This window comes from Arvicola amphibius, chromosome 6, assembly GCF_903992535.2.
Source record: "Arvicola amphibius chromosome 6, mArvAmp1.2, whole genome shotgun sequence".
Lineage (NCBI taxonomy): Eukaryota > Metazoa > Chordata > Mammalia > Rodentia > Cricetidae > Arvicola > Arvicola amphibius.
Window position 1 is genome coordinate 38,537,761 of NC_052052.2, and position 72,089 is coordinate 38,609,849.

Consider the following 72,089-nt stretch of genomic DNA (forward strand, 5'->3'; position numbering starts at 1 on the left):
AACACTATTAACTATGCTAGCTCTGTCTATTGCGGTTGTGCTGGCTAGTGCTTTTCAGTTTGGCACAAACTGAGGTCACCTGGGAAGAGGAAAACTCAACTGAGGATTGCTTTCATCATATTGGCCTATGGGGCATTCTCTTCATTAATGATTAATGTGGATGGGCCTAGCCCACTGTGGGTGGTGCCACCCCTGGGCAGGTGCTCCTGGGCTATACAAGAAAGCAATCTGAGGGGCTGGAGAGAGGGCTCAGAGTTTAAGAACACTTACTGCTCTTACAGATGACCCAGGTTTGACTCCCAGCACCCACATGGCGGCTTACAGCCACCTGGAACTCCAGTTCTGGGGATCTGACACCCTCTTCTGACCTCTTCAGGTACCAGGCCTGCACATGGCACAAATAAATAATGCAGGCAGAAAATTCATATGCATAAAATTAAATCTCAGAAATATTTTAAAGAGAAAAGAAAGCTGAGCAAGCCAGGAAGCAGCTTTCTCCCATGGTTCCAGCCTCTGCCTCTGGAGTTCCTGCCTGACTTTCCTCATGGATAGACTGTGATCAAAGACATGTGAGCCAAAGAAACCCTTCCCCCCTCTAGGTTTCTTCTGGCCAGTGTTTTATCATGTCGATAGAAAGCAAACTGTTACACAGGTCTTCTGAAAAATTGCTTTCTGAAATTTAGTATTTTTCTTTGCTAGAATTGTTTTGTGAGTGGGATCCGTAGATCTGTAGATAAGTTATTTTCATTAGTAGTCATGAGCCTTTTGATGTCCCAAGCATAGAGAGGGGGAAAAAAAGGGGGGAGGAGGAGAAGACAAAAGAAGTCTGTTGGAGTTTTTGTAACAAAATACTATAGACCATACGACAAAAGATCAGGGTGCCAGCATAGTCGGGCTTACAGGTGCTGTCTTCTGGTGATGTCATCACCTAGTTGCAGGGAGCCGATTTGCAGGTCGCCATTACAAGATGGCGCCAAGCCCCTGCAGCATTAGGCAAGGCTCTAGACAGAACCTCCCGCTCCTATTCCCCCTATATAAGCAGCTGCCGCTTAGTCCTCGGGGGGCCCCTCGCTTTCTGCTCTCCCTTCAACCAAGAGGCTCCAATAAAGCGTGATTTGAGAAGAATCCTCGACTGGTGGCTGTTCTTCCCTACTGGCCAGGGGGGTTCGCCGCACCTAGTGGAAAGAGAAAGGGAGTTAAGATCTTTTGTGCGTTTCCTTATACATGCAGGAAGCCCACTAACAAAAGTCTCGCCCTTCAGGTTTTCCCTAACCCTCCTCCTCTCTCTGACAACTCATCTCCACAGATCTTCGTACTGGAGCTGAGAGTTTCAACTATAAATCTGAGGCATCTCGCTTCTGTTCATAGCAAAGGTCTTGCCCATGTCTAGGTTTAACTTATATTAGTTAGGAGAATCCAGTTGGACATTATTTTTAATCCTGACATTAAAGGTTGAGCAAGAAATCATTAAAATACATATTCATTTATTTGTAAAGTAGGAACAGTACAATTCCTGTCTCTGTTAGCAACTTGAATATTATTTCATTACTTAATAGGCCCAATGGAGAAATTTGATTGCAAAGAGCAAAAACTATTGGTAGGAAATGGAGTCTTCTGAGCGTCTGACATGCCCTAGTGGGCAGGACCACAGTCGAGTCACGAAAGCACGACAGCCATCTTCCAATAATGGCGTGTAAGTCCCCCTTTTAATTCCCAAATTCCGATGCCAACATGTTCACCATGGCACCATCTTGTGGCTGTTTCGTCACATAGCTGGGCATACAAACATGTATAGAGAGGCACTATAAGTGAAAGTTACTTATTTTTTAAAAGCAAAGCTTTAAAATGACATTTAACAATGTTGGCAAGTAACCCTTCTTTATTCTCCTTCAAAGAGCTTCAGCTAAAGAAATAAATGATTCAACCAGCTTCGGCAGGGGTGTGTTTCTTTTTTAAAGTATTTTCTGTGTTAACTGTTTATGTAAAATCTCAAACTAGCCAGTTGGTGCTGGAAACATCAAATGGATATCATAACCTAATGCAGTTTAGTGTGCAGAGTAGACAAAAGATTACACATGAAATTACGTGTGTGCCATTGTTATTTTCATATGACTTACCTGTAGAATCTGTTAAGCATGGGGAATTGATACATGTTAAAAAATTTAAGAGATAAAGAAAAAGCTTTGAGAAACAATCTTTAAAAACGTTTAATCGCTCTCTGGCAATGAACATAATACTGGTCAGTTTTGTGTTGTGCCTGAGGCTGGGTCACACTTCAGAATTATCAGAATTATTCAGATTTATCCAATTCGAAGACTCATTTCTGTGGCTTCTCATGGCAGCTTCGCTGAGCGGGTCCTGAGGGGCATTGCCACTGAACTAAGATTTTACATAACTTTAACCTTTGTTCTTGAATTTTCCCTAAGTTCTCTTTGAAATATTTTCTTTAAAAAAAAACCCTGAGTTTGAATAATAGAAATATTTTATTGTCTATGACATTTTAAAATGCCTTGAAACTCTTTTTTTCTCTTCAAAAAGTCTTCAATGCCAGGTGGTGGTGGCGCACGCCTTTAACCCCAGCACTCCCTTGGGTAGGCAGAGGCAGGCAAATCTCTGAGTTCAAGGCCAGCCTGGTCTACAGATTGAATTCCATGATGGCTAGGGCTACACAGAGAAAAGAACAAACAGCACACACCACACACACACAGAAGCAAAGAGGTTTTCAAACAGGGGCTGGAGAGATGACTCAGTGTTTAAGAGCACTGCCTGCTCTTCCAGAGGTCCTGAGTTCAATTCCCAGCACCCACATGGTGGCTCATGACCATCTACAATGGGATCTGATGCCCTCTTCCGGCACACAGGTGTACATGCAGAGAGCACTCATACATAAAATTAAATAAAATTCTTTTTAAAAAGTTTTCAAACAGCAGATAGATCACAAGAAGAATATTGAAATATTTCAAATACATTTAAAAAATAATCTTACTGGGATCTAGAGAGATGTTCCAGCATGGAGATGGTTCAGCAGCCCTGAGCATGGGCTGCTTTCCAAAGGACTAGGGTTAAGTCTTAGCACTCACATGGCGGAACTGTCTATAACTCCTCTTCTCAAGGGTTCAAGGAACACACATACATGCAAGTAAAAAGAAATACACATTTAAAAAAATCTTCCTTAAATGAGAAAAATTAAGTAGAACTACATTGTGATGAGAGGTTTTCTCCTAAACTAGCAAAGGAAAAGGTTATTTTACCCAGGTGGTACACATGTGGACAGATGTTCCTCTCCTTACAGTGCTGATGTCAGCACATAATAAACACTCCTACAATGGCAGTTCGGTGAAACCTATCAAATTTACAAGCACACATATTTTTAACATAAATTTCCTTCTCCCATACATGTAATTCACATATGTTAGAAATGGCGTATGTAAAAGATTATTCAGCAATTGTGTTGGCAAAGTTTGGAAATGACTTGATCTTCATGAATTGGAAGCTGTTAAGCTATGATCATAAATGTGACAGAAAGCTGCAGTCACACTAGGAATCTGCTGACACTGAGTGTGTGTGTGGAGGGAACAGAAATAGCAGGCCGACTTCCACTGTTCACACACGGGATTCCGTTGAAAGTTAACCAACTCAGTTTATAGCCCCTCAAATAGAAATAGCGAGTTCTCCCTCTGCTTCCCAAGCCCACTATGTCTCCGGCTCTGGTTTCCCAAAGGTTGCAGACCTGAGCCGGGACATCTAAGGTCATTGCATTTCCCTACAGATTCCAGCTGTGTGCTGTGGATGATCTCTACAGAGCAGTGGCCCTGGTCCCTGCTTTCCCTCTGACCCAGCTCTTTTAATACTGTTTCTCCAAGCTCTGGGTGTTCCAGGATATTAGGTCAGGGGTTAATTTTGAAAATGTTGATTCAAGTCTAGGGCAGGCCCACACGCGGAGCAGTTACTTGCGTAAGGTCACACGGTTACTACAGACCAGGGTCTCCACTGGCAGCTCAATCTGTGGTTCTTCCCTCCGCACACCCTCGCGTGAATGCCATTTCTTTTTAGGCAAAAAAAAAAAAAAAAAAAAAAACATATGCTCTTCATAAAAACACACTAACGGACAGAGAACTTGAGGATTCCATGCTTTCGCGGCTTCTCTTCTTTCCACTCCAGTCGGATCTCTCAACTCTTGACCTATTTATCTAATAATTACCTCCTTGGCGCCACCACTCAGATACTTAATGTTACAAAGTTTATGCTTTAAAAATTTGGCCTTGGGGGCTGGAGAGATGGTTCAGCGGTTAAGAGCACAGACTGCTCTTCCAGAGAACCCAGGTTCCATTCCCAGCACCCACAAGGCAGCTCACACCTGTCTGTAACTCCAGTTCCAGAGGACCCAACACCCTCACATAGACGTTCATGCAGGCAAAACACTAAGGTTTATTTTTTTTTAAAAAAAAAAATTGGCCTGATATTCAGCTTCAAACCCACCCTTCGAGTCAACTCCAGCAATTCAGATCAAAGTTGTCCTCTTCGGGCTCCTTTAAGATAGTAATGACATAGTAACCCGTGTGAACTGAGAACGCCGTAGTTCCATGGTCGCTGAGGCCCGTGTCTCAGCACAGCAGTGGCTGTTCTCAGTGGACGGGCAGACAGACAACTGGTAGTTGCTTTGTCCACATGCTGGTGCCTCAGTAGTTCCAACCTGGCGCCAAAAGGCACCTGGAGAGTCGCTGGCGAGAGTTTGGAAACTGTTTCTGACATCAGCGAAGAAGCAGCAGCGCCAGCGCGAATCGGCTCGGCTGCAAGAGGGAAGGCCAGGGAGCAAAGCCTCTTCCTTTGGCTGTGTCCTTGTATTCCCGGACACCACCAGAAGGCGCTGCCCACATTCAGGGTGGCTCCTTGCGCATCCATCAAGGCAAACAGGACACTTCTTCAGGTGAGGTTCCCGGCTTAGGTGATGATACTTTGTGGCAAATTGGCATTAAAACCAACCATATTAAAATCTGACTCCCAAAAGTTATTCTCTAACTCTGAGTGGACACATCAGCATCACCGTATATAATTATCATCAATAAACATATAATTTATTTTTATTTTATGTTCATGAGTGTTTTGCCTGTATGTATGTCTGTGCGAGGGTGCCGGGGCCTCTGGAACTGGAGTTACAGACAGGTGTGTGCTGCCTTGTGGGTGCTGAGAATTGAAGCTGGGTCCTGTGGAAGAGCAGTCAGTGCTCTTAACTGCTGAGCCATCTCTCCAGCCTGACAGTCTAATTCTAATATTGCTCTTTTGCTTGTTGAAATGCTTTATTAAAGTGACACTTCTCCACTTCTGTTACTTGGTCACCCAGTGGTGCAGAAGACGTTTAGAAAAGGCACTATAATTCCTGACCTTCCAAAGCAACACAAATGTCTCCTGTCATTGCACGGGGGCCATGTTCTATCATTGTCAGTTCAGGACATTCAGTGGGGTGAGATTGGGGATATAAACCTCACTGGAACCAGTTCATCACATGTGGGAAAGTGAAAACCATGTCATATCCAGGTCTGTGTCCTTTTAACTCTAGAACTCTTTGCTAGCTTCCTTGCTAAACAGACGGGCAGGACAGCCCAGGCTATGGACTGTGGGTTGACCACTTAGAAGCCCTGCTTTCTTTAGGCAGCAAATGTAGTTGAAGACCACAGTGTGAGTATCCGGCTGTGATGGTTGCCAATTCTTATTTTGGAGGGCAGAGCTAAGATACACACATACACATGTGATATGTCAAAAGTTCATGCTAGTACCCTGAGTTCAAACTAAACTCATATGTCCAACATGTGTGGCGATTGCAGGCTGTTAAAATCATTGGACGTTGTCAAAACATACTTAATCCAGCCCACCAAACCCAGTAGCTTAGCGACATAGCACACTATAGAGTACTGGCTGACAGAAAGATGCAGCTCATGGCTGCTGCCCAATACATGAGACTATCGCATCTCCTATCACCAGCTTGGCAAAGATCAAAATACAGTTCCTGATGAATGAAATCAGTTTTGGGGCACTGTAGTAAAAAAAAAAAAAATCATTGTGTCAAACCATTACAAGCCAGGGATCATCTTTACGAGCTTTTTATAAGGTCCCTTCGGTTTTCTTTTTTTTTTTTTTTTTTTTTTTTTTTGGTTTTTCGAGACAGGGTTTCCCTGTAGTTTCTAGAGCCTGTCCTGGAGCTAGCTCTTGTAGACCAGGCTGGCCTCGAACTCAGAGATCCGCCTGCCTCTGCCTCCCGAGTGCTGGGATTAAAGGCGTGCGCCACCACCGCCCGGCCCTCCCTTCGGTCTTCTGTATTGTTTCTCCACTTCCTTTCTTTTCCTGTTGAGAATTCTGGTTTCTAAAAATACAGCAGATGTTCCCAGGAGTAATAGGAAACTTTAATGTAATTTGTCAGTAACTGATAAATTCCTGATAAAATACAATAATATCAAATATTTACATATGGATTGACTAAATTAGCAAGGTTGACTTAATAGGGGTACTTAAAGCATTGACTGCATTTTAGACTAAAAACTTGACCTTATTAGTTGGGGTCTCAGTAGAAAACAGCTGGTACATTTGACAGACAATAACTCAATGGGGCTTATTATAAAGGAATACTTACTTATAAGCTGAAGAATAAGGAAACCACAAGAGATGGTTCTGGGTTTAATAGCAGCAAAACTGTCATCATCCTGTGCCCAAAGACCCAGTGGAAGAAGAGAGGTCATTTGAAAAGACAGGAATAGATGGAATTGGTGACACTGGGCGGAACAATGACCTGTTGATGTAGAGATGCATCCAGGTGGGGACACGGGGCAGTCTAAGGCAGATCTTAGCATAAACTCAGTCTCCCTGCAATCTCCTGCTGGATTTTCACCCAGATTACTTGATGCAATAACCTCCTAATGGTGTCTATGCTTCTTCTCATGATGTTTTCCAATGTCCCGAAGACAGTAGCTAAGGCGATCTTATTAAAACACAGGGCAGATAAGGTCATCCTCTCAAAGGGAAGGAACTAACAAACATTTGTTGGATTCGAGAATGAAATGATAAGATTTAAGAAGCAATAAAGTTAATGTGTCTTCCATATTCATTCAAAATGTTCATGTATTTTCACCGGTTTGTTATGTTTTCCTAACAGAATGGTTATTAATGCCAGACTCAGGCTGTTCTACTACATATTGTCTGTGGCTAAGTAAATTTGGAGGCAAAGGTCAAAAATAAAGGAAAAGGGACATGGGCCTAGGCCCACGGAATCAGACCTGGATTTGTACCCGAAAGATCCCACTTGATAGTGCATGCAGTTTAACCACGATGTGTTTCTACTATTGGAAAGACTGCTGCTACCCAGTGGAAAGAACAACTGGCTTAGGATGCCCATCTGGTTGTGACTCTGGGCAAGCTACTATTGCTGTCTTGATTTCCTGTAAACTGTGCAGTAAAGCACCTGAAACGGAATTCATCAGACTGTCCATTTCCGTCCCTAACACAGGGCAGTCATGAATTCCCTAGGATAACCCTGTTATTTGCTAAGGTATCTACTTGAGAAAAAACGTTTTCTCGTGACTATTGCTGTCTTAAAGATGCTGGGGTAGTTCTGTTTCAACAGTACTAATAATCCATATCAATAGACTACAAAACCAGAAACATATTCCTATTAGCAAGATTTCACCCACGGCTACAGATTCCTGAGGAAATGGGAGGCAACAGCGAGGACTGCCAACTCACGGGGTTCCTCTGGCATCCCTTTCTGCTTCCTGTTACAGGTGGAATCTCATTTCGACGAGGTGAACTTTAAACATCTGTTTCTACATACTGAGGTCATTTTTTCTAGCAGATGAAACCACAGTACTTTGTCAACTTGACTAAAACAAAATCTTAAAAGTGGAAATTTCAGGGCTGGAGAGATGGCTTAGTGGTTAAGGGCATTGCCTGCTCTTCCAAAGGTCCTGAGTTCAATTCCCAGCAACCACATGGTGGCTCACAACCATCTGTTATGAGGTCTGGTCAGAAAGAATATTGTATACATAATAAATAAATACATAAATATTTTTTTAAAAGTGGAAATTTCTTTTTCTTTTTTTACAAATACTGTAGAAATTAGATGTTCCCCCCTAATAAAGAGAAACTCTCTTTTACAAGTGTTATACCTTAGCCAAGGCTGCTTCCAAGAAAATAAACCAAGAGTTGGGTTGATAGGTAGATGACAAAGTAAGCTGGACTGTAGTAGAAAATAAAAAATAAACAATGTAAAAGCCTCTCTGTTGTTTTTTTTAAAAAATGCTATAAAGTCCCAGGCGGCAGCTGTAGGCAGGCAGCAGACTCTGGGAGCAGCCAGTCCCAAGGCAGAGACGACTGTGGGTCCCTACAAGATCCCTGGGGGCCATGTGAGCGGGCCGGCGAGCTCACAGAGCAGCCGGAGCCCAAGGCAGAGACTCGCTGGTTCCCAGGAGAGCCACCCAAGCTGGCGGGTGTGAGCCTGGCGGGTCCGGAGCCTCTAGCGGGAGGGGAAAGGGAGAGGAGGGGGGAGAGAGACAGAGACAGAGACACCACGTAAGCCAAGAGAGAACAGGAAGAAAGATTCAAGATGGCGGCAAGGGGTCAGGGGTCACCGGGAGTGGGCGTGGCTTTCCCCTTAAAGGGCCAAAAGAATAACACTCTCAACTAAGTCTGTTAGGACCAAGACAGGAGCCAGAGTCCCACGTGAAAACTCACCCATTCCCTTGAGGCCTGCATTACATGCTGCCCCCTCCCCAAAGCTTTCCCAGCTCCCTCTAACCATAATCACGCTGTACCTGTGTTTCTGCTTGTGCTGAACCTGAGCCGCAGCATTTAACAGCATCCGTCCTGTACTGATAATTGTCTGCCTTCTTCCGTCTTGTCCTCCACCCAAGACTGAGCTCAGACATTAGGACAAAGAATGATTCCATTTTTATGTCCGGTACCTGGCCTAGAACCTAAGACATGGTTGATGTTTAGTAAATGGAATCTAATATATACGTGAACTGACATGCTCAGATTGAGCATTTTGCCTCATTCAAGTGCTCCTTGAAAGGGGGCAAAAAGCATCATTTAATTTTCTCAAGATTTGGCACATGGATGCTCACTGTTACACGTTGGTTGAAAAAAACAGTTACTTACCGAGATTAATGTCAAAGTTGTTGAGACCAAAGCCAACTGTTTAACCCTTTATTTCCCCCAGGACTTTAATGCACACACAAAGATATTGCATGCACCTAAAATACTCTGTGAATAGTAGTGACTAAAATATGCCTGTGCTCCAGGAACCCAGTCTAGAGCTCCTCACTCCGGCCATTAATTAAATTACCTAGTAGAGACAAGGGTGAAGTTCCCAGGGCAGGGCCTTGGAAGGACTGGACAGTCCCCTGGGTCTGATGAGCAGCCACGGAAGGTTATCTGGAACCTGAGTGCAGACAGTGAACTGTGAAACAAGCCTAAGAGAAGGAGTCTTGGGTCCCTTCGTTATACATCAGCCAAGGGACAGTGGCCAACCATTCCCCAGAAACAAGAGTTTCCGATCTGAAACCCATGTTTCCGGCCCACAAGAACTAGCTTTAGCCTAGCCCTGGCATTTCCTCGCAGGACTGCGTCTTCACCCTTCAGTCAGCTTCCGGTGCAAGGCTCTGGCTGATTTTCAGTCGGTCTTGAATGCACTGCCAAGTTACAAACGTGCTCAACTCTGAGGCCCTTCTGGTTGTCCTGGTTATCTTTCCAGCACCCCGCCCTGCCCTCTCCCGGCCTTCTTTCTCCTTTTCTGCCGCCCTAGCTTCAAACTCTCTGCGGAGCGGGGGGGGGGGGGGGGGGGGGACGACGACGACGACTCTGTTTCCCTTTCTCTGGGGGAGACTGGCCACTCCAGGGGTCTCCTGACAGTTCGAAGGTAACCACAGGGCCCCCTTTGGCACTCCCGCTTTCTCAACCCTTTCCATGGAGTCCACTGCTTTGGAGGGTTTTAGGGCAGTGACTGTCCTCTTCCCCGAGTTCTGCAACGCTTCTCTCTCTCTCTCTCTCTCTCTCTCTCTCCTTCCCTCCCTCCCTCCTTCCATCCCTTCCTCTCTCTCCTCTCCTCTTTCCTTCCTTTGTGTGTGTGCATATGTGTGTGCATGCATGTGTGTGCGTGCATATGTGTGCATGCATGTGTGTGCATGCATATGTGTGTGGTGCATGCATGTGTATGGCATCCTGAAGTCGAGATTGGGTTTCTTCCTCAATTGCTCTGTAGTTTATCGATGCAGGATCTTTTCCTGAACCCAAAGCTTGCCAGTTCAGGATAATCTGGTTAGCTGGCTTGTCCCGGGAATCCTCTGTCTCTGAATGTTGAGTTCTAGGATTATAGGCGGCCTGATTCTTTATGTAAATTCTGGGGATCTGTTCTCCAATCCTTACATTTGTTCAGCCAGCACCTTATCGGAGCAATAGCCCTAGACCCCTGTGGGTTTTTTTTTTTTTTTAATGTTTCCAACAGACCGTAGTAAGACATTATTCTTTTTAAAAAAGAAAAATTTACAAAGCACTCTGATAAACCAGGGATATAAAAGACTGGCTTGAAACCTCCGGTTTGGGGTAGTCACACAGAGGCCAGGCGTAAGTAAGACATTAAACACCTAAAGTGCAGCCTTAGTTACTTTCCTCACCGCGGTGACAGAATAACCGACAGAAGCAGATAAAGGCTACAGAAACTTGTTTTGGATCAGAGGATACAGTCCACCCTGCTGAGGGGGGCACAGCACTGAGAGCTCATCTGTAACATGGGCACACAGGATGACAGCTCTCACATCTTAGTAGAGGAAGAGCAAAATGGTGGCGCAGGGACTAGAAGCAGGTGGGGCTGTCAAGGCCCACCCCAGGAGCTCATTTCTGCCAGGCCACACACAGGCCAAAGGTGTCTGTGCCCTTCTGGAAACAGAAGCACCAGGTAGGGGCTGAAGTTCAAACACATGAGATTGGAGTGGGGTCCATTCAAACCATACCAATATATGTTGGTATTATGACAGAGGTGGCCCAGGGTCTGGTAGAAGTAAATAGAAGGTGACTACTGCTGACCTTGAGAGTCGAGAACGAACACTTCCAGGGAAAACAGCACCTAAGCGTAGGGGGTGTCTGATAAAGTAGAATCGGTTTGGAAGAAGGCAGAGCAGACTGTGCATAGTGGAGAAAAAAGTGTGTGTGTGTGTGTGTGTGTGTGTGTGTGTGTGTGTGAATGTGTGTGCGCGCACACGTGTGTATGTGCAAGCAATTTGGGGAGATAACTTTTCATTCTTTATTTTATGCTATATAGATGTCTTAAGAGGAAAATGCAAAGAAAAGAAAAATGTAGGTCAGGTGGTGGAGCACATCCCTTCAATCCCAGCATTGGGGAGGCAGAGGCAGACAGTGAGGCCAGCCTGGTCCACAGAACAAGTTTCAGGACAGCCAGAACTGTTATACAGAGAAACAGTGTCAGGAAGGAAGGAAGGAAGGAAGGAAGGAGGGAGGGAGGGAGGGAGGGAGGGAGGGAAGGAAGGAAGGAAGGAAGGAAGGAAGGAAGGAAGGAAGGAAGGAAGGAAGGGAAAAACATAATCATTTGTGCCACTTAAGAAAAGTGAATTATTTAAGTTATTTTACTTAAGTCTAACGTATGTCGGTGTGTGTGGTAAATGATTTGCACACCACATTATTGCATTTAATTCCAAGAATCATTATACATATGAAATCAAGATAAGCAAAAACATTCTCAAAATTAATAAGTTCTGAATCTAATTTGAACCCCAAAGTTTTATTTGTTTGTTTGTTTCAGATTCTATGACTGATGCACTTTTAGGGTTTAATTAAACTCAAGGTAATGCTATTGCATTTATGGACCAAGAAGTTTTATGCTGATGGGGGATGGAGCGATCTGGAGTCGAAGTCAGAGAGTAATAGCAAATTAAGGGGGAAAGGATAAGGTTAAGGCTTTGAAAATATTGAAGAAAATGTATCGTTAGATTTAAGTGGTAAAACCTGAAGAAAGAACCAGGGGAAAGCATACATTAGTCAAAGAGTGCAGACGGTAAATTTTCAGTGACGCCAGTATGCTGTGAGGTGCAGTGGGGATAAAGAACAGCACAGGAAGTAGAGGGGGCTACGGTTTCAGGACGTCAACACACACAGCGCTCCTCAGCTCTTCATGCACGCCGTCCCACCAATCCCTCAGACTTGCACGGCTTAGCAAGGGACTCACATGGCTTCCATTTGAGGAGACAGTGTTTTGCAACTTTTCCCTAATTAAGTTAACAGAAGCCGGCTTTCGTAAAAGAGATAAATTTTACATGTAATTAATCTCCTTATACATTGTTTAGATTTTTTTCCAAATATTTTTACTATTTCTTCAGATTAAGAAAAATAATCATAACTGGGCACAGTGGTATACACCTTTAATCCCAGCAACCAGGAGGCAGAGGCAAGTGGATCTCTATGAGTTTGAGGCTAGCCTCATCTACATAGCAAGTTCCAGGATAGTCAGGGCTGCATAGTGAGACTGTATCTTAAAAAAAAATCTTTTCCTAAAAGAGGTGTAGAGAGATGGATCATCCATTAAAAACACATGCTGCTCTTTCATAGGACCTCAGTTCCCAAAGCTCACATGGTAGCTCACAACCATCTGTACCTCCAGTTCCAGGATCTGACTCTTCTGGCCTCTGTTGGCATGTGGTGCAAATACATATATGCAGACAATGTGTGTGTGTGTGTGTGTGTGTGTGTGTGTAATATTAAATAAATTTTAACCATTTTTAACCTATATAAATAAATAATTTTCAAATGGAGGAGGACTGGAGAGATGGTCAATGGTTGATAGCACTAACCGGGTCCTCTGCAAGAGCAGCCAGTGCTCTTAACTACTGAGCCTCTCTCCAGCCTGACAGTCTGATTTCATGTCTATTTCTAGTTCATAGTTAAGACCCAGGTGCAATACAGAATGCCTACTGTGGCTCAGTACAGTTTGTAACTCCAGGGAGTCTGACACCCTCTTCTGGCCTCAGGCAGCAGTACACATGTGGTACCCAGATTCACATGCAGGTAAAACACCCACACACATAAAATAAAAAACAAATTTAAAAAATTCAAATAAAAATATAACAATAATTAATTATTTAATATTGAAAGTAAGGTAATTTAAAACATCAGCTTTGTTATGTTCTGGTTCTGTTTTATAATACTTTTCATAACAAATAAAAGGGACCAATGATCAGAGTTAAGCTGAATTACTTATATGTTGGTTAGCTACTATTTTCATATTCAAAGCAGACCACTCTTCGAAGATTAAATTCTTTAAAGGTTGGGAGACGATTTTATTAGAACTGGTGGGAATTGCAAGACAAAATATGAGATAAAGAATTGTTAACAAAACCTTTCCTTAGAAATAGTTTAAAAACTGGAAAGCAAACAAAAGAAAATACCAATGAAAACATCTGTTTCCAGAGCCAGATGGAATGATGAACTCCTGTGATCCCATCTCTCCGGAGGCTGAGGCAGGAGGATGAAAGGCAAGGCTGCTCTGGGAAGGAAGACCTGTCTCAAGCAAACAAGCAAATGTATATTTATGGAAAACCTCAATTCTCCTATAATCATAAAAGGGTAATATAAAAAGTGACGGAATATAAAGTTATCAGATTACATGTTACAGAGTGTCGTGTGTGCCTGTAACCACAGCAGTTTCCAGGTGGAGGCAAGATGATCCAGAGTTCAAGGCCCAGCCTGGCCAGTCTGGACTAGAGTGAGTTCTTGGAAAGCCAGGGCTATGTAGAGAGACCATGTCTTTAAAAAGTAATAATAATGAATTTGTAAAAGAAGGTGGTTGATGCCGGGCGGTGGTGGCGCACACCTTTAATCCCAGCACTCGGGAGGCAGAGGCAGGCGGATCTCTGTGAGTTCGAGGCCAGCCAGGTCTATAAGAGCTAGTTCCAGGACATGCTCTGAAGCTACAGAGAAACCCTGTCTCAGAAAAAAAAAGAAGGTGATTGACAACAATATCTGCTGCTGAACATACTTCAATAAATGTCGACAGCATGACCTTGTGGATGCTTTTAGAAAAGTCCTTATAAATTAAAAAGGGATCCGCAAATCTCTCAGCATTAAATTTAGCCGGCTCTGTTCTTTATCACGTTTATTTCTTTTCTCTGAGTGCAGGTGTGTGAGCATACCACAGACACGTGTGGAGGTCAGAGGGCAGCTGTATAAGTATATCATAGACACATGTGGAGGTCAGAGGGCAGGTGTGTGAGCATACCACAGACACACGTGTAGGTCAGAGGACAGGTGTATGAGTATACCATAGACACACGTGTAGGTCAGAGGACAGGTGTATGAGTATACCATAGACACGTGTGGAGGTCAGAGGGCAGGTGTGTGAGCATGCCACAGACACGCGTGGCAATCAGAGGGCAGCTTGTGGGAGTAGGCTCTTCCTTTCACCACGTGGCTTCCAAAGACTGGACTCAGTTCATCAGGCTTGGCACCAACTGTCTTCACCCACGGAGCCAAATTTTCCAGAATGTCAGAAACAATTATTTCAAACCTACAATGAAAAATAAATAGCTTCGTTTTCAGCCAACATTTTTTTAACTCAAATTCAGGGGTGTTTGAGAGCATTAAAAACTTATGATCTACCCAGCCACTTCCCTCAAAACCATTTTACATGTTAAACGGGGAAATAAAGGGGGTAGCTCGCAGTGATTTATATAAACGTGTCATGGGGGGCTGTGGTCTTTACTGTTTGAGGTGATGGGAGTCACACCACGGTCACCCAAGGTCCCACTCTCACGAGTGTATTCGTCATTTTTGTCGCTGTTGCTGCTGCTGCTGCTTTGACAAAGCCCCTGGGAGATTTATTTAAAAGAAGGAAGACTTAGTTTGGCCGTCTGCTTCAGAGATGTCGGTCTGTGGTCACTCTGCCACTCCTTAGCACTGTGGCTTATGGGCCTGAGCACCCTGACGCAGGACACTGGGAAGCCACAGAAGGTGGCAGAGAGGCAGAGGAAGCATCAGGGGAACACACCCTGGTGACCCGCTTCCTCCACCGTAGTCCATTTAGCCATGAATTTATCAACAGATCATCAACAGATTAAATCATTGATGAAGACAGAAGCATAATGATCCAGTCACCCCTCACTAGCACCAAGGGCTGGGGATCCTCTCCAACACACACAGCTTTGCAAGGGACATTTCTCATCCAGCACCGAGCCAGCACTCTGCGCCAAGCCCTGTAAGTAGCTTAATGGAAGAAACTCCTGACAAATGATCTCATAAAAAAGGGTTTTTTTGGCCGGGCGGTGGTGGCGCACGCCTTTAATCCCAGCACTCGGGAGGCAGAGGCAGGCGGATCTCTGAGTTCGAGGCCAGCCTGGTCTACAAGAGCTAGCTCCAGGACAGGCTCTAGAAACTACAGGGAAACCCTGTCTCGAAAAAAAAAAAAAAAAAAAAAAAAAAGGTGGTTTTTTTTGTTGTTTTTTGGGTTTTTTGTTGTTGTTTTTTTGTTTTTTAACCAAAGTTGACTTCCAGAATGCAAATATTACTGAATGTCCTTCAGTCCTCCTGACCTCTATGGACAAAACATCAACAAAAACTCGAGTCAAATTACACTTGCTTGTTACTAGGAAAAGAACTTAGGGATAAAGTAAGCTCATGGGAATGGTTACTCAACTTAGAGACAATTTTAGAGACTGAAAGAAAGCAGCACCAACAGAATTTATTCAGGAAACACCACAAGCCTTACGCTTTTAAACCTGACACTCTCAACCTGCAGAGAATCAGAGAATGAGACTGAACCTCAGCCATGTGATGGGCTCCAGGACATTTTGTAAGCGCTTCAACTAGCTACCTAACATAGTTGCTAAAGCCAACACGCTAGACAAGAATCAGAAGCTGCCTATGAAATGGTGAGACTGACAACTGGTGGAGTTTCGAAAAGAGATGCCTGGATTTTAATTGAAAAGGAAACAAAACACACAGGTATAAATCTGATCTACAGCCAGCATCATATTCAAGTTATTACATCAGATTCAAATAATGTAAGCTGGCATTGCATTTACGTGAAAATACCACCCCCTCTTTCCCTCTCTCCCCACCTCACCCACCTGACTCCCACCCACTGGGCAGTTTCGTTCTGTCACATCCTGGGGCCTTGATCCTCTGGAGTGATACAAACCTAGAGTAATGGCCCCAGTGACTCGTGGACCCTGAAATGAAAACACAATCCTCCCTCAATTCCTTCCTCTTGAGTATCAGTGACAGTGACCGGAGCTAGCTCACACACCTAGGTTTCTAGAGACATTACTTTCCTATTCCTAGCCCAGAGCACCGTGAGAACAATAAGAACACTGGAGGCTTTTGTGCCTCTCCTGCGGGGAAAAATGATGGAAGTGTTTCCCCTGCCCAAACTCCTTTCAGTTAGACTCATGATTCATGACAGGGCTGTAAATGGTAGAGATGCCTTGAAGTAAGAGTTTGAGCAAGCAGCTTGCAAGGAATCTCGTTGTGGGATTCATCCACGTCGTCCTTTCAGTATCATATTGTGGAGTAGCCGTAACTGCTTCCCCTTCACCACGTTAAATTACAGTTTCCACGACAAGCACACTACGGTTTCCTAAAGACATCAAGCCACGGTCTTTACCGACTCTCATGCCCTAAGGAAGAAATAATTTTTTTCTCGCATATTTTTTATTTTATTTTTATTTTTTTATTAAAACAAAAACAAAACAAAACCAACAAACCCTAGTGAGATGTCTCTGCAGAGAAAAGCATTTGCTTCTGAGCCAGATGACTTGAATCTGATGCCCAGGACCTTCCTGGTGGAGAGAACAGACCCCTACAGGTGGTCCTCTGACCTCCACACCTGCGCTAAAGCATGCACAGACCTCCCCCCCACACACACACACAAATGTAATTTTAAGAAAAAAATTAAATCAGCTCTTACAGCAAAAGTTAAACTTCTGTCAATAACACTCATCTGCCTTGTGACCGTGCTCACAGGCTTCTCTGCATGATACATTTTAAATCCTTTTCAATGCTAAAATGGTGCTTGCCTCCCTTGATTTCGAATAAATCGCAAACCGGTCGCTGGCTGACTCTGCTTTAGCACGCACAGATCCATGCTTGAGGGGATTTTGTTTTTCCTTGAACACAGCATATACGGATTTCAATCTGGACACCGTGGAGGACACAGAGCCGCACCTCGGAACACCTTTACCATCTAGTGGGCAAGACCATCATGGTTGGGAAAACTCATTTCCTCACGGGAAGGGAGTGTAAGAGTAAACATTCCGACTGCTGTGAGGTTTCGTGGATTCTCTCTGAAGCCGAGTCCACCGAGCAAGCTGTGCCGTGAGTTTTAGACTGTGTGTTTGTTTAGGAGGTTTTGGGAGGAGGCCAGCTGAAATTAAGGGAGAAGTGACCAGACTGCTTCTCACGCTGCCAATGCCTTTCGCGTTCCAGTTCTGGTTTCATGTGACTCTGTGAGGAGCTGGTACTCAGAGATAGGCTGATGGCGCCTTAGATAAGCTGTAGAGATGAGAAGGGGAGAGGCTGAATTAATTCCAACTGTTTAAACTGGGATGGCTTTGTAGAGAAGGTAGCATTTGACCACAACCTTAAAAAAAGGCGCTCTTTCATAAAGGAGGACCGGGTGGAAAGCATTTTAGAAGGATGCCATTCGGTAAACAGTAACCAAACTGAAAAGTTGAGCCAGCTGGGCCAGAGCATTTCCAGTTTAAACTCAGCCTTGACTACATAACCAGAGCCTGCTGAAGAGAGATAGAGACAGAGACAGACAGGCAGAGAGACAGGGATGGGGAGGGGCAGGGGGGAGGAAGGGAGGGAACATAGGGAAAGGGGGAAGGGGGAGTCATCCATTATTGCTGTGTTGGGGTTAATCAGTAACTTTATATTTAGTAGTGTTTGTCTTATAAAATTGGATGCAGCCATGTTCAGGGCATACATATTTAGAACTGTAATGTCCTCTTGATGGGTTGTTCCCTACACTGGATGACCTTTTTCTCTTCTGAGTACTTTTGGACTGAAGTCTATGTTGCCATAGAGTAGAAAGCGATGCTTGCTTATTTCCTAGTTTCGTTTACTAGGAATGCCCTTTTCCATCTCTGCAGACATAGGGATGGCTCAACATCTGCAAATCAGATGAATGGACTGAGGGATAGAAGTCTCACCATCGTCTTAATGGATGCAAGAAAAGCCTTTCACAAAATACAGCATCCCTTCGTCACGATAAAAGTCCTGAAGAGACCCAGAATATTGGGAAAATACCTCAACCTAAGAAAGGCCATACACAACAAACCTGTAGATAGCATCATGCTGAATCAGGACCATGTAGCTTGTGTAATGGCCAGTAATCAGTAATACTGTGCTATTAAAACTATGTACCAGGATTTTCTTCATTGTTGGCCTCATGTACCTCAGGCACTGCAGAGACTTCTTTTTTTTTTTTTAATTTGTTAGATTTTTAAAAATACCAATCCAAGTTCCCACTCCTTCCCCTCCTCCCATTCCCTCTACACACACTCCCACCCCACCCCCTCCAATCCTCAGGGTAGGTAAGGCACATTGCTCTGTGAAAGGTCCAAGGCCCTCCCTACTATGTCTAGGCTGAGCAAGGTATCTATCCAAAGAGAATAGGTTCCCAAAAAACAATACATGCAGTAGGGATAAATCCTGGTGCTACTGCCAATAGCCCCTCAGTCTGCCCCAGCCCTGCAACTGTCAACCACTTTCAGAGGGACTAGTTTGGTCCTATGCTTGTTCCTTCCCAGTTGGGCGAGAGTTGGTGAACTTCCATTAGCTCAGGTAGACTGTTTCAGTGGGTGAATCCATCATGGTCTTGACCTCTTTGCTCATATTCTCATTCCTCCCACTCTTTAACTGGACTTTGGCAGCTCAGTCCAGTGCTCCGATGCGGGTCTTACAAGAGACTTCTTTATGGGATAAATTAACAATTATCCCACTCCCCTTCCATATACAAAAATATTTCCTTTGGCACACAGCTATAACCTTCCCTTTTCCCAAAGATCTATTTATTTTTTATCTTATGTGTGTGGGAGTTTTACCTGCATGTGTGTCTGGGAGCCATGTGCATGTATGATACCCACTGAGGCTAAAAGAGGGTGTCGGGACCCCTGGGACTGGAGTTACAGACAGTTGCGAGCCACCATACGGGTGAAAGGAACGGAGCCAGGGTCCTCTGAAAGGGGAACCAGTGCTTTCAACCACTGAGTCATGTCTCCAGCCCCAACCTTGCTGTCTCAAAACAGTAGTGAGCTACCCTCCAGTTCTGCTTTTCACCCTCTGGATCTAAAAAGATGAGGTGAGCTGGAGCGCCATCGGAAACCATATGCTTTCAAGTTGTACATTATATTCTTTATGTTTTCTTTCTTTTTTTATTTCTTGTCATTCTCCTTCTTACGCAGCATGTCTATTAAATAGTTTACTGGTTATGTATATGTTCGTGTAACATAGAGTTCCTCATCACTTTGAATATGCTTATTGGTCATCGCTCTCTAGTTCTGAGGGGGAAATGAAGCAGTAGAACACAGTACTAATGCTGCTTTCATTTTGCTAAATTCTCACCACTAAAGATTCTAGTCTCCCTTGGAAATATGTACTTTTAGTTAAAAAGTATATATTTGTCTTATTTTAGGTGTATGAGTATATACTTACAAACTTATAGGTATATACATAGGTAGATGAGTATATACATACATACTTATAGGTATGTATGTGTACCATGTGCTTAGAGAGGCATGCAGAGGGGTGTGTTGGATCCCTAGAACTGGAGTTATAGACAGTTGTGCGCAGCTGTGCAGGTGCTGGGAACTAAACCTGGGTCCTCTGAAAGAGCAGCAAGCACTCTCAGGCACTGAGCCATCTCTGCAGCCACTGCCTTGGAAATATTTTAATTGGTTTTTACTATTTATTAGCATTTCAACACTATAAAGTATTAGATTCATCATCATACTTATTAAGGTGATTATAGTAAAGCAGTCAATCATAAATATGTACCTTATTGCCTTTGAACTCTGAGTATTTGAGAAATTTTAATTTAAACAATAGACCTTACTAAAGTATACTTTACTCAAGGTCCTGCTAGAAGTAAATCAGAACATACTGATAACTCTAGCACTTGAAAAGTTGAGGTGAGCACATGCACCGGTTGGAGGAAGACCCCAGCAGTCAGTCAGCAGAGGCCCCCAGAGACACAGGCTCCTCCTGCACCAATTGGAGGAAGAATCAACATCTGTACCTATAACTACCCCAAACCCAGATGCTGACAAAGTGTAAGAATACATTCAACAACATAAAGAGCAGTATGATACCACTAGAACATAGTGGTTCTACAACAGAGAAACCCGAGTATCCCAACACAGATGAAGCAGAAGAAAACAACCTTAAAATAACTTTATGAAGATGATAGAGGCCCTAAAATAGGAAATGAAAAATTTCCTTAAGAAAATCAAGGAAAAGACAAACAAAAAATTGGAAGAAATCAACAAATCCCTTAAGGAAAGCCAAGAAAAAAACAAGTGAAGGAAACAGTCCAAGACTTGAAAATTGAAAAAGAGGCAATAAAGAAAACAAAAACTGAGAGAATTCTGGAAATGGAAAATCTGGGTAAACAAACAGGGACTATAGATACAAGCATCACCAACAGGATACAAGAGATGGAGGACAGAATCTTGTGCGTTGAAGATACAATAGAGGAAATAGATTCATCGGTCAAAGAAAATGTTAAATCCAACAAAGTCTTAACACAAAATATCCAGGAAATCTGGAACACCGTGAAAAGACCAAATTTAAGAATAACGGGGATAGAAGGAGAAGAATCCCAGCTCAAAGGCACAGAAAATATATTCAACAAAATCATAGAAGAAAACCTTCCTAACCAAAAGAAGGACGTGCTTAGGAAGGTACAAGAAGCTTACAGAACTCCAAATAGATTGGACAGAAAAAGAAAGTCCTCTCACCATATAATAATCAAAAACTAAACATTCAGAATAAAGAAATGTAGCATGACTAATAAAAACCCAGAGACAAATATTGGGGTTCAAGCTGAAGATCAGAAAAGCAAAGCAACCAAGCCACTAGAGAGTTCTTACCTCTACCAAGGTTCAGACAAACAAAGGGGCGATCCTAACCTCAGCCTGACTGCAGACTGCAATGCTCTCCACCAGACCTCAGACTGCCATGAGCTCCTGTCTCCTCCTGCCTTACATTCCTCTCTTTGTTCAACCATATCTCTCCTGTCTCCATCTTCCTAGTGCTGGCATGTGACTCCCAAGTGCTGGGAACACCTTTGTGTGAGTTCTCTTTCTCTTTTTATACCGAGTCAATCTTGTGTAGCCCAGAATGGCCTTGAGTCCTGAGATTACAGATGTGTGCCACCACTCCCTGGCCTCTACTGGCTTAACTCTGCACTCTGATCATCAGGCGAGCTTTATTTATTAAAACACAATTAAACTATCACTTTAAAGAAAGGCAGGCAGTGGTGGTGCACACCTTTAATCCCAGCACTTGGGAGGCAAAGGCAGGCAGATCTCTGTGAGGCCAGCCTGGTCTACAAGAGCTAGTTCCAGGACAGGCACTAAAGCTACAGAGAAACCTTGTCTCGAGAAAAACCCAAAAAACAAAAAACAAAAAAAGAAAGAAAGAAAAAAGAAAAGAAAGAATATTAAGAGCTGAAAAAGAAAAAGGCCAAGTAACATATAAAAGCAGACCTATCAGAATAGCACTCAACTTCTCAGTGGAGACTTTGAAAGCCAGGAGGTCCTGGACAGACGTTTTGCAGACACTAAGAGAACACGGATGCCATCCCAAACTACTATACCCACCAAAACTTTTCAATAACCACAGACAGAGAAAACAAGATATTCCATGACAAAGCCAGATATAAACAACACCTATCCACAAATCCAGCTCTATAGAAAGTACTAGAAGGAAAACTCCAACTCAATGAAGTTAGCTGTGCCCACACAAACTCAGGCAATAGGTAATCCCACACCAGCAAATCCCAAAGAAGGGAAACACACACACACACACACACACACCAAAAACAACAAAACCAAATAATATTAGGAATTAACAATCACTGGTCATTAATATCGCTTAATATCAATGGACTCAATTGGCCTATAAAAAGTCACAGGCTAACAGAATGGATATGAAAAAAGCATCCGTCCTTCTGCTGCATACAAGAGAAGTTAAGGCAGAAAGACTTCAAGTTCTAGGCCACCTCAGCTGCAGAGCAAAACCCTGTCTTAGAAAAATAAACAATACATTGAGTTGGAGACAGAATCTGGCAGCCATAGAGAAAAGGACACTATAGGGGGATGGGAAATAGAATCTGGAAGAAGCTAAACAGGTGGCAGGCTCCAGTAGCCCCAGAGGAAGAGGAGACCTTGAGTCTAGTTCTCCCAGTACACACGCCACACTGAGGGTGGCCTCCAGAACTAGTCCATTGGTGAATCTTTCCACTGAGCTATTCAGTTTGGTTTTCTTCAGTATTTCTATCTCCTTTTTGAATTGTAAATACTTTCTTATTTGGTTCAGCTGTTTGTATTCTCACAGAATTAATTCAGGAGTTTGTGTGCTCTGGTTTCTTTGAAAACATTGAAAACATAACCATTCGTTCGGATTTGTTGTCATTCTCTTGGGAGCCATTACCGTTGGATAGCTCAGTTTTGAGAGAGATTTGTTTTTCATGCTTCTTGTGTTTTTGTGTTGAGATCTGTGCATCTGGAGTTCAATCATTGATGTAATTTGATTTTTATTTAGATCACCTTTCTTTTCTCAACAGAAATGTTTGCAATGTTCAGGAGGGACTAGGTTGAAGTAGGATTATGGTGTCATTTTTCTCTGTTAGACTGGTCTTCAGTGCACCAGGCTCCACCCTTAACATTCCCCTGTCTGTGTGTTAGTTACTTTTTCTTTTGCTGCAATAAAACATCATGCCCACAATAACATGTAGAAGAAGAGTCTGGGGCTGGAGAGATGGCTCAGAGGGTAAGAGCACTGACTGTTCTTCCAGAAGTCCTGAGTTCAATTCCCAGCAACCACATGGTGGCTCACAACCATCTATAATAAGATCCGGTGCCCTCTTCTGGCATGTGTATACATAATAAATTAATTAATTAAAGAAGAAGGAGGAGGAGGAGGAGAAGGAGGAGGAGGAGGGGGAGGAGGACTTACCATACTTGGGGTCTATAATGGCAAAGACACCATGGCAGTAGGCAGCAGACATAGCAGCTGGAGCAGGAAGCTGAGATCCCAGAGCTCATACCGCCAACCATGAGCCTGAAACAGAGACAGCCAACTGGGAATGATTTAAGACTATGAAACTTCAAATCCTGCCCCAAGTGATGTACTTCCTCCAGGAAGACCACACTCCCTAAACCTCCCCAAATAGTGCCAAATAGTGAAATACATTTCTTGCCAACAAATAACAACTGGCCCTTGTTTTCTAATCCATTTACTCAGTCTGTGTCATTTAATTGGAAAGTTAATGCTGTTTAGATTTAAGTTACGACTGAGAGGCTTGCTAATTCCTGTAATTGTGCAGTGTGTTTTGTTGTTGTTTTCTGGTTGATTCAAATACTTTGTTCTTTTCTTCCTTATTTGCCTTAGGAGTTTCCTGTGTTACTGTGTTGAACTTCCTAATTTGGTTATTTCATAGTTCCCAGTTGTTCATACTTTCTTCTTGTGAAATTTATTCTTTAGGGAAGCCCCTTGCTTGTGACTGTCTCTCTTCTTCATCTGTGTGAATTCCTTTACATATCTTCTGAAATATCATTAATTGATTTATTTTGTGATTATCCTAGGAGTTCTTTACTTTTCTGTTGATTTGAAGAATAACTTTGCTGGATACAGTAACTTTTGTTCATAATTATTTACTCTTTGTTCTTAAAATATTATTCTATGTTTTATGACTTTTAGGATTTTTTCTGGGAGTCTCCTGTAATTCTGATGAATTTTCCTTTTGTGGTTTATTTGGCATTGTTATTTCTATCAATAGTATTTCTTTGCTCTGTACTCTTGGCAGCTTAGCTAAAATGTGACGTGAAGTTATTTTCTGGTTATATCTATTTAGGATTCTAAATGTCTCATGTACTTGGCTAGCCATGTCCTTTCCTAGATTTGGGGAAAATTCTGCTATAATTACATTGAAAAGATTTTCTTGCCTTTAGGATTTATATCACTCCTGCTTCTACTTCGTAGGTTCCTAGGTCAGTGTCTGTGATTTCTTGAAATTTGTTGTATAATTATTTTTCTTTGTATTGCTGTCTGAACTATTTGATCTTGTCTTCAGCCCTTGTTATTCTTTCTTCATCTTAATATGATATGTTGTGATTTCTACTGTCCCTTTAAAATTTTAATTTGTTGAATTTTTAGAAGGGGTTCCCCAGAATCTCAGTTTCCTTATTGAATTGCTCATCCATGTTGTCGGATTTCTCATCTGGCTCTTAAAAGAAAAACATTATCATCGTGTGTGTATGTATGATGTGGAGGGGCATACACGAGGCAAGAATCTTTGTCTGTTGGAGCATCTTGCCACTGTACTGGCTGGTTCTGTGTGTCAGCTTGACACAAGTGAGCGTAAGAGAGGAAGGAGCCTCAGTTGAGGGAAAGCCTCCATGGGATCCAGATGTAAGGCATTTTCTCAATTAGGGGTCAAGGGGGGAGGGCCCAGCCCATGGTGGGCAGTGCCATGGACTAATAATGGTTCTGGGTTCTATAAGAAGGTAGGCTGAGCAAGCCATGATGAGCAAGTCAGTAAGCAGCACCCCTCCATGGCCTCTGTGTCAGCTCCTGCCACCAGGTTCCAGGCCTGCTTGAGTTCTTGTTCTGACTATGTTTTGGAAGTATAATCCAAATAAACCCTTTCCTCCCCAACCTGCTTTTTGGTTATGGTATTTCATTGCAGCAATAGAAACCTAGCTAAGACAGTTACCTCTCATCTAACTCTTTTTTAAAAAAAAAAAAAACAATTTGTTAATTTATTTATTGTTTATTTTTACATGTTTGAGTATTTTGTCTGCACAATATGCAATGCACTTAAAGTGTTCGTGGAGGCCGGAAGAGGACACTGGATCTCCTAGAACAGGAGTTAGATGCTTGTGTGATGCTATGTGTTCTGGGAATTGAACCTGGGTCCTCTGGAAGAACAGCTAATGCTCTTAACTGATGAGCCATCTCTCCAGCCCCAGCCTAATTTAACTCTTAAGTAGACTTCCTTACCTCATTTATCTGCCTGTTTGAATACTCTTTGAGATAGCCTTTCATTATTTTAAAATCTAGACTTTGTTTTGTCCAACCATTTCAACATCTCCTTTTTTCCCTCAAATCATTAAAGTTGCACTTTAAAGTTGCTACAATGATAACTGTGAGGTTTTCTATTATACATTATTCATATATGAAGAATGAATGAATGAGTGAAAATGTTAATTGACTTTAATTGTGATAATTTTTCTCAATATGTACATATATTACAACATTGTATTATACATCTTAAACATGACCCATAAAATATTGCATAATATAGTTTTTTATTGTTTTTATTGAGCTATCCTTTTTTTATCCACTCCTCTCCTTCCCTCCCCTCTCCCATTTTACCCTCTCCCATGACCCCCATGCTCCAAATTTACTCATGAGATCTTGTCTTTTTCTCCTTCCTATATAGATCCATGTATGTCTCTCTTAGGGTCCTCTTTGTTGTCTAGGTTCTCTGGGGTTGTGGACTGTAGGCTGGTTTTTCTTTGCTTTATGTCTAAAAGCCACTTATAAGTGAGTACATACTATATTTGTCTGTCTGATTCTGGGTTACCTCACTCAATATGGTTTTTTTCTAGATCCATCCATTTGCCTGCAAATTTCAAGATGTCTTTTTTTTTTTTAACCACTGAGTAGTACTCCATTGTGTAAATGTTCAACATGTCTTTTTTAATTTGGTTACTGAGGTCGTGGAGGAGTCCTATTTCTGTGCCTTTTGCATTCCTTGCATCTTACATTGTGGTTCCATCAGTTGGGATGCTATCAGTTTATTTTAGGAGGGTCTCCTTAGTGGGCAGCATTTTCTTGGAGTCACAATCCTCACAGCAACTCAGAGGAAAGAAAGCACACGTCAGCAATAAAAACTAATTCAAAAAAATAGAAACATCCCCAGGAAGGTTAGAAAAGAATTAGAATACTTATAAACTAAATGTTTAAAAATTATTCAAACTAAAGATGTTAATAATTAATAAGAACAGATGCTGGGAAAGAGAAGAGAAACAAGAAAGAGGGGACAAGCAAGATAGCTTAGTAGGTAAAGGTGCTTGCTGCCAAGCCTGCCAGCCTTGGTTAAATATCCAGGAACCATGTGGTAGAAGGTAAGAACGGACTTCTGCAAGCTGCCCCATTGGAGGAAGCCGCTAGTTAGTTCCCGGCTGCTCAGTCCCGAAATAATCACACAGAAATTGTATTAATTAAATCACTGCTTGGCCCATTAGCTCTAGCTTCTTTTTTTTTTTTTTTTTTTTTTTTTTTTTTTTTTTTTTTTTTTTTTTTTGGTTTTTCGAGACAGGGTTTCTCTGTGGCTTTGGAGCCTGTCCTGGAAGTAGCTCTTGTAGACCAGGCTGGTCTCGAACTCACAGAGATCCGCCTGCCTCTGCCTCCCGAGTGCTGGGATTAAAGGCGTGCGCCACCACCGCCCGGCTAGCTCTAGCTTCTTATTGGCTAACTCTTACATATTAATTTAACCCATTTCAATGAATCTGTATATCACCACAAGGTCGTGGCCTGCCAGGAAAGTTTCAGCACAGCTATCTCAGGCAGCGGCTCCATGGCGTCTAACTCTGCCCTTCTTTTTCCCAGCAAGCAGCCTAGTTTTCCCTGCCTACCTAAGTTCTGTTTTTCGCTGCCATAGGCTCAAAGCAGTTCTTTATTCATTAACCAATAAAAGCAACACATAGACAGAAGGACCTCCCACACCAGTCTCCTGACCTCCACACGTACACCACAGCAGGTGCCTGAACCCTTCTCCTACCCCTCACAAATAAAATAAATGGATGTAGTGCTGGAGAATCGGCAGCGTGGTTGAGAGCACTTGTTTTCTTTCAGAGGAGCCAAGTTTGGTTCCCAGCACCCAAGTGACAGCTCAAAACCTTCAGTTCCTTCAGTCCCAGGGGATCTGAAATCCTCTTCGAACTTTCCCTGGACTAGACACGGACATGGTGTGCTTATATATATACATGCAGGCAAAACGCTCCTATGCTATAATAAATCTAAAAATAATTTTAAATAAAACAAATGGATATAATAAAAAAGATAAAGAGACACACATGTGAGATGATGGTAGAAATAATGAGAAAGAAAACAAATTTCGACAGAAAGAAAACACAAAAGTCATTATTTCTTCTTTGCTGAAAGGGGGTGGGAATGTTTTGTCTCCGCCTCCACCCCAGTCCTGTCCTTAAGCACTTTACTGTGAGTCGGAGCTGGCAGCTGTTTTCTCTCTGATGTCCATCCAAATGGATCACGCCACTAAGGAATATTTGCAGGGAAAGCCCTGGCCTCCTGCAGGGTCATGCCACCGGTGCCAGTGTCTAGGCTTAATTCCTGAGTGTTTCTCTGTGTACAGCCCTGCCGAAACAAGGCAAACAGCGGCTCCTCTCCACTGCTCCCTCCAGCTGAGACTAAAGCTCACATTGCCCAGGTCCTCCTGGGTGCCCCCTCCCACCAGCCAGAATGTGTTTGGCCCCAGAAATCCCAGAGCAGCAGTTCCTTCCACCAAGTCTTTCGGGGCCCTCTGAGAATATAGAAAATAGCAAGACGGTGCCATCTGTGCCAGAGGCTCAAGAGTAATCCTGCGTGCCCTAGCCCCATGCAGTACGCACGGCCATCATCTCTCCTTCTGCCACAACTTGAACAAAAGTTGCCCTGACATAATCACCCCTAGATTCCCTCTTCAGAAAGGCTCACATTTTCAGCCCAAGTAAATCTGTCTGGGGGGCGGCAGGGGGGGTTGTAAATCAGAGTACTGGTTGCATCCAGGCTCCGAGTGATCACTCCTTTAGCTGGGTCTCCGGAACTATTGGCCTTCTGCTTTCCCTGACCGAAAGCCATGAGTGTAAGAATGATCGTCTTCCAGGGCAGTAGTGGGCAAGCTGGGAGATGCAGGGCCTCCCTCTCCAGCGCTTGCTGTGCCTGGTCGATGTCCCTTCTTGACCTGCATTTCTGCAGAGCTGCCGGCTTGTGCCCCTGAGAGCCTAGGGAGGTTTATCTGCTCCCCTCACTTCCCCACTTCCTGATGCGGGGCCCGGCAGGTCTGGATTTCACCTTGTCTCTGTCTGTTGTTTCCTGCCGTCCTGCCTCTTTCCACGCCATCCTTGCCTCGCCGCAGTCGCGTACCTGAGATTTTATTTCAGATTCTGGAGACCTTCCTGGTATCTCTAATCTACCATCTTCTCCCCACCCCCGGAGTCATTTCTTTAGAAAGAGAAATCTATTGTCATACTAATACGCTTTCTAGAGGGTCATTTACTGCTTATAATATTTACTTATTGCGTAGTTAATACTTCAGATTTCTTTTGCCCGCACTGACTTCAAAGGGTCGGATAGCCATCCATTTAAGACAAGGATCTGGCAAGGATACAAAGTCACTTATTTCTCAAAGGATCTCAGTATATTTTATGTGGAACATGCACAGGTAATAAAGTGGGTGTTCTATTTTGAGAATTAAGAAAGTTGGGTTTTATTCTCGCTGGATTAATAACAAATATTTAATAGCTCTTTCAAGATTTAATTATTTTAACTCATTAGGTCTAAGCATCTCCCCAAGGTAGATGTCAAGATGCAGACTCAGAATGCAGTTCAGTACATATTCCACTAATATTTGCCTCTTCTGGGGGGAAGAAATGAGTCTCTAGAGGCCCTTCAATGACCGCTACATTTTCTTTTGACCAGAGGAATTTCTCTTTGTGGTTTTGTTTATTGCAGCTAGTGTTTGGTTATTGAATATGGAATATAGTGTCTGCCTGGACTTTCATTTTATGGCAAAGAGTTATTGTTAGGTCTTGACATCTGTTATAAGACTTGCTTGTACTGAAATGTAATGAATGCCATGTCCAAATCGCTACCTTAGGATGAGTTAGCTATGCAGCTTACATAGGTCTAAAGAAAAACTAACATGGTCCATTTGGAAAATGGATAGTATTTTCTGTAACTAGATATGTTAATTTGGTCATAATAAATATTGAGCTCTTCTTTCTGGTTTATGATGGTAAAGGTAGCACATTGTCTTTAACACATACGACATTCTTTGCATGGTTGTATGTGTGCATGTGTGAGTCTAGGTGTATATGCACGAGTGTATGTGTGCGCACATATATGTGTGCACATGTGTATGTGTGTGAATGCACACATGCAGAGGTCAGATGTTGATGTGAAGTATCTTCCTCAGTTACTACCCACCTGAATTTTTGAAGTATGGTCTTTCACTAAACCCAGAGCTTGTTTGCTGGCTAAAATGGCTGGCCAGCAAGCCCAGGGAGTCCGTCTCTGCCACCACAATGCTCAAATGACATGTGCATGCTATGGAACTCTGCTTTTGTCATGGTTGCTGGACTCCAAACCCAGGTTCTTCTGCTCTATGTAATGAGCACTTGACTGACTGAGCTATTTCCCCACTCACCAATACTTCTTATGTCTGGAATGTAACCAAACTTAAAGAAGACATTTAAAAATATAGTAAGAAGTCAAGATGACTAATTGGCATAACAATTTATAAAACAGAAAATTCTACAGATGTTTAAAGTAAAACTTAACTTTCAGTCTCCTACAAGGCAAAATGTGGAAGGAAACGTGTTGACCACCTCTTCCACTTCTCCTTTGGAGACAGGGTCTCACTATGTAGCCCTGGCTCACCTGAAATTTACTATGTAGACAAGGCTGGCCTTGAACTCACAGAGTTCTGACTACATCTGCTGGGACTAAAGGCCTGGACCATCATGTTCAGACAATACATTCTTCTTGTTAAAAAATTATTTTACTCATTCCTCATGAAGAATTTTATTGAGGAACAATTTGGTGAACTGGAAAAATGTATCTCCTGTAAAAATCTTAGTGTTGCCTATAAGTTCAGGCAGTTGTCCCCAAGTTATTGGAGAATCGTTTTAAGAGGGAAAGAAGGTTCAGATATCTACTTCTATAATAATTTGAGGGTAAGTTTACCCAGTCAATGTAACTATAAGATTTGTAGAATTGGGGGTCTAGAGAGATGCTCAGAGGTAAGAACACTTGCTACTTTTGCAAGAAGACCTAGATTTCCCAGCACCCATACCCTATGGCCTACAGCCACCTGTAACTCCAGCTCCAGGGAAATCTGACACCTTTATCTGGCTTGTAAGCACCTGCACACATGTTGACAGAGGTTTCTGTCCTGCCCAGTCCCGTAGCCATTCAATCCCAAAGAAACACACAGAGGTCCACATTAATTGTAAACTGGTTGGCCTATTAGTTAAGGCTTCTAATTAACTCTTTTAACTTATGTTAGCCCACAGTTCTTGTTTGTGTTAGCCACGTGGGCTTGGTACCTTTTATCAGCAAGGCAGTCTCATCTTGCTTCCTCTGTGTCTAGATGACGGCTGTAGACTGAGCCTCTGGTCACCCCGCCTATACTTCCTGCCTGGCTACTGGCCAATCGGCATTTTATTAAACCAGTAAAACTTGTTAGGAAAACATCCTAAGACAGGCAGTTCTGCTGGCACAAATAAATCCAATTAGGTCAGATCAAACCAAATTAAAATGCCCATCGTTTTATTAAATACAGAAATCTTTACAGGGTACAAGACCATTGTCCCACAGCACATACACATGGTACACTGTCGAGAACCAGCCTCAGCAAAAACACCCCTTGCCAGAGTAGGGCTGTGGGGATTTAGAAATATAAGTAAAGAATACAAAGATGCATGAAAAATAATAAAGCAGAAACCGTAGAATAGCACTAGGAGGGCATTCCAGTGAATATTGAAATCGTTCGTGTTTAATTTTCCATATGCTTTTATACCCTAATACGAAAGGGGAAGAAGGCAAAAAAGATTTCTTTAACATGATTCAAAGGACAACTCAAACAGTTAATTGCTTTAACACTTAGAGACATCAAGTCATCAGCATTTTGTTGTTTAGGCAATAAAGCTACCCTAGACGAAGTATCCTGAAGGCAGTTACTTCCCAGGAACTCATAATTACAAAAGAAGGAGCAGAAGTACATTTGCATATCCTGACCATCTGTCAGGATGGAATGGATCTACTTGTATGAGCCATCTTAAGGTCAAAAGAACCAGGTAATCACACCCTGAGTCGGTACGTGCAGCTACACTTGTCAACCATTTTGAGCAACCTCCAAACTCTCTGACCGTCAGACAAGGTGGAAATAGGCTCACATTTTTGGGCCTCCACAGTACAGATATGTAAATTATGGCCATGAATATTCACATAATTTTTTAAAAATTACTTTAAAAATATTTCTAACGAGGCTTGATGGAAAACACCTTTAATCTTATCACTCTGGACTCCAAGGAGATCTCTGATTTTGAGGCCAGCCTGGTCTACATAGAAAGAGTTCCAGGCCAACTAGAGTTTCACAGTGAGACACTATCTCAAAAAGTAAAGAAAAAAAAGAAAAAAGAAAAGAAAAAGAGACTGATAGCATTTTCAGATGCAAACGGAGGCACATAATTTGAGAGCATGTGATAATTCTGAAATTAGAAATAGTAAGTAGATGGCATTGAAAACTTTATATTCACGGGGAATAGCAGAAGGAGCTCACTGAGTGGCTACGTAATTCATTTGAGTTCATTCACTTAAAAAGCAGGCAAAGAAGGTTGGGTGGCAGTGGTGCACAACTTTAATCCCAGGACTCAGGAGGCAAAGGCAGGTGGATCTCTGAGTTCAAGGCCAGCCTGGTCTACAGAGCAAGTTCCAGGACAGCTAGGACTACACAGAGGAAGCCTATCTCAAAAAGAAAAAGGAAAGGAGAAAAAAAAACCAATAGGCAAAGCAGATGTCACCAAAGAACTAATGGTTTATTTTTCGAGTTTCTCTCACATAAACTATTAGACTATGGACTCTATAGTTCTATAATTCACCGAGACTAAAACTCTAATCTTTTTCCCCATAAAATATACTAATGGAATGATACTTTTTATTTTTTTATTTATTTATTTATTGTTGGTTTTTGGTCTTTTTTTGGTTTTGGAAACAGGGTTTCTCTGTGTAACATCCTGGCTGCACTTTGTAGACCAGGCTGGTGTCCAATTCACAGAGACCTGTCTGCCTCTGCCTCCTGAGTAGTGGGATTAAAGGCACGTACCACCACCACCAGGCTTGACATCATATTTTCTTTATAATCATTAAAAATTTTTCTCTGGGGGCTGGAGAGATGGCTCAGGGGTTAAGAGCATTGCCTGCTCTTCCAAAGGTCCTGAGTTCAATTCCCAGCAACCACATGGTGGCTCACAACCATCTGTAATGGGGTCTGGTGCCCTCTTCTGGCCTGCAGGCATATACACAGACAGAATATTGTATACATAATAAATAATAAACAATTTAAAAAAATTTTTTCTCTGTCTCCTTAAAATTTCTTGTTGCCCATAGGTTGTATCATTTCCAAGTTTTACTGGCTTTCAACTGTTTGTCTATATTCTATATTGGAGAACACAGAACATGCCCCTGCAAAGAATATGAGATTCGGGGAGGCCAAATTTCCTATGATGGTGGTCAGATCCAGTAGACTGATGGAGGAGCTATTAACCTGCAACTTCCACAGTTCCCTTGGAGATCACCATGTCCCCGACAGTCAGGAAGGAAGAGCTGCAGAAGGTTTTTATGACATCATTGCCCTCTGATTCCATTGGTCAGAACTCTGTCATATTGTTCCACCTAATGGTATGGGAAGCTGAGACAGTCTAGTTTTACCCACAAAGAAGAAAATGTGTTTGGAGGAACAGCCAGCAATGTCTTTCTGTTCTCTGGAAGAACTTGTATAAGATAAGAAATGCTAGCATGGGTATACAGTAGAAATTGTAACCTTTTGGGGACCACCAGTTTCTTTGGGGGAAGTTTGTAACTGCTCAATCAATGTAATGAACTTATGTTCCCTTTGGGTTTTCTGTGACTTCTTTCTTTTTTAATTCCCTTTCTTCTTATTTTGAGTAAAAGCTCCTGATTTTATTGTCTTCCTAACAAAGTCATCTTAGAACTGGATTCCTTTCTCTTAGCCTCCGGTTCACGGGGTCGCATCTCTTACTCGCCAGTGCCCTCATAGACCTGCAGACGGGCTCAGCACAATCTTTGTGCGGTTTTAACCATTCTGCGGAACATAGTCTGTCCATCGCAGCCACTCAGTTTCTAATAATAATGCCTTTCCCGCGGCGTACAAGAATCGTCACCCTTCTCGTGTTGTGTGGCTTTTGTGGGGCTGGTACTAGCCGCATTTCCATCAGAAAGTCCGCAGGACTCAGGAACATTCCCTGCTGGAGCGCTGACCAGCAGGTTCTGTCACTTCTTCATTCGCTTTGTAGAAATCATTTTTTGGGGGGATATTTCTGTATTTTAAGTAAACTTTAAATTTATTAGTGTTTATTATTGATAGCATTTTCTTATTCCCCACTTTTGTTGTTTGTAATTGTGTTCTTTCTTCTTCTTCTTCTTCTTCTTCTTCTTCTTCTTCTTCTTCTTCTTCTTCTTCTCCTTCTCCTTCTCCTTCTCCTTCTTCTTTTCTTTTCTTTTTTTGTTTTTTCAAGACAGGGTTTCTCTGTAGCTTTGGAGCCTGTCCTGGAACTAGCTCTTGTAGACCAGATTGGCCTCGAACTCACAGAGATCCACCTGCCTCTGCCTCCCAAGTGCTGGGATTAAAGGTGTGTGCCACCACCGCCCGGCTTCTTTCTTCATTTTTAATATATTAATTTATGCTTCATTTTTTCACTTGGCTATAAGATTATTATAAACTTGCCAATTTTATTACTTTTCTCCCGAGTCTCAATTTTTTTTCTATTGCTGGAGTTTGTACCAGGACCTTACTTATACTAGGCAAGCCCTCTACCAGTGGAAGGAATTCGATAGTATAGAAAAGTTCCTATAACAGCCCGTTGATATTTTTCCTTATATAATTATTTTTTTATTTCAAAATTTAGAACATCCTATTTTTATACTTTCTAAATAATAGAGAAAAATCAAATGAATGAAGTAGAAAAAAAGACAATAACAAATACCCACGCAATCTCCTAAATGAACATTTTTATCATAGCAACTGTGTATCATTTGAAGGACAGAACATTGAAAAATCAGTGTGTATTTCTTCTGCTCACCCATAGATAATACCCATCATAAATTTGACATATTGCTAAGTATTGAGTGCTGAGGTTGCTGAAGTCTCAATACACGTGGTGTGTGTTTGTGTGTGTGTGTGTATGTGCACGTGTGTATGTGTGTGTTCATACCTAAGTCAAGAAACAGAACACACTCAGCATTGTCACGCTTCCCTTGATATCTGTGTCTGAATGTTTGTTGCTGCCCAGAGTTTTATCTGTGACGTTTATCTTGCTGTGCACGGTTATAGTTCATCCTTTCCCCATTATCCTGGGATATTTGTTTCTTTACATCAATTCTGTCTTTAAGTTTATCCATTCGGCCACTGACATTTTTTGTGCATTTCCCAAATGTGTTGGGCTACCTCAAACCACCCTGCTCTAAACACCCCGCTACAAATTTCCTTGGCACATATGTGGACTTGTGTATGCGCCCTTTGGAGGAAATGCTGAATTGCCAGCTGTGCATCTATTCAGCTTACTAATGGAGCCAGTTTCCCAGAGCTTCCCCAAATCATATTCCCTCCAGCAGTAAACGAGACTTCAGATCCCTGTTCCCCTGTCAACAGTTTATATTATCTTTTTCATTTTCCTTATTTATTTTTATTTTAATCACAATATTCTAATTTATTCTTTGAGAACCCATCACCAAATGCACTAAATAAATAAATACATGTAAAGTTCAAATTTTTTAATTTTATTTTATTGAGACAGGGTGTCTCTACATAATGTTGTCTGTCCTGGAACTCATTATGTAAAAACCAGGCTGGCCTCAAACTCACAGAGAGTGGCCTGCCTCTGCCTCCTGAGTTCTGGGATTAAAGATATGTCCCACCATGCCTAGCCCTAAAAGAAATAATTTTTTTAAGGTTTATTTTTCTCTTTTCTAACTAGATGTGTGTGTTTCTATCTGTGGCTATGTGCAGGTGCAACAGGTAGCTTTGGAGGCCAGATGTGCAGGACCCTTTGGAGTTTACAGTTGGTTGTGAGCTGCCCGGGGAGTGCTGGGAGATGCTTGCTAGCAGAGAAAATAGAAAACAATCAGAACATTGGTGTCGATGGCTGTACAGCTTTGGTTCCGTTACCTCTGTTAGATGGGCTTCAATTTTGCCACCTCTAAAGTGAAATCCCTGCAGGCTTTCCCAGTTCTACTTATGATGTGTCCTGTGTTGTTTTCTAACTCTGGGTCTTCCTGTTTACTTGGGTTGTATAGGACTAGAATTCAGGTTCCCTGATTTCTTTGTCAGTCTTAATATTACATATGTTATACCATTGCAAATATCACCTCATTTATTTACCTAGAGAACTGAGACGTGTACATGAAATGATATTTTACCATTTATTTGTACAGGTTTTATTAACCTCTTAACCTATTTTCTGGCTGCTGGTGCCATTAGTCTGGGAATTGGTTTCTTAGCTTTGTCATCTGCTTTGTGGTTCCTGATTTGCAAACGAAGGTAAGGTTTACTAGAAGGTTTGTCTAAGTCTCTTGTTGTTGTTAAAAATTCAATGAAGGGCTTTCCACGGCTATTAAATTTAAATCATTATGATGGAATTGATTCTGTAATCTGGGGCTTGGTTAGACACTGTGGCTGGAAAAGTGTGTGTTATTAAATCGCCCCAGAGAAGGACTAGAGCAATACAACAGTGATCTCTGTGCATTGAGAAACTTGAGGAATAACAAGTCCTATTTTATTTACTGGAAGACATGGGTCTGATTACAATCTAAAGCTAGAAGTTAAGGGTGGGCCCTTCCATGACTGAAGAGCAAACCCCCCTTTCCAGGAGCTAAGAGAACTGACAGAATGGCCTGAGGTGGTCCGAAAATGCTCTCCCTCCAGGAACCCACAAAAGACAAACTAATGCCCTTCTTATTTTCATCTCTAAACTTTAGTGTTCCTACTTATCTAACCAGCTCAGAATTTGCATTCTGGTATTTTAAAAGTATAAATTGTAAGATCACTTCCCAATGCGGCTGTCTTTCCACCGTGTTCAAGTCAGAAAGTGTTCATGTCTTCATTGTTTCAACAAATATTCAATATATGCACAATAAAACGTAAATAGTAAAGGGAAATATTTGTTAGCGATCTTCCACTGTTTTTGGAATTGAGGATGCAACTGTGAAGAAGGCAGAAAAAGTTCTTGTTTCCTAGACTTGACAGGAGACAGATTAATAAGCAAACATATAAAGTCTACAAAGAAGGCCTGTGCCAGGAACTTTTGTTTAGTTTGAGGCTTGAGTTAAAACAATAAGACTGGGCCAGGCAGCGGTGGCGCACGCCTTTAATCCCAGCACTCGGGAGGCAGAGACAGGCGGATCTCTGTGAGTTTGAGGCCTAAAATTTCTCTGTGCTTCATCTATCCACCCTCCCTATCCCTAACCCCAGGCAACCAACCAGTGATCTTCCTAGGGCTCTGTGGTTCAGTCCTTTCCAGAGTGATGTCATAGAGTTGAAATCAGATGTCAAATCATAGACTTTTTCTTAGACAGGGCTTAACTATGCAGCCTAACTAGCCTAAAGCTCACTAGGTGGCTTAGGTGGCACGGGTTGACCTTAACCTCACGACAGTCTCCCAGCCTCTGGATTGCAAATATGTGTCACTATGTCCACCTTTCCTCTGTGTCTTTTTTGGGACTTGAAGGTTCCCTTCTTTGTATCACTACATAAGATTCATTGTCATCATTTTTAAAAAATGCTATTATTAGTCAGGTTTCTCAAGAAAAACAGAATATATATATTCATTGTACCGGTTCTGTTTCTCTTGAGAAATGTATATGGGATTTATTAGAGTGGCTCACAGGTTATGGTCTGACTATCCAACAAAAGCCATCTCCTGAAGAGAAGTCTAAGAATCCAGGAGCTGTTCAGCCCACAAGGCTGCTTTTAAGTATGCATCAGAATCCTAAAGAAGTAGGCTCTAACACCAACAAAAGAATAAACTTGCAGATGCTGGATAGATGGCGCAGAGGGTTAAGAGCACTGGCTGCTCTTCTGGAGGTCCTGAGTTCAATTCACAGCACCCACATGGTGGCTCACAACCATCTGTAATGAGATCTGGTGCCCTCTTCTGGTATGCAAGCCATATGTGGAGGCAGAATGTTGTGTACATAATAAATAACTCTTAAAAATGAAAGAATGAGCTTGCTAGTAAGGCAAGCAGGGGAAAAGCAAAAGCTTCCTTCTTCCATGCCCTTTACATAGGCTGCGAGCAGCAGGTGTGGCCCAGATTGAAGGTGGATCTTCCCAACTCAAAAGACCTAGATTTAGGGTGGCATTTCTTACTTCAAATGATCCTCTCTCACTGCATTTTGGTTAATTCTAGATGCAGTCAAGTTGTATTTGACCAAAAACAGCCCTCACAAATAGTTAACTTTACAAAGAACATTTCTTTCTGATCTGCTGAGGTTTCACTAAGCACCTTGTGGTTTTTAAGCCTCCCCCACTTGCTTGTGACTGTGTGAATAATAAAAGATCACAGGTCCTCTCCCAGAGTATCATTATTTTCAATCCAGTTTCTTTCCTCTTTGTGCCAAAAGGGACCAATGCGTTCATTTATTTCATTACAAGCCGATTTATGAAAAGACTAATTAAGCCAGGCAGATGGCACACACCTTTATTCCCAGCACTTGGGAGACAGAGGCAGGTGAATCTCTGAATTTGAGGTCAACCTGATCTACAAAGAGACTTCTAGAACAGCCTCAGCTACACAGAGAAACCCTGTCTCAGAAAAATTGAAAGAGAAAGAAAAGAAAGAGAAAAAACAGAAAAAAGAAAGAAAAGACTAATTAGCAATGAAGTTGATTATCTCATAACCAAAAGGAAGTATATAAGTAACTCAGCAATATTCAAACTGTAAATGCTAACTTTCTATAATTAGCTAGTTTATATTTTATGGCAAATAGACATAGTGAAATCAGATCTATGGTAAGTGTAAAAAGTGCTATTTTAAAAGGTCTACAATATGCTGATTTCAAACTCTTATGTATAATGTTAGAGACAATATCTCCATAACCATATATAATCATATACTCGGGTTCCTGTGTTATAATATTTTCTGTACAATGTTTTCCAGGGAATTATTTCGAAGTCCCAACATTAGATCAATTGATGAAAAGCTGAAACAAAGACTATACAAACGGAAGGCTAAACCACAGTCTGTTTTCATTTCCCGAAACTTCCACACTGGCCAATCTCAACCACAGGTAGAATGTCGTGTTTAAAGTAGTCTCCTTGGAGATCCGTAGACCATGCTACTAGCAAGTTATCTTTCTATTTGGAGGCTAATGTATCCACTGTTATGTGTTAGTTTAAGATACAAAAGCATGAGGCCATGCCGTGGTGGCGCACGCCTTTAAGCCCAGCACTCAGGAGGCAGAGGCAGGCAGATCTCTGTGACTTCGAGGCCAGCCTGGTCTACAAGAGCTAGTTCCAGGACAGACTCCAAAGCTACAGAGAAACCCTATCTCAAAAACAAAACAACAAAACAAAAAAATCCTGGCATCAAATTTTAAATTACCTAAACCAAAAGTTCATACAATAGGAGAGCTGATTTTCTTTTATATTTTGAAGGGTGATAAAGTTTTCAAAAGAACAGAAAAATTGGGCTGGAGAGATGGCTCTGTGGTTAAGAGCACTGCCTGCTCTTCTGAAGGTCCTGAGTTCAGTCCCCAGCAACCACATGGCGGCTCACAACCATCTGTAATGAGATCTGGTGCCCTCTTCTGGCGTGCAGGGATACATGCAGGCAGAATCCCGAGAATACTATATACATAATAAATAGATTTTAAAACAAAGAACCAAAAAATTAAATGAAAATTAAACTCTGTCTCCAATTGCTTTTATATACCTTTCAGGGAAAAAAACAAACAAAACCCTCCACTCTCCATAGCGGCTTAGAAGAGGGTTGAAGATAATGACATATGGGGGTGGGGGAGTGCCTGCAAAATTCTCAGAACTACAAAAAAGAAAAGAAAAGAAATTTGGCGATAAGAAATGCTTAGATAACCAGATAGCTGGTTCAAACCAGTTAAGTGTAATTTAATTCAATTTGGTAAAGATCTACTAATCCAAATTAATTTGAAGATCTTGCCCCTCCCCTGTTGGGGAGATTAAGATATTGTCCCTTCTTTCAAGGTGCTTGTATGGTATTGATGAGCAAAGCAGACCACAATTAACAATGCCATGTGTCCAAGAGCATCATAAGGGCAAAGTAGAGCATGGCAAAGTCTAGTAGAAACTGAAAATGTAGCTGAGTTAAGTCAATCAATGGTCTTCCAGCATTCGGAGGCGAAGACCGGCGACAGATAGGACGGCAGGTCTGCATTACTTCAATTCAAGTTGAACTCAGCAGCCATGTGCCTAGCTCACCACGCATCCGCATCAGCACTGGCTGCTGTCGCTGTGTTTAGGTTCACATTGTGAGAGATGCCGAGACACCACTCTCTGTCGGCACAGTTTCGCTAAGGACCGATGGTGCTGAATTTGTGTCTAGGTCTACTGGGACCCATTAAACGGTGGGCTCTGGTCTCTGCTTACCATGATTTATGCTGGTGCTGAGGAGCCTGTACTGTACAAATGTCTGATGTCAACCGGAGCCGTCTGCACGTCAGCGGTGTTCCTTTTTTGTGTACCACAAGTCTCTCTTAGCTTTCTCAGTCTGTGAGCTGCACAGAGTCTCCCACCATCCCCAGAGTCCCCAGTTCATACCCTCTAGACTGGTGAATGTTCTAGCTGAGTACTTTCTTTCTGCCTGTTTCGTCAGAGGTGGGGGTAGCACCCATAGCGCTGAGTTCCACACAGGCAAACCTGTCTCCATCTTCTCAAAATCCCTTTAGCAGGGTTGGAGAGATGGCTCAGATCACATGATGCTATTGCAGAGAACCAGTGACCCAGCGCCCTCTTCTGGCCTCTGTGCAGACTGCACACATATAGACAGGCAAACAAACAAATTTTTAAATTAAATTAAACCTTTAATTTGTGTGTGTGTGTGTGTGTGTGTGTACATGCGCATACACATGTGTATGACACACATATGTGTGAGGCCTTAGCCAGAGGATTCAAGTCCTCTGAAGCTGGAGTTACAGGTGGTTACTGAGTCGCTTGACTTGGGGACCTGGGTCCTCTAGAAAAGTGGTAGCTGGAATTCCAAAGCACCCCGACTGTACAGCAGTAATGCTCACAGCTGAGAGGTGACATTAGGAGTTGGTTCACCCGCTGACTTCAAAGTTATATCAATGACATCTGCTCCCAGGGGTCAATGGTGGAGCTAGCGGATGCCTGCACCTGAGGCTTCTCCATGTGTGTACCCCCCACACTCTACAGTTGTCTCTCAGGCTGGGGCTGTGACAGGTTGAATTCAGGCTGGCTTATGTAATTAGACCCCATGGCAGTTTGGTTTTAAACAGTACGTCCTCTCTAAAGATGACACCAGCCTCAGCCTCATGAGTGGACCATGCAGTCTCTCGGAGTGGATCAGGTGCCATAGGAGTTGAAAAGAAATACAGAGCAGTATATGCTCTTAACCGACAAGCCTTTCTCCTGCCCTCAGGTTTTCTTTTCCATACTGTAGAAAGAACTATTTTTATCAAAACGTGTAATATTGCAATTCTTACTAGTATAAATGTATACATATAGAAACTATACAAATTTCCTTCATTTTTAAATAATGCAAATGACTTTTTTATGTAGGTGGAGCACAGAGAAAGGGAAGCAGCACAAATGAAAGGTACTTTTCTCTTCAATAAGTTGTTAGAAGCATTTGTATAGGAAATACTTTCTTAAATCTTAAAACATCAAGGAGATTCTTTCATAGAATATTGTTTATTTTATATTTTATGAAAATTTAAAAGAAATTTAAAAATGTGAATTGGCATATCTTTTTAAGAAGAAAATGTAATAACCTGTCTTAAAATGTGAAATTATTTTTTTCTTTATTGAATTCAAAGGCATCGTAATGGTGACCGTGCAGTGCTGCCAAGGGTTGGGATGGGTCAGGATATGGGAGAAAAACCTTGAGTGTTTTGTAGCCATTTATATGTGCGTGCCATATCCTTATGTCTCAAAACTTTCCCTACACAGTTTTAGAAATGAATATAAAAATTTGAATATATTATGTAAAATATAAATGTTAACATGTAAAGTATTATAAAATGTATTTTAAGAATTTTGTGACATTTTTAAAAACCTAACTTTTTGGTTTAGGGGGCCTTTACTTGTTTTTCATTTGGGTTTGTTTGTCTTGTTTTGAGACAGAATCCTCACTATTTAACCCTCACTGGCCTGGAGTGATGGCCTCAAACTCTGTTCTCCGTTGGCCTCCCAAGGGCAGGGACTACAGCACGCACCAACACACCCGGCAACAAACACCATTTTAAAGTGTCCACCGTGTAGTCTAATATGAAGAGCATGAGCTTACTGAATGAAGTGAAATGAATGCCCTGACGATGCTGAAGCATGCGTGGGCAGCCCGTATATGGTGGTTCTGTTGAACTTGTCCACATTGGGTTCACGATCTAAGTCGATGAAGACGACTGACCAGGTCCCTTCCTCAAGAGGACACCAGATCTCATTACAGATGATTGTGAGCCACCATGTGGTTTGCTGGGAATTGAACTTAGGACCTTTGGAAGAGCAGACAGTCCTCTTAACCATTGACATACACCTTGTGTCTAATTGATGGGGATGGGGGGGTTCTCTGTGTAGCTGTTTGCTTATTTGTGAACTGTCACCAGCAATAAATACCCTGAAGAATTGCTGAGATAATAATCTCTGTGAGTTCGAGGCTAGCCTGGTCTACAAGAGCTAGCTCCAGGACAGGCTCCAAAGTTACAGAGAAACCCTGTCTCGAAAAACAAAACAAAACAAACAAAAAAAAGCTGGTCATGGTGGCACACTCCTTTAATACCAGGTCTCAGGAGGCAAAGGCAGGAGGAGCTCTGTCAATTCAAGGCCAGACTGGTTTATATAGTGAGATCCAGGACAGTCACAGCTATGTAGAGAGACTCTGGCTCATAATTAATTAATTAATTTAAAAATGCCTTCTACTGCTATTGGCAGAAAACCATCCCATGCTTGGGCTCTTACCACTCTCTGTGAACCAAATGCTTTGTTGTTTTTGTTTGTTTGTTTCTGATTCTGCTCGTCAATTTTTTAAAATAATGTAATATTCAACTAAGAATCATTTAAAAAAAATTTAGCTGTGAAAGTTGTTTTTTTTTTTTTTTAACCTGGAGCCATGGAGACATCCGGCACAGGCCACTGCTTAGGGCCGTGTCTGGGTCCTGAGGTGGTGTCCAGGGCTCCAGTTGACACCAAGGACTCTGTGGATGCCTGGAGTCTGACCAGCCACCTGGTACCATGTTAATGCCCAGTGGCCATGCTGCTGCTGGGGGAGGGGAGCATGCTGCCACCAAGGTCATGATGGCATCTGGACCCAAGCTGCTGCCCAAGGCCATGTCTGGGTCTGTGGTAATGTTCATGACCAGTGTTAGCACGGGGTCATTGGACACATGTTGTGCTGAGCCATCCCTGCCCTTCCCTGGTCCTGGGATGGCTGGTTCTGACCTCCATGGGATACTGCCACAGGTGAGCTGGTCCTAAAACCTCAGGAGAGATCTCGCACCTGCACAGGGAAAGATGTCGCCACCCCTCACTGTAAGCCTGTACCTCACTAGAGGGAAGCACACTAGAGCTGACCCTTTGGTTGGGGACACAGGTGAGAACTGGGAAGCTGATCCCATCCCTCCATGCAGTGGCATGGGTGAGAGGAAGATGTCCTCCTCCCTCTGCCCCTTGTTCCCTGTGGCTCTCATGAGAGAGCTGGCCTTTGGGGTCACGGGAATGAGAGAACTAGCACCCAGGAGAGCAGGCCCTGCACCCTGCCTGGACAGCACATTAGAGCTGATTCTGTTGCAGGTGAACCAGCCCTAATGGTAACAGAGCATTAGAGGTGACCCCACCCCTCCCTCATATGCCCCCTACAGCAATCTGGAGAGAGCGCCCTGCACCTTGCCTGGGCAAAACAGCAGTCTGGCCCTGGTGATGTGAATGTGGGAGACCCGGATCTGAGGGCCCAAGAGCTAACGAACTGACCCAGCTCCTTGCTGTAGGCTGCATTGGGTGAGCTAGCCTGGGCAGTGCTGGAGAGCTCACCTGGGTAGTGACAACGAGAGAAAGCTGACAGGCTGACCAACCCAGCTACCACCCAGGCCCAGGGCTATGGGTTGGCTTACCCCCAGCATCCACCGAAATCCAGGAACTGTTAGAGCATGTGAAAGGGACAGACCTACAAACCCAAAACAGCAGGATTTCCATGACACAGGACAACAGCCCATCCAAGAGGAGCCCCAGTGAGAGCCCATTATTGGTGGTGTAGCAGAAACCAGAGACCCCCAACTAGACCGATGTCTCGCGGTAATGAACTGACTAGAGTAACCGTGTCTCAACGGACCACGATATAGCTTCCGTGACAAGATTCTTCTTCTTGTTTGTTTTTGTTTTTATTTTGTTTCTTTGTTTTGTTTGGTTTGGGGTTTTTTTCTTTTAAATTTAGTGTTCTTGGGTTGGGGAGGTTGCAAGGGCAGAGAGCAAATGCGAGGGGACAGGGAGATAGATGAGTGGGATCAGAAGGCATGGGGTGAAATCCACAAAGAATCAATAAAAGTTGAAAAATAAATAATAAATAAGCCAGGCATGCGGCACATGCCTTTAATCCTAGCTACCCTGGGAGGAAGACAAGATGATCTCTCTGAGTTAGAGGTCAGAAAGGTCTACTTAGTTAAAGCCCAGTAAGTCCCCCAAAACACATAGAGAGACCCAGTCTCAAAAAAATGTAATGGGGAGGGGGTGGGAGATATGAGTGAGTTCAGTTGCCCAAGGAGTCCGGAAGGTGTTAAACACCCTGGAGCTGGAGTTACAGGTGGGGTAAGCCACATAACAAGAGTGTTGTTGAACAGACTTGGGTCCTCTACAAGAGCAAGGGGTGCTCTTAGCCGCTGAGCCATAATTATAGTTCTCCCTCCCTTTCCTCTCTCCAAATTCTCCTGTATACCTCTCCCCAATTTCCTTCAAATTCATGACCTCTTTTTTCTTTGTTATTGCAAGCAAATATTTGTCTGTCTGTGTGTGTGTGTGTATGTCTGTGTGCATATGTATGTATATATAGTCCTAAATACAGCCTGTTCAGCCCCTATAACATTACTTGTATGTACGTTTCCAGGGCTGACCATTTGATATTGGACAACCAATGTGTGCTCTTCCCTGGGAAAGCCCCCTGCTGCCTCTCCCAGCTTTCCTCGGTTTCCGATAGCTCTTTAGTAGGGTTAAGACCTTGTGAGGCTTTCCTCTGGTTTTAGCAATCTTTCCATTCCCTTTCCCACAGTGTTCCCTGAGTCTTGGGTCTTCGGAAGTTTTATAGATGTATCCACTGGGCCTGCGCTCCACAACTCTGGTTTTCTACAGTGGTATAAGAAACTTTTTTCTTTTTTCTTTTCTTTTGGTTTTTCGAGACAGGGTTTCTCTGTGTAACAGGTCTGGCTGTTCTGGAACCCACTCTGTAGACCAGGCTGGCCTCAAACTTGGAGATCCACCTGCTTCTGCCTCCCAAACGCTGGGATTAAAAGCTTGTGCCACCACCACTCAGCTTCAAGAAACTTTTAAAAGTACATTGTAGAACTGAGATTTCCAACCTAATTAGAATATGTTCCTGGACTAGAATATTTAAATATCATATATTTAAAATAGTAAAGATGATAGTAATTTGGTGTTTTCTCTTCTAGCATTGTCTTACCCATGATAGCCCTAAAAAGGCTCTTAATTAAGACTTGGTTTATCCTTTGGGCATGGTGGCACACATCTATAATCCCAGTACTAGAAGAGGCAGAGGCAAGTGGACCTCTGAGTTTGAGACCAGCTTGGTCTACAGAGCTAGTTCCAGGAAAGCCAGGTCTACACAGTGACACCCTGTCTCAAAAAAGCAAAATAAATAAGTAAATAGATAAACAGATAAATGCATAGTAATTCTGAAAAAGTCACGCATTGTGGTCCACACCTTTAATCCCAGATCCCGAGAGGCAGAGGCAATCTCTGAGTTCGAGGTCAGTCTGGTGTACAGAGCTAGTTGTGGGACAGGCAGGGCTATACAAAGAAACCCTGTCTCAAAGAAACAGAAGACTTGACTTGTCAATATGTAATATTCACAGTAGACTATTTTTTCTTAACAGCAGTCAACTCTAAAGATGAATTCTGCCTTCCGGACCCTGTAGACGGAGAGTCCCCTGACATGCTCTCAGTAGAAAATGGCAGCAGTGTGACAGTGAGTTTCTCAACGTCCATCCCTAGTTCGTATTGCAGCCAAAGCGTGGAAGCAGCTGATGAGTGGTTCTCGAATGACTCTCTAGAAGCCAAGACTCCCCCAGAGCCTTTACTTGGGGAACCTCTAGCAGAAAAGGTGTTAGCATACCTGTCAAGCATCTCATTAGAAGAATGGCCTAGAAACACGATGAATGTGACATTTTGTGGCATTCGAAAAGATGAAAACACTAAGGAAATGTTTTCACAAAGAAACACAGAGGCTGGCGTACACAACCTTCCATGTGATATTGAATAAATCTTTTCTCTTGAAGCCTGCTATACAGTGAAATCAGAAGTTAAAGCTGACTTAAGAGCTTCTAGTCTCCTACCAAGTCCTTACTAATCTTGCTTTTCTTGTTTTTACCATAAAGTGGTTCTAGCCCTTACTGGCTTTTATTTTTTATTATTTATTTTTATTTTATACGCATTTGTGTTTTGCCTGCATGCGTGTCTGTGAGGGTGTCAGATCCCCTGGAAATGAAGTTACAGGCAGTTGTGAGCTGCCATATGGGTGTTGGGAATTGAACCCGGTCCTCTGGAGGAGCAGCCGGTGCTCTTAACCACTGGGCCACCTCTCCTGCCCCATTTCTTCCTTTCCTCAATGTCTTGGCTTCAGAACTCAAGGCAAGGACAGCACACAATAGACATATACATCCAGAATTCCCTTGAGGATTCAGAATCGGTGCGTCTCTACCCTCGGATACACCGATTTGTTATTCTCTTTCTGTGTCATCTGCTGCTCCCCTCGTCTGTGTCCTCCCTCTTGCCTAGATGACTGCAGGTCTCCTCACCTTCTCTCTGCTTCTTTAACAGCTCACTCTATGCAATAACCACAGTCATATGTTTTGAAACAAAGTTACCACAGCCTCCTCTTAAAACCTTCCGGCATCTTCCTAGTTGACTAGAGCACAACTAAATGTCTTTGTTGTCATATGTAGTTTCGTTTTCAGCCTTTCCTTCCCGATGCGTTGACTTCATTTCAAACCATCCTCTTTGGAAAGTCAGCACAGTCCGGCCACACTGGCTGGTCTGCTCCTCAAACGCTGTTTATTTCTGCCTCGGGTTCTGTGCTTGCTCTTCCTTCTGACTCTAAACATCTGTTTCTAGAGTTTTGCATGGCTGGCTCTTAAATATTATTTCAAGTTCATCTCATGTATCGGTTTCTGAAAGAGATTTTCAGTGACCATCACACAAAGCAGAATCCTAAAGGACTCAGTAGTGTGGCAATGGACTGGAATTAGAGGTAGCAGGGTGTGTGTGTGTGTGTGTGTGTGTGTGTGTGTGTGTGTGCGCATATGTATGTTTATTGTTTGTTTTCTCTGCTGTATCTAACCCATATATCCATACTGGATTTATTATACTGATAATTCATCCCAGTGACCATGAACACAGCTAATGCTCAGATCTTGGTGAAAACTGTTTCCACTACAACATTCTGCTAAGAAATGGCTGTTAGCATAGCCAGATCAAAGAAAGCAGAGAGCAATCCTAGCATGTTTCCTCTTGAGCAAAGTGCTTATAAATTGCTCGTGCCAAGCCAAAGAGGCACCTAAGCCACTATGAAAAGATTCCTCTGTTCAAATTAAGGCATATATGAAATAATAATTTTAAATGATTATTATGCACATTGCAGCAGTTTATAATATAATAACATATTGAATTGTAAAGATTCTGTGAGGGGCTAGAAAAATGGTTCAATAGTTAACACTTCTGTTCCTGCAGATGAGCTAAGTTTGGTTCCCAGTACCTACATCCTGTGGCTCACAATGGTACATTTATTTATTTCTTTGATGTGTGGAAACCTATATATTCATACTGTATCTGCTATACTGTCAGCTCATCCTACATCTCCAGCTTCGGGAGATCCAACATCATCTTCTGGTCTCTGAGGCACACACAGCCCTGCCCTTCTCTCCACCCCTCCCCCCACACACACACATACACATAATTAAAAATCTTTTAAAAGGAGAATCCAAAATGCAGAGCTATGGTGGTACACATCTTTAATCCCAGCCTTTGGGGGACAGAGGCAGAGGCAGGCAGATCTCTGAGTTCAAGACCAGCCTGGTCTGGAGAGCAAGTTTCAGGACAGCCAGGGCTACTGTCTTAGGGTTTTTATCGCTGTGAAGACACACCATGACCACAGAAACTCTTATAAAGGAAACCATTAAACTGAGGTGGTGGCTTACAGTTTCAGAGGTTCAGTCCATCATCATCATAAAGGGGAGCATGACGGCATGCAGGCAGATGTGGTGCTGTAATAATAGCTGAGAGTCCTACATCTTGCAGGCAGCAGAAAAGTCCTAAATCCACACATCCTAATAGTGTCACTCCCTATGAGATTATGGAGGTCAATTAAATTCAAACCACCACATTCTACTCCCTGGCTTCCATAAGCTTGTAATGATATCATAATACAAAATACGTTTAGTCCAAATTCAAAAGTCCCCATAGTCTTTAACAGTCTCAACAACGTTTAAAAGTTCAAAGTCTCTTCTGAGATTCATGCAATCTCAACTGTAATCCCCATTAAAATCAAAATCAAAAAACAGATCACATACTTCCAAAATATTGTACATATTTTATAGAGTATACATTACCATTCAAAAACATAGGGAAGAGAGCATAGTGAGGAAATACTGGACCAAAGCAAGACCAATAACCAGCAGTGCAAACTCCAAACTCTGCATCTCCATGTCTGGTGTCAAAATGCTCTTCAGATCTCCAGCTCTGTTCAGCTTCGCTGACTGCAACACACTTCTTTCTTTTAGGCTAATAGTTCCACTGTTAGCCGCTTTCCTCGGCAGGTATCCCATGACTCTGGCATCTCTAACATTTTGGGGTCTCTAAAGCAACCCAGGATTCAACTTCATAGCTTCATGAAATGGCCTATCTATTAGGCCTCCATTCAGGCACATCCCTGACACATGCCTGGCCTTGGTGGCTTTAGGCATGGGGGCTAATTCCATAACTCATTTCTTCTGTCCCTGACTCTAAAGCCAGAACCATGTATCCAAAGCTGCCAAGCTCTTCTGCTTACTGGGCCTGGAACATAGCCCCTCATTCAGTTACATCTTCCCCAGCCTCTGTCCTTCACTGCATAAGCTTGGCTGTCCTGAAACTTGCTCTGCACACCAGGCTGGCCTCAAACTCAGAGATCCATCAGCTTCTGCCTTGCCGGTTCTTGGATTAAAGGTGTGTGCCACCACAAGCAGCTCTAAGCTTTTCTTTAATTCCTTTCCACAAATTGGAAACTTACCTGGGTGGGATCTTGCCCTGAGATCACCACTCCCTTTATTCCATTTCTTAATCCATTTATCTCGTTGAACACAGAATTTAGTTCTATTCCACTTCCTGGTGCTCTTCTCAGAACTTACATTTTGTAATTTGCCATGCTCAGCTTGCTCTTTTTCATTATAAATCTTCTTTAGAGTTGCCACTAATATCTACATGGCAGAGTCCATACTAGGCTGTTTTGAGATTTCCTCTGCCAATGGAATTAATTCAAAATTCTTCACTTTCGCCTAAGGCAGGCTGTTGCAGAATATTTGTACACTGTGAAGATATGATCATCCTGCATCTCTCTGCATCTGCTGGTGTCTCCCCTGACTCTGCCTTTCTTCTTCCCATCATTCTCAGTTTCACTTTCGTGCCTAGCGTTATCCTGTTCAGCTACTGGCCCATCACAATGACAAATCTTCACAGTGTACAAAAGGACTATACCACAGCCCAGCATCAGAGTGAATGTTTCACATATAGTACCAATGAGGCTTTGGCTTCAATCCACAGAACCAAAGACAACAGAACAGGCCCTGGACCTTCGTCACCCAGCACCAAGTGTCTGAGAACAGACTCCAGAAATCTCATTTCGGCAGCTTCCCCCGGGGAATCTCACCTACATTACAACTTTGGGAACCAGTGACCCATAACTACTGAACACTCTCAAATGTTCGCGTCACTGGGGAATTAAAATCAAGCTCTCATGCAAACAGGGGACACAGCTACAACTGGAGTTGCAAGAGGACACACCAGAGGCAGTTCTGTTTTGAGTAATGTAGAGCTATCGCCAGAGTGTCCTGGTATTTTATGTGGTTGTCTGATCAGCTCATGTCCATAGAAAAGAAGGGAAGGGAGGGAGAGAGGGAAGGTGATCACTGTGTCAGCATGTAAGGCTTTGTATTGTGTTGTTGCTTGTAAGGGCTTTTCAAAAACTATATTAGTTATATCTGTGTGTGTAGTATATATTCACACATACATATGCACACTATTATATGTTTATAAATTATGTAACACACACTCATTTACAAACACTATTTTAAAATACCTGCAACTTAACATTATCCCTTTGCAACTAACATCATCTTTCAAGAAACAGATGCCAGGGCTGCAGAGAGGGCTCAGTGGTTAAGAACCCTGGCTATTCTTCTTGGGGGCCCAGGTTAAATTCCCAGCACCTACATGGTATCTAACAGCTGTCTGTAACTCTAGTCAGGGTTTCCCGCACCCTCTTCTGACCTTTGAGGGCACCAGGCACACATTTGGCACACAAACATACATACACACAAAACACTCATTTTTTTTACATAAAATAAGTAAATAAAAAACGTAAAAGTGAAAAAAATAAAAAAAGAGAAGAAAGAGGGAAACGATTCCTGATCCCCAACACAATGTAAAACCAACCTACCTGAAACTTGACCCCTTCTGTTCTGTCTGTTCCCCTCCTTCCACAGGCATTTAGCCCTTCAAGTCTGTAGGGGCAGCCTTAGGTTTGCAGCAAGGGCTCCCTCTGCTGGCAATGCAGCAGCAATGGAGCAGCCATTTGGTGCTCACGGAGGCATGGAAGCATTTCTTTGGATCTTTACAATAGTCGTTCTTAAGGAGATTGGAGGGTACAAGACCAGACATGACTGACAGTGGATTTAGGTTCCTTACTGTGCTCATCAGCACTTGGTCAGAAGTCCAGGTTAGTGTGCAAAGCCAGGAGTACTATTATGATTGTGTTAGCAACGGTTGCATTAACTATTTCAGAAAAATTGCTGCCTTTAAGAAGGAAAAAAAAGCTGGGCGGTGGTGGCACACTCCTTTAATCCCAGCACTCGGGAGGCAGAGGCAGGCGGATCTCTGTGAGTTCGAGGCCAGCCTGATCTACCAGAGCTAGTTCCAGGACAGGCTCCAAAGCCACAGAAAAACCCTGTCTCAAAAAAACAAAAACAAAAAAGCTGCCCTTAAACTATGTTTGTATCCATAATTGACATCCAGATTGGGTTTATGTGTGCATTATTTGGAAAATTTGCAATACAAACTGGCATAAGCATTCCTTATCCTGATGATGCACTTTTATGTACTTTATTTTTATTAGAAGGTAGAACTAATTTTAGATTTTTAGCTTAATGGATTTTCAATTTTTTTTTCCCAAAGAATTTTCTTTACAATTAGTCTTTAAACTGGATACCTTGTGCTGTGGTGTGCTGCTCTGCCTCAGAGAGGACGAGAGGACACCTAGCTCCTTCCTTAAGAGCAGCTGTGAGCCTTAGGGTAAATTGTCAATGCTAAGGTATACTTTGGACAACGAAAGAAGATACTTGGTTTGGATGGGGTGATGATTAAGAAATATATATTTCTTTCTTATGTATAGAGTTGTTTTATAGTGCATACAAGCCAACAGTCAGCCAACAGTGCAGTCCTTGAGCTTCCTGAAGCTCTCTGTGTTTTTGCCTTCAGTCTGTCATCTTCAAAACAACAAAAGCACTTCCTCTTCCCCCTTTTGCTATTTGTTTTCCCCTTTTGCTTGTATGTTCAAGGTAAGGCTTATTACACAGAAACCAGAATGCCAGTATTTTCCTAAGCCATGACATGAAACCAGTGACCCCATGCTACATGGCACAGGACACTAATTTTGGTCCCATGGTTGGAACTTGAGAATGACTGAAGCCATACCTATGAAGCATCTCCCAAGGATTGCCATTTGATCTTTAAGAGGACTTTTGTACCAAAAACAGTATAAATAAAAATTTAAAAAATTAAAAAACAAACAAAAAATAATAGTCGTTCTTTTTTGCTTTGTTTTTAAGAAAACAATAGCTAGGTGTGGAGGTACATGCTTGTAATCCAGACACTGAGGCAGGAGGATCAACATGGGTCTGAGGCCAGTCTGGGATACATGGTGAGTTCCAAATCAGCCCAGACTACAAAGTATGAGCTTCTCTATTAAAAATAAACAAATGAATAAATAAATAAATAAGGATTTTGGTTTTACTTTTGTTTGAAGACAGTCCTCACCATGTTGCTCTGGCTAGCCTGGAACTCACTATGTAGACCCAGCTGGCCTCTCCTCTGAGCCACTACTCCCAGTTCAAGAAATGATTTTAAAGAAAAAATCAGAGATCTTGCCTTTAAATTACAATAACATAAAGTACTTGAATGAATAATTTATCTTTAATTTTGAGTTGAAACCTAAGAAATAGTTTTATAATTTCAGTCCCGTGTTCAGTGCCCCATTATCCCATCTTTTCACGGCAACAGCGATTTTAGAATCAGACTTGGTGACATAGACCTGTAACTCCAGCTTCTTAGGAGGCTGAGGCAGGAGGATTCCAAGTTCAAGGCTTGCCTGAGCTACGCTGAGAGTTGAAGAGCCAGTCTGGATAATTTAGCAAGACTCTATCTCAAAATAAAAAATAAAATAAGAGTTGAGCATATAGTTCAGTGGTAAAATGCTTGTGTGAGGCCATAGATTCAAATGATCCTCAGTACTAAACAAAATTTTCAGAAAAAAAAACTGGATAGCTCTATATTTAGAGTCTATTATAGAATTATTCAGATATCCATTTTTCATTGTGCCAACAGCCATATAAATAAACTTTGTTGGCATTGGTTGAAATTATTCATTAAGAATATAAATTTTGAGCCGGCGGTGGTGGGGCACGCCTTTAATCCCAGCACTTGTGAGGCAGGCGGATCTCTGAGTTCGAGGCCAGCCTGGTCTACAAGAGCTAGTTCCAGGACAGGCTCTAGAAACTACAGGGAAACCCTGTCTCGAAAAACCAAAAATATATATATATATATATATATATATAAATTTTGGGGCAGGAGAGATGGCTCAGGGGTTAAGAGGGCTAACTGCTCTCCTAGTGGACCTGGGTTCAATTCCCAGAACCCATATGGTGGATCACAACTGTCTGCAACTCCACTACCAGGGGACCCAACACCCAGGGCAAAATACCAATGCACATAAAATAAAAAATTAAATATATATATATATATACACATATATATACACATATAAATTTTAATATGAAGGTTTTGTGTTATGTGCATGTGGTGTGTCGTGTGTACAGGTGCACATTCTCAATGGCATTCATATGGAATCAGAGAACACCTCTCTTTTTTTAATATTTATTTACTTATTATGTATACAATATTCTGTCTGTGTGTATGCCTGCAGGCCAGAAGAGGGCACCAGACCCCATTACAGATGGTTGTGAGCCACCATGCGGTTGCTGGGAATTGAACACAGGACCTTTGGAAGAGCAGGCAATGCTCTTAACCTCTGAGCCATCTCTTCCACCCCTGGTCCTCACTGTCTACTTTGATTCCTCCCTGCCATTTGTCCGTACACGGTGTACTATAGGGTTACTGGCCCACACGTCTCTGGGGGAGGTCTCCTGCCTCAACTTTCCATCGTACTGTAGTAGTGCTAGGATAATAGACAGACAGGGGCCACCACGTCAGGCTTTTAGGATACCAGGCTTGCATAATAAGTGCCCTTACCCACTGAGGCATTTCCCTAGCCCAAGATATAATTATTCTACAGTTCCAAAACCCCTAACCCGCCAGGCAGTGGTGGCGCACGCCTTTAATCCCAGCACTCGGGAGGCAGAGGCAGGCGGATCTCTGAGTTCGAGGCCAGCCTGGTCTACAAGAGCTAGTTCCAGGACAGGCTCTAGAAACCATAGGGAAACCCTGTCTCGAAAAAACAAAAACAAACAAACAAACAAAAAAAACCCTAGCCTGTTACAGCTTGGCTCTCGAGTACTGCAAATAAATACTAGACAGAGACTTCCAATAAAACTCTACCCTTGACATGTCGGCATCCAGCCTCAGCGGTGTCAGACATTCTAGGGTAGGGGCGTGTGGATTAGAAACGTTAGGTAGACAAAACAGAGATACAAAAGAAATAGAACACTGGATAGAGTCAGGAGGGCAACCCATTGCATGCTGAATTTGCCCGTGTCTGTTTTCCATATGCTTTATGTACCCCACTCCAAAAGGAGAGAGGGGAGGCAAAAAACTTCTTTACCAGATACAAAGAACAAACAGAAATATTACCTCTTCAATACCTGAAACATCCTGAGTTAAGTATTCTGTTGTTTAGGCAGGACGTGCAGCAACTACACCCTACCTAGGTCAAGTATCCTGTAGGCAGCCACACCCTGGGCCAAATCTCCTATTGTAACCTTGCAGGAGCAAGAATAGTCTGGAACTCTCTGACCTTTGGTCAAGGTAAAATGGATCCACATTCGTGAGCTCCAACATATCTTCCTCCCCTTTTTAATTTATTTATTAAAGCCTTGCTTCTGCTACAGGACAAACAACTGTGCCTAGCATAGGCTGTCATCACCCACCTTCTAGACCTACCTGTCATTGGACAAACAACTGTGCCTAGCGTAGGCTGTCGTCACCCACCTTCAAGACCTACCTGTCATTGGACAGACAACTGTGCCTAGCGTGGGCTGTCGTCACCCACCTTCTAGACCTACCTATCATTGGAACATACATCCCGCTATGCACGTCCTGTCTCCGGTTTCCTGGAGGGAAAAAGATCTTACCTGTCATTGATTACCATATTCTTTTAATAAAGAGCTAAAGGAGGGTGCATAGCTAGATGCTGTGCTCCTCTGAGACAACTTTCCGTCGAGAGAGTTCACAATTAACTAGACAATCACAAGCAAGCAGATAATGCTTTCTGATACACATGTCCCTATGGCCACAATATCTTCTAATAAGGGAGTCGAGGATGACCAAGATGGGATGGCCTTTTTAAATTGGTCTAGGAGTCTTTAACAGTTTTTAGCTGCATTAAAATCCAAATTTGCCCTACTAAACATATTAAATGTAAGGACTCATTGACATCATGTGAAATTTTTCTCAGATAAGCTCTAACCTTTTTTTAACAAGTAACATCTCCATAGTGAGCCAAAGTAGTTACAAACATTAACAAGTACATACCATAATATTCTATTATGAAAATTAACAATAAATACACAGTTTGTTGTTATAATTCTCATAAACTCATTCCAATCAAAAAACAAGAAAGGGTTTCTGTGATGGGTAAGCTATGAGTCATGTTTTCTCTCCTATAGTCAGTTCAATTGCATTGCTGCTTCTAAATTTTGAAGATAAGTTCAAACTGTCCCTGTTATGATTTCAGCCTCAATAAGGCTGACACTTCTGGGTTCTAGGGCCATGCATGTGTGGACAAGCCCTCAGGCAGAAGTGCCTAATGGCCCTAGGGATGTTAAAGGGCCCCGTGTGACCCATGTGCTGTGTGGTTGCATCATCCACATAGGACTCAGCTAAGCCCTTGTGAGCATCTGTGTATGACATAGTCACGTCAACCCCCTGTATGTATGCGCTAGGCAGCTTTTAAAAGCTGGACGCTCTCTCTCTCTCTCTCTCTCTCTCTCTCTCTCTCTCTCTCTCTCTCTCTCTCTCTGCACACTGACTTCCCCCTCTAATAAACTCCTAAGCGGGTTTGTTGTGTGTTCCGTGTTCCCTTCTCACTCGTTCCAGGTAATTTCAGGCCCGGTCTCTAAGTAGCAGCAAATACTTACATGCATCCCTCTTCATTTTCTGAAAAGGGTCTCCAGTCACACATTGCCTCCATAATAGTGTTCCCTTGCTTTAACAAGTCTCTTTCCCCCAGAGGGAAAATTTCTGAGGTCCCAGTTCTCAGGTCCTCAGCTGACTGACTGAACACCATACTGACAAAGTTAACTTCTATGCCCCAAGATATGGGGTAGACACATGGCTAGACACTCGGTCAGCATTCTTGGACTGGCTCCAAAGTAAACAGGACTCACTAAGGTTTGGAAGTTTTGCGGTAGGTTCACCAGAAAGCTGGGAATCACCAGCCATCACCACAATCTTCCTTCTCAGACTGAAGCTGATGACATCAGAAGGTCAGGAGCACAAGTTCGGCAATCACACTCCAACTCCTCTGGGAAGGCCTCGGCAGCTTCTGGGTCATCAGGGCTGCTATTCTTCTGCTTCACACGCCAGACCAGATGTTCAGGAAGCCACCAAGTTGATTCTTCTGTGAAAAAAAACACAAACATGCCCTCGACCCCATATTAAAACAGAGTCGGGTCCTTTCCATATTCCAGTGCAAGAGTCCTTCCATTTTGCTTTAGAGAAGGTCACTCTGGTACCCTCATGGCAAAATATATCCAGAGTAGATTGTTCGAAGGCATCCACATTCAAGAAATTTAGAATAAAAAGGGCATGATTTAAGGAATTATGTGGTAACTGAGGGTATAATACCCCCATTTTTACCTTTTGAAGTTGTGTTTTCAAGGAGCCATAGGCATGCTCCACAATTTCTTGTCCTTGAGGATTATAAGGAAAGCCTGTTTTATGTTGAATATTCCATTAGGAACAAAACTGCTGAAATGCTTTGCTAATATATCCAAATACACTATCTGTTTTTATAATTTTAGGAATTCCCATATAGGAAAAACACTTTAAACAATGAGTTATCACACGCTTTTCCAGTTTGTGCAGAGGCCATCAAGAAACCCGAATATGTATTGATTGTCACATGCACATATCTTAATTTGCTAAATTCTATGAGTAACATGTATTTGCCATAAGTGATTAGGAAGCAGGCCTCAAGGATTTACTCCAAGATGAAGTAGAGGTAAGTACTGTGAGCATATATTACATTGCTTAGCAATCTGACAAGCAATTTCTCTTGCTAATGCAAATTGTTTTCTTAAACTTTTACTGTTTTGATGATGTAAAGCATGTGATAGCAGAGCAAGCTCAAGCTGAGATAAAGCAATCGAGTAAATTTATCAGCTAAAGTGTTACCTTCAGTCAATGGGCCAGGAAGATTTGAATGTTCTCTAATATGACCCACAAAACATGGAAATTTTCCTTGATGAATGGCATCTTGAATTTGCTGGAACAGCATTTTAATTTGATTATTACTAGTTCCAATGTAGGAAACTGTTTCTACTACATGAGAAGCTTTAAAAATGTAATGACTGTCAGTATATAAATTAAGTGCATTGTTTGCAAAAAGGTAGAACACACTAGCAACAGCTCGCAGCTCAACTATCTGAGCTGAGGCCAGATCTGTTTGCCCTACATGTCCTTTACCATCAACAACATAGGCTGCTCTTCCACCGAAGAAACCATCTGTAAAAATTAGCATAGCATCCTTTAAGGGATCTTTCATTACAATTTTAGGAGAAAAAAAGAATGTACTTGTGTAATTTGCAGCAATTGATCAGCTGGAAAAAGATGATTAATTTGACCTACAAATTGAGCAGATGCAATTGCTCAGTAATCAATACTTTGAAATAACCAATCAATTTCGTGCTTAGTACAAGGAACATTGATCACATTAGGTTCTCTACCAAAATATTGCCTAGATTCCATACAGTTTTTTCTGTACTAAACAAGCTACTATTTCAAAATAAGGGTTTAATACTTTGATTGGCGAGACAGGAAAATGGAACCATAAAAGAGGACTGTTTTGCCATAATACTGCCATGGAGGTAAGTTTTGTAGGTAAAATATATGTTTGCCAAGGTTGATCATAATTAGTATAATTTACATGTTTGTTGTCGCACCTCCTGGGGGCAGCGTAGCCACAGTGGGTGCCCCACAGCACATTGGGGACCCAGTCTGGTACAGAGAGCCATTTGTCTGGGAAACAGGGTGCGGCCAGAAAGGGGCTCGCCCTCTTGCCCGTCACATTCGTGTGGAACCTAGAGAAAAAAATGTACATGTTTATTCTGTATTGCATATTCCATCTGCTCCAGTACCTGTCTTACAGCATCTATAAAGTTCCTGGAGAAACCAGGATCACTACTTCCCTTACGAATCTCACTGAGGGGCTCAAGGTCTCCCATACGAAATTTTAAGTAGGATCTCAGCCACTGAATATGTCCTAATAATTTCTGAAAATCATTCAGAGTTTGCAAGCTATCTTCCCTAATTTCCAATTTCTGAGGTTTAATTTCTTTAGGATACAACATATTCTTAAATACTGAAAAGACAGGTGCCTTTGCACTTTCTCAGAGGCAATAACTAACCCTGCCTGGGCAAGACTCTGCTGAAGCTGTCCATATACTGCAAGCAAAATGCCTTCAGTTTTGGGCAAGCAAGATATCATCCATATAATGAATAATAAGATGTTGTCGGGGTTTCTGTCCTGCCTGGTTCCCACAGTCATTAAGTCCCAAAGAAATCACACAGAGGTCTACATTAATTATAAGCTGGCTCATTAGCTCAGGCTTCTTATTAACTCTTATAACTTATATTAGCCCATTATTCTTGTCTATGTTAGCCACATGGCTCAGTACCTTATTTGGTGAGGCAGTAACATCTTGCTTCTTCTGTGGCTGAGTCACGACTGCAGATTAAGACTTCCTTCTTCCCAGAATTCTCCTGTTCTCCTTGACCCACCTCTACTTCCTGTCTGGTTGTCCCTATACTTCCATCCTATACTTCCTGCCTGGCTACTGGCCAATCAGCATTTATTTAAAATATAAATGACAAAATACAGACAAATTGATCTCTACATTTTATATAGCCTGAGCCACAAATTTCTGGCATAAAGCAGCACTGTTTGCCATTATACCCTGAGGCAAGACATCCCAATGATATCTTCTCATTGGCTCTTTGAAATAAACCGATGGAATACTAAATGCAAATCTTTGACAGTTTTGTGGTGCCAAAGGGTTGGTATAGAACCAATCCTTTAAATCTAAAATAATTGCATAGGTATCCTTTGGTATGGCTGTAGAAGACAACCCAGGCTGTAAAGTTCCCATCAGATGCATGGGATCATTAACCTCTCTTAAATCTTTTATCAATCTCCATTTTCCTGATTTCTGTTTTATCACAAAAATAGGAGAATTCCAGGGGAAATGGAGGCTGTGATGTGACCGTTATCCAGCTGTTTCTGTACTAACCACTGGCCAGCTTGTAATTTTTCTTCTTTTAGAGGCCTCTGATTTACCTATACAGGCTTGTCACTTTTCCAAATAATGGCATGGAGTGCAGGCTTTTCAGTGACTTCTAAAAATACCCTAATCATGCCCTGAGAGGCCTTTTGCTAGGTATGATGGGATCAATCTTTCCCTCAATCCTCCTTGTTCAACCTTTGAATGGGCAACAATCCTTGTTGGAATATTTGATTAGCAGTAACTGTATTAGGGCTATATAAATATACCCCCATTCAGACCATGATGTCTCTGCCCCACAAATTTACCAGTAAGTGAAGAACTACATAGGGACAAAAAGTCCCTCCATGACCCTCTCCCTCTCTCCAGGAAAGCTCATCACTACTTTGCTCAGGATTTTGAGTTTGACTAATCTCTTGTAACTGTGCAATTGTCTCCACTTAAGGACACCTTGAAGGCCATTGACTGGCTGTTATAACAGAACTATCCACACCAGTATCCAGAAGACCAGAAAAGCTTTTCCCACTTATAAACAAGCGTATTCTGGTCACTGTGGACCTATGACTTGTAGCCAATAGGCAGCAGATGAACCAAATCCAACCTGTCCTCTCTCACCTCTCTTAACTTGATTTCTAGTTTGCACTTGAGGAAGTAAAATTAATTGTGCAAGTCTCTGGCCTGTTTTTACCCCAGAAATTCTATTAGGTGAGTCAGTCATAACCTTGATTTCTCCTTCAAAATCAGTGCCAGTCTCTCCAAAAGCAACAAAGATCCCTTGCAAAGTGTTGCTGCTTCTCCCTAATAAAAATCCTACAGTGCCACAAGCAGAGTCATTAATAAAAGAACTTAAATATGAACACAAACAGAAGCTCAAGAACAAGGAAAACCCGAGGATTGGCAAGGTCCAAGTCACTTGAAACCACCCGTCAGAAGATGTACATCAGGATCTCCATAGGCAGGACTGATGTTGCATCTGACTGGTCTCCAGCTCAGGCTGACACAGTTTGAGCACAGGCTCCTGGAATGTGAGCTACTGTTGGAAGTACAACAAGCGATCTGCCATCTTGATGCCATCGTCGTTGTCTTCCGTGTATCTGTTTCCAGTGCCATCACTAGACGGAGACCCGGTATAAGTAATCTTGAACCCTGAACCGCTAGGAGGAAGAGAACAGAGCAGACCAGCAGGCAGAGCAGAGGGAGATTGTCATTCTGATGCCGTCAGCGTGGGTGATGATGAAAATGAGAGACATGCGGGCACAGCTCCAGATGCTCAGAGCTCAGTGGCTGTTTGAACTTGCCCCAGGTGTCGGTTCTAGTAATTTAGAAACTCGGCCTTGCAGAGCAGGAAGAGGCTCCATACTGAAAGCAGCTGCAGACACCAAAGGAAGGCAGAAACTGGCAAAGGAAGAAAAGGCTTGAGAACCCTTCCTGTAAGCAGTAGAAGAACAAAGCGGAGCTCTCTGTGAAGCCATCAAGTTCTACCGTAGAGCTATGCAACGTGTACCTGATACTGAGTTCAAGATTACTTATACCGGGTCTCCGTCTGGTGATGGCGCTGGAAACAGATACACGGAAGACAACGACGATGGCATCAAGATGGCAGATCGCTTGTCGTACTTCCAACAGTAGCTCACATTCCAGGAGCCCGTGCTCAAACTGTGTCAGCCTGAGCTGGAGACCAGTCAGACGCAATATCAGTCCTGCCTATGGAGATCCTGATGTACATCTTCTGACGGGTGGTTTCAAGTGACTTGGACCTCGCTGGTGTGCAGAGGATTCTATATCTGTGCCAGAGACCCTGAAATATGGCATCTGGCTTGCTTGAAAGTATGGGGCAGAGGCTGTATGAAACTCATCCCATACTCATCCTGGAGGGAGATGTTTTTAGAACGGCCTCATGCTCGCTTTGATGGCGTGTACATCAGTAAAAGCACATCTATCTGCCAGGGAGAGCAGTCTCTGGATGGTTTCTATAGAGCCTGGCACCAAGTGGAATACTACAGGTTCATAAGATTCTTTCCGGATGGCCATGGGATGATGCTGACAACCCCCGAGGAGCCACAGTCCATTGTTCCCCAGTTAAGAACTAGGAACACCAGAACAGATGCAATTTTGCTAGGTCGTTATCGCTTGTCACAAGATGCAGACAATCAGACCAAAGTATTCGCTGTAGTAACTAAAAAGAAGACGAACCACTTGACTATAAGTACAGATATTGTCGTTGTGTTCCTGTACAAGAGGCAGATCACAGTTCTCATGTGGGGCTGCAGATGTGTTCCAGGAGCCACCAGAGGTTCAACAAACTCATCTGGATCCACCGCTCTTGTCACTTACATACAAAGTCACGTTACATACAATCAACTGGAGAGACTGCAGTCAGTGCTTCTGAGATTGGCAAGATGAACACCCCCTTGTCCTTCGCCAGGTCGCCAGAGTGAGGCGCTACACCGCGTTCTCTGAAAGGCCCCTGTAGAGGCTTGCCAGCATGCCGCTGCTGCATGAGCAAAGCCGAGCGCCAGAATCCCTAAGTTATATGTACATACATGGAGCTGGAACTATTTTAAGTTGTTGGAATTCCTTTAAGAAGAGCATAAATTATTATTATTTTATTTATTTAAAGGGTCGTTGATTCCTGGAGTAATTTGTTTTGAAATTGGAAGTTGTTAAGTACATTTATGCGGGGTTTAAAATCGGGTTTTCAAGCAGGTTTCTGCGCAGATCTGCCATGTACACCCGCACCCTCGCGAACGTGTCAGGGAGCACACCGGAGAGTACTTATTCCCACATGACCCATGTCCTTGCATCAGACTCAGAATGTGAAACCTGGTCTGGATTTGTTTGAAACTGTTCAATAAAGATCACAAATGTTTCTTTTTAAAGAAAAAAAAAATCCTATAGTGCCTTCTGGTAAAGGTCCATAAACCCCAGTAGAGAGAGCCTGCACCCCATTTCAAGAATTAAAACTGTGTAGATGGAAGAGCTGAGATGAGCCCGCAGCCTTGGGGTGCTCTGCAAAGGTCCTGAACGGATTTTCTTGTAGGGGAACAGACTGCTGGGTCGCCCCACTTGGGCCCCTCTGCTCCTTTCCCAGCAGGGCATTCCCTTGGGCATCTCTCTTTGATCTGCATTCATTAGTCCAACGTTTCACTCTCCCGCATCTCTAGCATAATGACAGTTCCTTCCTCCGTCCCTGGGCTTACTCTATCTGGACACTGCCTGATCTGATGTCCCCTAAGACCACACCCAAGGCAGCTTCCAGAAGGCCCTGCAGCTCACCTTCTCCCTGAAGCCGAGGCCCACAGCTGTTTGCTAGGCTAGGGCAGCCAGCTGCATTCTTCAACTCTAGGCCATCCTGCCAGGAACCAGGAATCTTGCCTCGCAGCTGTCTGCTGGGCCGCGCTGGGCGCAGTCCAGTCTCAGCGATTGCAGCTGTGGCCGCAGCTCCCGGAGACCTCGGTAATCTCACAGGAGACCAGAGGCGATGGCAGCTGCTTGCAAAGTCAGCCACAGCGAAGGCACACCACTCTACCTTCTCTAAGCCCTGGAGCAGCCTGAAAATGGCCGCATCTGCGCCGCCAGCGTGGGGGAGGGGGATTGACAAAATCTACAAATTCTAAAAATCTCTGCCTTTGTTTCAGCTCCACCCCCGTTCCTCTGTCTATAAAAATATACCAAAGTAAGTGTACAGACAGTTGTCTACTCTTGCCTTGTCCCATATCTACAAATTTTTATTTACAAATTTTTTTTACTCCTGATATTTCTCTCTGCTTTTCTACTTTGATTATCTATTTGAGCGCTCACTTCTCACCTCTACACCTGCGGCATGTTATTCATGCGCTGGATCCACCATATTCTCCACCATTGTATCCCTGACCATACATCTGGCGCCATCTGTCAGGGTCCAGCCTCAGCGAAATGTACGGTCCAGGGTAAAGGCGAGTGGATTAGAAATGTTCGGCAGACCAAAGATACAAAAGAAGTAAACAGAGGCACAGAATAGTCAGGATGGCAGCCCAGTGAATTAAGAATTTGCCGGCATTTATTTTCTGTTTGCTTTATATACTCCACTCCAAAAAGGGGAGTGGGGAGGTAAAAGACTTCTTTACCAGATACAAAGAACAAACACAGAAATTACCTCTTGAATACCTAAAATATCTTGAGTTGAGTATTCTGTTGTTTAGGCAGGATGGGCAGCAACCACACCCTAGGCCAAGCGCCCTATAGGCATCCACACCCTGGATCAAATCTCCTGTTGTAACTTTGCAGGAGCAAGAATAGGCTGGAACTCTGACCAGATTCACAGCTATGGACTCTGACTGGACTGTCATCTAAATAAAGACCTCCTGGCTCTTCTCTAACCTGCTCTATCTGGGAGAAAGATGACTAACACATCTCTTAAACCCAAAAGCCTGATAGTTTAGTGGGGGAGATATTGACACCTGAGATGTCTATGTTGCTGAAGATAAAATCAATGTAATTACAGTGTTACAACATGCCACAAAAGCAAAAGGAATTTTTAAATGCGACTGAGATATTTTATTTATTTATTTAGATTTTTTTGAGATCATATTCAGGCAGACATCTTCAGGAAAGCATTATTTGTCCCTCGTTAGTGGTTGGGACATGGCTCAAGAACAGAATCGTGTGAGAACAATTATGAATGCTTGTGAGAAAACTCCAAGAAAACAAGACTCTTGTAGCCTCAGTTTCCTCAAAAGCACAGAGTTGTTCTTGGAATGTGTTTTCCTGTTCCTCCCCGGTGTATGAAAGAAGTGAGTTTATTCCAGCTGTTATCCTCCATGGGAAAAGCATGTTTGCGCCACGTGCAGCTTGTCCTTGTGACTGTAGACCCCACTCAAAAGGGAGTGGTATGTAAAACAAGAAAAGATTTTTTTAAAAAAATGAATCAATTAAAAAGTAAATAAATAATAAAAATACAAATGGGCCTAATATCTGTGAATGTTGGCACACACCTTTAATCCCAACACTTTGGAAGCAGAGGCCTGAGGATTTCTGTGGGTTCAAGGATAGCCTGATCTACATAGTGAGTTCTAAGCCATCCAGAACTACAGACTGAGAGCCGGTTTCAAAAGTTAAAAATAAGGAAGAGCTCTGGTGGGAGTGGAGAGACCCTCAGTGGTTAAGAGCGCTTTCTGCTCCTCCATGGACTCAAGTCCCGTTCCCAGTACCATGTCAGGGGGCTCGCAAGCACCTGTAACTCCAATTCTAGGGGAATCCAATGCCTCTGACCTCTGAGGGCACCTGCAAGGACATACACATAAACATATTCTAAAATCAAATAATATTTTAATCTGCAGAGTGAGTTCTAGGAGTGCAGGGGTACACAGAGAGACCCTGTCTCAAAAAAATTAAAGTGTTTTAAAAAGGAACCTGGTAGTATAGAACTATAACAAGCTACTAGGAAGGCTGAGGCAGGAGGATTTCAAATTCAAAGCCTGCCTGCATGGGTGTCAGAGTTAGTTCAAGGACAACACTGGCAACTTAGTAAGACGTGATCTCAATATATATATACAAATTGAGCAAGTCAGGCATAATGGTGCTTGCTTGCAACCCTAAAAGTCAGGAAGCTAAGGAGGCAGGGGAATTACCACAAGTTTGAGGCTAGTTCTGGGTACAGATAAATCTTGTCTCAAACTGCAATAAATTAATTTAAAATCTTAAAAGGGGGCTGTTCGATTGATTCACCAGGTAAAGTCACTTTCCATCAATTTGATGGTCTGAATTTGATCCCCAAAAATTCATGTTGGAGAAAACCAACTCCCACAAGTTGTTCTGCGACCTACACATGTGCACTGTAGGACACCCATTCCCCTGATCCACACTAATACATAAATAAATGTAATTTAAATTTTTAAATGGTTGAGAATAAAGCCCAATGGTAAAATGCTTGCCTAGAATGCTCAAAGCCCTTGGTGCAATTCTAGCACCATAGAAAGAAAGAGGAGGAAGCAAGAGAGGGAGGGTGTCTTAGTTAGGGTTCTATTGCTGTAAAAAGACACCATGATCACACCATCTCTTATAAAGGAAAACATTTAATTGTGCTGTCTTACAATTCAGAGGTTTAATCCATTATCAGCATGGCAGGAAGCATGGCAGCATGCATGGTGCTGGAGAGGTAACTGAGAGTTCCACATCTGGATCTATAGGCAGCAGGAAGTGACTGTGGCACACTGACATATTGGCTTGAGCTTCTGAGACCTCAAAGCCCCCCCCCCCCCCCCCCAGTGACACATCTATTCCAACAAGACCACACCTCCTAATAGTGCCACTCCCCACTCTCTATGGGCCTATGCAGAGCGTTTTATTCAAACCTCCATACTCCACTCCCTGGCCCCCATGGCTTGAATCCATCCCATAATGCAAAATGCATTTAGTCCAATTTTAAAAGTCCCCATAAACCGGGCGGTGGTGGCGCACGCCTTTAATCCCAGCACTTGGGAGGCAGAAGCAGGTGGATCTTTGTGAGTTCGAAGCCAGCCTGGTCTACAAGAGCTAGTTCCAGGACAGGCTCCAAAGCGACAGAGAAACCCTGTCTCGAAAAACCAAAAAAAAAAAAAAAGTCCCCATAGTCTATAACAGTCTCAAACTTGTTTAAAAGTCTAAAATTCAAAGTCTCTTCTGCAATTCATGCAATCTTTTAACTGTAATCCCCTATAAAATCAAAATAAAGAAAGCAGATCACATACTTCCAATATATAATGGCACTGCCGTTCCAAAATGTAGGAAAGGGAGCATAGTGGGGAAATACCGGACCAAAGCAGGACCGAAAACCAAAGCAAACTCCAAACTCTGCGTCCCCATGTCTGATGTCAACTCGCTCTTCAGATCTCCAACTCCTTCCAGCTTTGTTGACTGTAACATACTTCTTTCTCTTGGGCTGGTTCCATTCCTTGTTAGCAGCTCTCCTCAGCAGGTACCCCATGGCTCTGACATCCATGACATTTTCCCTTCTCCAAGGCAATTCAGGCTTCACCTTCACACAATGGCCTCTCTTGGCCTCCATGCAGGAGCACCCCTGATATGTGCCTGATCTCAGTGGCTTTCTTTATTCTCAAGGGATAGTCCATAAAACCTTTCTTCTATTATTGACTCTAAACTCAGAACCATGTGGACAAAGCTGCCAAGTTATACTGCTTACTGGGGCTGGAACATGGCCCCTTATTCATATACATTTTCACAAGCTTTCTGTTTTCAGTGGTTCACTGCCTAAGTTTGGTTATCCTAAAACTGGATCTTTAGACCTGGCTGGCATGGAACTTGAAGGTCTGCCTGCCTCTGCATCTGGAGTGCTAAGATTAAAGGCATACACCATCACACCAACCTCTAAGCTTTTCTTTAATTCCTTTTCATGAGTTGGAAACTTAGCCTAGTGGAATCATGCCCTGAGGTCACCACTCCGTTTATTCCATCTACCGTCAGGATTCTTTTTAAATTTGTTTGTCTCCTTGAACACAGGACTTAGCTCCACCTCACTTTCTGGAAAGTGGGAACAGAAGGGAAAATGGAAGTTGAAACATAGTCATCATATACATCTGTATTTCAAATTAGGAGCCATTCTGCTGCAAATCATAGAAAGCGAATTCGAATTAGGTTAATCAACGAAAGACTCTTTTGGCAAATGCAATTGAAAGTCAAACAATAGCATGAACCCTAGAGCAGTTCAATCAGGGCTTCTCTAGTGCTCCTCAGTTGTGCGTCTCTGTATAAATATTGACAATATCCTTGGGCTGCCTTCCCCGGGGGCACATACTATCTGCTAGCAGATAAGAGAGCCACGTACTTTCTTGTTTGCAGGTCAGGGAATAAAGCAGCATTTCTCAAAACCAGAGGATAAAGGTCCCAGTCTTGGGCTGGAGAAATGACTCAGCAGTTAATAGAGAAGTTTGCTCTTGCAGAGGATTGTGTTTCAGTTACCAGCCTCCATATTGGGTGGCTCACAACCACCTGTAACCCCAGTTCCAAGGAATTCTCTTCTGGCCTCCAGTTACCCCCCCCCACACACACATTCATAACAAAAGTATAGTTTTCAAAAGCAGATTATACTTTATTGATAATATATCATACTTTGTGGGTTTTTTAATATAATTATTTTATATGTATGAGTGCTTTACCTGTATGTGTGTCTGTGCATGTACCATGAGGGTGTCTGATGCTCAGGAAGTTCAAAAAGGGGTGTTGGATAGCCCTGGAGCTGCCATATGGGTCCTGAGAACCGAACCTTGATCCTCAGAAAGAGGATTCGGTGCTCTTAACTACTGAGCCATCTTTCTAACCACCAGTTTGTGTGTTTTTAAAAATTTATTATAATGCATACATGAAGGCCAGAAACAACTTATGAGGAGTACATCCTCTCCCTCCTTCCCTGTTGTGGGTCCCAGGATCAAACCCAGCTGTCAGGTTCCAAGACAGGTGTCCTTACTTGCTGAGCTATATGACCAGTCTTTTGATTTGTGGTTTTGTTTTGTTTTTTCTTTTTCTTTTTTTTGAAATACCACACAAAACACAGGTATGTTGATTTCATGACTTTTTGCTTGCAGTGCCAAATGCGACGAAATACAAAATACTGGTTTAGTGAGCACTGGTTCACATCTGTAAAGCAGCAGCTAAAGGTTAGGTTTCAATTAGGAGCATTTAACTACCTTCCAAGCAATTAGTATTTAGTTATTTTTTAATTAGTCTCTTTTTTTCAAGAGAGAGTTACAAGACGTAGCCCTGACCAGTCTGGAATTCACTCTGTAGATCAGGGGTCTCAAACTCACAAGAGCTGCCTGTTCCTTCACTGGAGTGCCGAGGTTAAAGGCACACCCAGTCTGCCTGCCAACTTTACATCTTTTTTTTAAAGATTTATTTATTATGTACACAGTGTTCAGCCTCCATGCCTGCAGGCCAGAAGAGGGCACAAAATCTCATTACAGATGGTTGCTGGGAATTGAACTCAGGACCTCCCGAAGAGCAGTCAGTGCTCTTAACCTCTGAGCCATCTCTCCAGCCCCCCAGCTTTACATCTTAATACGCCATCAAGGCAACTTTTTTTTCAACACTGGAAAAAGTTTAAATAAAAACTATTACTTGTAAACTTTTATGCACAATATAATTCTCCAAGTAGAAATAAAAATTAAGCTTTGAACCAGGTGTGGTTTTGCACTGTTTAACCCCAGCACTTGGGCGGGGCAGAGGCAGGCAGATCTCTGTGAGTTCAAGGCCTTAAACTCAGAGATCTACCTGCCTCTGCCTCCCCAGTACTGGGAATAAAACTCTACCATTCATAGCTTATATTCTTTTCTTTTCCTTTCCTTTCTTTTCTTTTCTTTTCTTTTCTTTTCTTTTCTTTTCTTTTCTTTTTCTTTTGAAAGATTTAGGAGGCTGGAAAAGTGGCTCAATGGTTAAAAGCACTGGCTGGGAAGACCCGAGTTTCCAGCACCCATATGATGGCTCACAACCACAATAACTTCAGTTCCTGGGGATCTGACATTCTTATGTCTTCTGCAGATACTAGGCATACACAGGTACACATACTACATACACACAGGCAAAAACACTCATACACATTAATGATTAAATAAATAAAATTTTAAAAACATGTCCTTTTTTAAAGGAGAAAGTAGAGAGGTAAAAGTCAGGCACAACTATACCTACAATTTTTTTTTTGAGATGATGTCTTATCTACAGCCCAGGCTGGCCTCCGATTTGAGTGTTCCTCCTTCCTCAGCTCCCCAAATGCTGGGATTACAGGTATGTGCCACCACACCAAGATCAGACGTTGGGATCGACAGGGTTAAACCCTGCCTCTGTTCTCCCTGGTTGTGACTTGAGACAAGATATGTAACTTCTCCCTTTCTTTGGTGGGGAAATGGAGCTCAAAATGCCACCAAGGGTGGCAGTGGGAGAGTCAGTGGACACAAAGCCCAGGCCCTCAGACCCCCAATAGCTCGGAGAATCATGGGAATGCCATCCCCTAAAGAGCAGGAGCGGTGACTACCAGTACTGATGGAACCGTGGTGTCTGAAGGTCAGAGAATGTTCCTAGCGTCTATAGCAGGAAGACTTTGTCGGGGAGAGAAGCAATGAAAACTTAGCAGGAGCCACAGGACAAAGGATTAAGTCGAACCTTCATCATCTGGTAACGCAGAACAAAGACTTAGGTACGCTCACGGCTAAAAGCAAATTCTAGACGGCCATTGTGAGCATCATGAAAAAGGCCAGGGCAGCTGTGTGGGGCCATGCTAGCGAGTCGTTGAACCTTATGGAAACTGACATGGGTTATACACTCAGGCTATAGCTACAGAATGTCAGCCTTTCAGATGGAAATGGAAAACTTCAGTGGAACATCTGGTTGTTTAGTCTACCCGACATCAAAGCGAGGCTGTTCTGGGGTCTCACATGTTCTCATCTTCATCTAAGGGGCCTGGGAGACATAACCGCTATGATCTTTGTCAGATTTAGGCTTGAGGGGTCTCTTTTCTTTCTTTCTCTCTTAATTATAAAAACATTTCTTCTGACAACATAAAAGAATTTTTTTAAAGAAAAGCAAAAATAATTTAACTTTATCTCTCTGACACAACTGGTTTTCCTTTTGCGTACTTTATAAGCAAGTAAAGCTAACATTGCTAACCCACAGTGAACATGTGTTAGTGTGTTCATGTCCTCTCCATTGCACCAATTGTTACACTTTATTTTTAAAGCATTGCACATTCTAAAATAATTACCGTATAATATCCCCAACTGGATATGCTAGAATCTAAGTTCAGCAGTTCGGGGTTGTTGGAAGTTTTGTATCTAATTTTTTTGTAAAATGAATAATGGATTTTGTTTATTGATATTTCCCTCCAAATAATTTATTTGAGCAGTCAGTTAAGAATGTAAGCATTTTTGTGTTTCAATTAAGATTTCTACACTCCAGAAGGATTATACTAGTGTCCATTGATACTGACATTGTACAGCTTCCCACAGAAGGGTCTACCACAACTTCTTATTTCTAGTACTGGAGTTTGAACTGGGGGTCTTCCCAAGCTAGGGAAGCACTCTACCAGTGAGCTATAGCCCAGCCCTCTTCTTGTATTTGTTTATTGTTTGTTCGGAGAGCATATTATTCTGCAGCCTAGACTGTCCTAGAACATACTGTATGGCCAAAGCTGGCCTTGAACTCACAGCATACTACTGCCTCGTCCTCCTAAGTACTAGGAGGCCCATGTTCTATATTTCATCTTGAGATGTACACCAATGTGCCCTGCCTTGTTTTAATTTAGGTGTGTGTGTGTGTGTGTGTGTGTGTGTGTGTGTGTGTTGAGGAGATTTGTGTACATGAATTCAGTGCCCTAGAAGGTCAGAAGACATCAAATGCAGCCCTGGGACTGGAAGTTACAGGCTGTTGGCAGCCACCAGACATGAATACTGGGATCAGAACTCCAGTCCTCTTCAAGATCATGTGCTCTTAATAGCTGAGCCATCTCGTTAGCCCCAGGAGTCAGCTTTTATCTTAAGTATTATTATACGTGAAAATGTTACTTTGATATTCACTTTTTAATTTTAAGAATTTATGTGTATAGGTGTTTTGTCTACATGTATGTCTGTGCACTACATGTATTTATGGAGCTTGCAGAAGTCAAAGAGGGCATTGGATTGCTCGGGAATGAGTTACAGATGTTTGTGAGCCACCAACTGGGAATTGAACTCAGATCCTCTGGAAGAATGACCAGGGCTAAGCCATCTCTCCAGCTCCTAATGATATTTATAAACTCTGTCGGAATTTCTTTTTTAAACAAGTTGTCAGGTTGGCCCCAAATTCTCTATGCAGCCCAGGCTGGCCTCCATCTCTCCTGCCTCATCCTTTCAAGTGCTACGATCCATTACACATGAGTTCCACAACCTCCAGCTGAGAAACAGTAAATCTTTCCCTGAAAATAATTTGCATTACCTGCAGAACAGAAAAACTAGCAACCAAGTAGTTACTGAAGAGTTGTCAACTATTCTAAAACAGATAGGATGGGAACACAGTAGCAAAAGGCGGGCCTGTCTGGCTTTTCCTTGAGGTAGACCTGATAGGTCTGTCTCCTAGAGGAAGGGGCCGTTAGCTCAGCCCCTGAACAACTCTCACAGAGAGTTTCTAGGGAAACTGACTTGATGTAAACAGTTTGAAGTTGTCAGCAAGTTTCTTTTTCTCAGGTTTGGTTTGTTTTTGAAGCTCAAAATCATGTGATGTGGGATTAGAAGCAAATGCAACGGGTTCCCAGCCTGAAGAGGGCAAAGTCAAAGTGAGCACAGCCAAGACTTGAGAGTGCAGAAATGTGCTTCCAAGAGCAGACAAGGAGGGCCAGGGAATGGTTTCCAAAGCAACGCTCTCCCTAACAAAGGAAGCATGAGCCTTTTATTCGGGAACCCCATAATTCATATAGGGGTTAGCCCACTCCCAAACTTATCTCAGCCTTTGCTCTGTTCTATTTGGGTCAGGCCCCATTTTCTGGTCTCCCATGGACTTCTTTTAAAATTTATTTTCAGAGTCAGGGTCTTGTCATGCTGCCCCAGCTGGCCTAGAAGTCCTGCACTCCAGTGATCCTCCTGTCTCAGCCTCCAGAGTAGTTGGAACTACAAGTTGGTATCAAGACACCTGATCTGTGAACCTTAAAACAAATCCATTTTGAAAACAAAGCTGGGAGGGATCTGGAGAGATGGATCACGCAGTGGTAAGAGCATCTGTTGCTCTTACAGAGGATCCAGGCTCAGTTCCCTATCCCAATATGGTGACTCACAACCACCTTTGGCTCCAGAGGGTCTGATATCTCTTCCGACCTTTGTAGACACCATACCTGCATGTGATACATACATATACATATATACATGTGTGTGTGTGTGTGTGTGTGTGTGTGCGCGCGCGCGCGCGCGCGTGCTGGCAAAAAACTCATGTACATAAAGTAAATAAATCTAAAAAGAAGTTTTAAACACAGCTGGAGACTGATTTTGATTTAGAAATAATGGAATTACCTACAGAAGCCCCCTTGTGACAAATATAAGGTTATGAAAACACAGAAGGATTAAAACTAGTAAAGTATGTTTCTTTACTGGCCTTGGTGTGTCTGATTTTCCCCATGTCTTGGTTAGTTGTTGTTGTCAACTTGACCCAACCAAGCTAGAGTTATTTGAGAA

The 72,089-nt window shown here is 42.7% G+C and overlaps 1 protein-coding gene and 1 pseudogene across 1 annotated transcript; both read left to right on the forward strand.

Moving 5' to 3' along the window:
* The first annotated feature begins 10,821 nt into the window (after positions 1-10,821).
* Positions 10,822-45,989, forward strand: C6H1orf185 (chromosome 6 C1orf185 homolog). Its single transcript, XM_042055301.1, has 6 exons — positions 10,822-10,939; positions 35,309-35,446; positions 35,734-35,839; positions 38,457-38,586; positions 41,072-41,108; positions 45,604-45,989. Exons 1-6 carry the CDS (start codon positions 10,822-10,824, stop codon positions 45,987-45,989), a joined length of 915 nt encoding a protein of 304 aa, XP_041911235.1.
* Positions 45,990-60,153: 14,164 nt separating this feature from the next.
* LOC119817739 lies at positions 60,154-61,402 on the forward strand (annotated as a pseudogene).
* The last annotated feature ends 10,687 nt before the right edge of the window (positions 61,403-72,089 follow it).

Coding starts and splice junctions, on each gene's coding strand:
- C6H1orf185 (XM_042055301.1), top strand. CDS start 10,822: ATGGTGGCGCAGGGACTAGAAGCAGGTGGGGCTGTCAAGGCCCACCCC. Junction 35,840..38,456: donor TTCCTGATTTGCAAACGAAG/GTAAGGTTTACT, acceptor AATGTTTTCCAG/GGAATTATTTCGAAGTCCCA. Junction 41,109..45,603: donor GGAAGCAGCACAAATGAAAG/GTACTTTTCTCT, acceptor TTTTCTTAACAG/CAGTCAACTCTAAAGATGAA.